Source organism: Strongylocentrotus purpuratus, unplaced genomic scaffold, assembly GCF_000002235.5.
Source record: "Strongylocentrotus purpuratus isolate Spur 01 unplaced genomic scaffold, Spur_5.0 spur5_scaffold_15, whole genome shotgun sequence".
Lineage (NCBI taxonomy): Eukaryota > Metazoa > Echinodermata > Echinoidea > Camarodonta > Strongylocentrotidae > Strongylocentrotus > Strongylocentrotus purpuratus.
In genome coordinates, this window is record NW_022145600.1 from 28,283,497 (window position 1) to 28,355,585 (window position 72,089).

Consider the following 72,089-nt stretch of genomic DNA (forward strand, 5'->3'; position numbering starts at 1 on the left):
CTTCTTGTGATGGCCAAGATTAAACTGATTGAATCTTTGCGCAGCATAAAACGTATGACCATTCGGTACAATTGTCTGAAAATCAAGACTATTACTTTTGGGCTCTATAGCCCTAAAGTCGATTTGACAACTAATAGTCGTTATTTTCCCACTTGAAGACATTTTCAAGCCCTACCTTTTTTAGGGAAGTTCTAAATTAGTATTATCTTTCAAATGCAGTTGGAATTTAAATTTTTCATTTTTTTGGCCTGCAAATGGGACATAGTACCTTTAAGAGACAATAATTTAAATTGACAACATCAACTCGTGCCACTTCTACAATCTGTTCAAATTTGTATGCACAAACTCACAACACCGTCTGATTAGAGCAGAAAGGCATTAACTCAATGTAAAGTGCTGCAACACATGAAATTTACAGCTTTCTTGCTCTCAACAGACCATACCATGTGTGTGTGTATGCTAGGGTGTTTGTGTGTCAGTGTGTGGATGTGTGCCTGTATCTGTCTATTCATAGCAGCTGTTAAGATGATCACAATTTCCTGATTTATATTTAATTTTGCTGTCTTATAATTTTCTCAAATGTTTAGATATTTCTCTAACAAAGTTGTAAATTTTATATTGTATACCGGGGCCCTGCCTACAAGCAACCTGCTTAGTAAGGGTATCCCTCCATGTTTATGTTTATATTATTATTTTAATACAATGTGTCAATACTATGTTATATATTTTGTTCTTCTTTTTAAAGATGGAAAATAAATTGAAATTGAAAAATTGAATTGAATATCTACAAGGTATATTCTCAATGCAACGCAACTTTCATAGGCGCACATTAGGATATCTTAAACGGGGACCAAGGAACCTATTTCAAAGAACATTTTCATTTACAAAACATGAAATTTCATGTAAATTAGTGAGAGCTTGGAAATTGATGAAAACTACAAGTAATATACTGTATCTAAGGCAAATGAATCAAAAAAGTTCTGAAGACAAATGTTTATAGCAAGATAAGCAAACTCATGTTGCTTTTATTGGAAGTTTCTTCATACAACAATATCATATTGCCTACAAAGTTTACTTGCAATCTTGCAATCCTATAAATAGAAGTCTGTTATGCATTTTAACAATAGATTCACACTTAATAGTACAAGTATACAAAATAGCATTATGACTTTTCTTTTTTTTAGAAAATGAACCCACACTGCCCAAAGACAAGGCAAATTTCTGTTTTACACTAGTACTAAATGCATTTTATAATTTTATACCCATGCATTATTCATTTACAAAATGTGATGTGTTGACAAATACATGCCATATGAATACAAGTACACATATATGATAACTTCTTTATCCCGCTGTACATTCTGTACAGTGTATCATCAAATTTTGCTCATCAGTTTCAACACAGTTAGATGTGTTCTATACACTATGCAAATTGCTGATGTACATCAATATTGCTTTGAAGGCCATTCATTGGAAGAAAAACATTTTCTTTCTCATATTTTGGTCCATATCTGCCTAATTCTATGTAAAAAAAAGAATTACTAATTTCATACCTAGAAGTCATGTTTTACACATTCTCTTTCTCATTATTTACTTCAAATTTGATGCAGAAAGTACCATGATCTGCCTTATTCATGTTTACATTTGTCATATAACAAGATCATTACTCTATATTTTTCTATTTACACATCATATACAGTTAAAGGTACACATTTCCTGGGCTTCATTGGATATTGCTGAGTGCCTTGCAGCAAAGCATTAGCAGGGAGAGTTCCTAATACTCTAAAGGACTGAATATTCCCTCTGTTAATATCCATTTATCTGGCATATGAAGATATACCACATCTAGTTGTAAAATGCATAATGTGGCACAAATAAAATAATGTGATTGTATTTTTTTGACAATCTTAGAGTGTCTTCATCTACTTTTACAAAATACATGTATAGTTTTAACATTCATGCCACAAGCATGTTTTGATCCCAACTCAACATATATTTTTCGGTTCAGAAATAACTATGAATTAAATGGCACTATTTTTGTTTACAGAGTAAAACTGAATTTGGAAAAAAGTTTTGGTTGCAAATGAAATTTCTTCCTGAAAAAAAAAAAATCTTCTCTTCTCCCCTTTCTTGAATTTGAATTGATCCCACACTGATGACATGATATAACAGCACTTACAAGAGAATCAAATCCAATATGTATTGAGAGTCACATGGGCAATATTCATTCAGACTAAGTTAAACAAAAGCAAAACCATAATTATATGCTGAAAAATACTTCCTACGGTACATGAAATAACAATAATTAAAGAAAAATATAATTTTAAGGCGATATTTGGAACCTCGCAACATTCCAGTTTACATTCCTGTACAGCCGTAAAATGCAATGTACAAAATGACACATTCATCTTGTACAGTACCGTAAGATAAATGCAAAAGGTTTGATAACTAGATGAAAATTAAGAAAATAAGAAGGATGAATTTCTTTTTCAGGACATATGTATTTGTTTTAGCAAAGTCACATCTAACTGTAACCCCATTGCATCATGCATATTCTTGAAATAAAGAGCATTCCATACTCCATAGATCACAAAAATGTTGGCCTCTCCACATTCAGGATTTAGTTTCAATGCTTTTTTCACGGCTACGTGGCAGGAAACTCTTCAGTATTTCTTGGCTCGAGAGCGCAGCTTTCGTGTGATAACTGTAACGGCGCCCTCCGTAGATTTGGCTTCGCCTACATATTGTCGGCTTATCATCTGTAAGCGTAGATATTTTAGTAATGAAAGAGAGAACATTATCAGGCATTGCGTACATGTATAACTTTTATATGCAAAGAGAGAGAGAGAGAGAGAGATAAATGGTCTTACATCCAAAAGAAGGGGGTGGAAGGGGAACCAAATACTGATTATTGAGAGGGTCATGTTATTAAAGACATTCCCTGTATCACACCTATTAGGAAGATCTCGCAATATTTGACATTTTTATACTACTATTTAATATTTTAAGAGTTAGTAGGTGTGACGTCATAGGTACATTATAGAGAATGGGACAGAGAGAGAGATTTGGGAGAGAAGGCAGGGGAGGGAGAAAGACAGGTAGAAAGAAAGAGAAGTGAAGAAAAGAGGAGAGAAGAGAAGGGAAAAAGCAAAGGAAATAGGGCTATCCTTGATATAAATGTATTCTGACTCTACCTAAATATATTAGAAGTTTTCAATGTAACTTCAAAATGTGCACCAAACAGTATTAAAGCCCGTCTGCACTAGTTTGGCCAGGGGGATTAGACCTCCCTGCAAGATCACTGACAGGTTGTTATCTCATCAACTCAGCTCTCAATTAACATAAGAAAAAGGAGATCATGGGGGACCAACAGGCACCGATTAGGCATTGTTTGTTATTTAGAGGGCACAAGTTGTTATATGTAGTGCCGTGGGGCTTTAAGTGGACAAGCACATTGTAAATTACATAATAATCAATATAAAAGAAGAGAGAGAGAGGGAGAAAATAGATGGATCTAAAAAGAAGAATTGAATCTTACCTCATGAGGGGAGGCCTCAAACGGTGCAGAAATATCGGTCTTGTAGAGCTTCCTCTTCCTCTTCTGTCTCTCCGGCACCATGGAGGGGACGAAGGTGGCCATCTCGACGGCCTTGGGCGGGGAGGGGGACGGGGGCTTCACCACCTCAGCGGAGGAGGGGGAGGCAGCAGCCGTGGCCGTGTCTACCAGGCGTTTGGCTGGAAGGATAACGGACGGAGTGAGGTTGACTGTGCATGCTAATGATTTGACCATGAGGTTGGTATGGGACGGGGGCGAGGATGGGGTCACCTCTGCGGAGGGGGATGCAGCACCAATGGCCGCACCCGTGGATGTGCATGCTAATGATGATGATGGGGCTATGATGTTGTTATGGCAACGGATTATGAATGGTGGATGTTTAAATAAGCGTGGGAGATGGAGCAAGGGCAGGGGTGGATTTCATCAATGAGGAAATGGTGAGAAAGGTGAGAATGGATGCAAAAGGGTTTCGCCATCATGAATTGCGATTAATTAATGTTGTTCCCCCGAAATATGAAGAGTCATATGGATGCCAAACAAAAAGGATTCAGCAAAATAATATACAAAAGCAAAAACCAAAGGAGATGTTAATGAGAGATTTCACACATGGAAGGAAGTTAGGTACAGTGTAGCATTGAACAAAAAAAAAAGGAATATTTAAATAATCATACAATGGCGCAGAAGAAGGCAAATAAAAATCATTAAATATAATGAAATGAAAAGTTGCAATATATTAGAGAAGTATTTAGAAGAAAAAAAGTTACCAAACAAGAAGAAGAAAAAGATTAAATCCATATTTTTTACCCCAACGAAGAGTTAGTATATTTAGGTGAAAGAAAAAATAACAAATGGCCATTGATACATTTGCAAATTATCAAGCAACATTAAGAGCAAATTGCAAGGTAAAAAAGAAGATAAAATCAACAATGCAAACAAAATGATTTGAATCAAAAATGATGAGCCATCATGCAAGGGAAGAAAAAAGAAAAACACAGCACACTATTAGCAAACCTGCTAGATCGTAAACACGTCACACATTGAAAACTTTAAACATGTATCTATGTGGCACATACTTACATACACAGTAATGTATTGTACATTTAGCAAAAATACATTTTATGAGCTCTGTGCACATGTATTTTGAAAGCAAGGAATGTTTGTCACAAAGTAAATTATGGAATGCTTTTGTTCATAAGTTCTACTAATGATTCAAGAATTATATTTATAATGGCCAGATAAAAATACTGAACGAAGATATTAGGAATACAATATATATGACCATAATTATGAACAGTACTATACTGCACTAAAGGAAGCCAGATATATGCTTTCTACATGTAGATATATAGCAAGAAGTGGTTCAACGCACAACTCAAGATCAAGATCATTGAGAGAGAGAGAGAGAAAGAGAGAGAGAGAGAGAGAGAAAGTGAGGAGCTACAAAAGGCAGGGGTGATAGTGAGCACTAAAAAAAAAATAGGGTTTTTGTTTTCCCCTGAACCACGTCCCCCTTGAGAAAAAAAAAGAAGCAGATTCGCTGGGAAAAAATGGCATCTAACAACATTCCCCCTTTCGAGTAAGAAAATTGGAGAAAAAATAGTGCAAAATGGGGAAGAATAGAGAAAAAAAGGGGGGAATCAGGAAAATCAGAATAAAATAGGGAAGGAAAAAAAATGGTAAAAAAAAATAATAATAAAATAAAATAAAATCGGGAAAAATAAAAAAAAAATCGGGAAACCGATTTAAGTCGGGTTTTTATCAGGCCTGAAAAGGAGAGATAAAAACTAAAACAAACATGTTCATAGATAGATTGAAAAAGAGTGGTAAAGTAAAAGGGGAGAGAACTAGAGAGAAATAGAAATTCACAATTAGTTGTTGGGGTGGGAAGGAGATGGGAAGGGGAAGGAGATAAGAAACCGTAGCCTTTCCAAAGCAAAAGCATGCAGAGAAGAAAACGCTACAACACAGCTATTATACATAAAGATCAGGCAGGATAAATAAATGGAAATTGCAGTATTTATTGTTGCAGAGAGACATATCCAAGTCAGTATATTTCTTTGACTCAGTGCTACAATGAACAAGTACTCACCAGTATCATACACTATATATATAGAGAGGGGAGCAGTAAAAGGGAAGAAGCGAGACAAAGAAAGAATATGACAGTGAGCACATACTAATCATTCATTTATTCCATTAAAGATAAAGACCAGTTATGGTCATGCGGTTGCATTGTGAAAGAAACGTTGTGGAATCGATAAGAAAAGGTTGATCATATAAGTATTGGTGTGAACTGCAAGGTTCTGGAGTCATCAAAATGATAAGAAATTTGGCCCAGTCTTGGTAACGTTACAAGCACTGTACACAGAAAGATGTATATGGGACTACGCACACATGCATTATTTCTTTCAGGTCCAAATAGATATAATAATTTACCAAATATATCAATTAGTAGGCAGTTTCTCGGCAAAATTTGAGTGATCACGTATTAGTCGAAACATATCCTTTCACATGATTGGTAATAAGAGCTTCCATTTCATTTTTTGAGAGGGGGGGCATTTCCAAAAGTGGTCTTTACCTTTAAGCTTTAACAGGGTCTCTATTTTCAGATACAGAAAGGCAAGGTAAATGTATCGCAGGACTTTCTTACATGTAGAATTAGAAATGCATGGTTACAAATTAGAGTCATATTGAGAATTGTACAATGACACTATAGTATGAGTATAAATGTTATACATGTACATACACGTATTAGAATGTTAAGGATCCCAACAGGGGTACTATACATCTATTATGACAACCTCAATGAAATGAAATTAATCAGTGTTTGAAAACTTGATGAACAAGAAAGTCTTGGACGTAATGATAAAGTCATGAAAATGGTACAAATAGCTTCATTTCTTTGTTCTCTTTGAAGGTGCTTCATTAGGGACTTTTAGATTTGCGTGGACTGTGTGACGTCCATTCAAGGCAGTGCATTAAAAGGGCGTCGATCGTAGCAATCCCCATTGTCTTCGTGCAAATCTAAAAGTCCCTATTAGTTTTGATTGGACAACTAACTGGAAACATGATTGATGGCAATAACTGGATTGTACGATTTCTTTTTTTGATTGTTTAATTTTAGTATAGTTGGTGCATGATAACAAAGATTTACAATCTCAGGAAAATATGAGACATGATAGGGGCTTCCACAAAATAAGACGAAGAGAGAGTTCATATTATTATAATTCATGCGTCTAATCTTAACCACAATTAAACAGGGCACGTGACAATCGGCTTTAAAACAAACAACAGGGAAATAAAATCAATTTCAACAATGCTTCTTGCACAATAAGTATGATTATGAAGCATATTGTAGCATTCATAGATAAGTTTTTTTTTTTTTAGAACAATTATTTTGTTGTTGAAAAACTTGAAAGACTCCATATGTCTACAAGAGGATTGAAGGAGACAGGAAGGGGGTGAGTAATTAATTTTGTAATATGGTTATGAGGATAGAGCAGGTATTGTACTAGAAGGCCACGTGCAGCACAATTTGTATGATACATTGAGTGTTTCACAGGATATACAGCATATAATCGAAATTATAAGCACTTGCCTGCAAACCATTCATGTTTTCTATCTCACTTGCCATTCACATTTAGACTTGAAATGATTCTTATTTTTGACACGGCATTTTTAAAGGCATTTCACTGCGCCATCTGTGAATGAGGGTTATCTTTCTAATGAGTCATTTTGAATTTAGCGCACTGTACAAAGAAGAAAATAGAAGACTGTATCCCGATCATCATCCATCTAAACAGTTGTAAGACACTTGCTCCTGTAACCTAACCTAACCCTTTACCTTTGGCGAAAAAAGCCTGGATCAACTGTTGTGAGAGCAAATGTGGGGTCACCCTTAAAACACCTCCAAGATTAAAAGTCACCAGACAGACGAAGGAAGGGTTATGTAGATATTCGTCGAGCCTAGCCATTGGGCATCATCTGTCACTGCTACCCGACAGTGAGGTCATGGATGGGATCCCCCCCTCCCTTAGCGAGTCATGTACATGGTTATCTTGCTGCTGCAATTTTTTTTTACTGCATCAAGAGAGAATAAGGCTTATCTATCAGCTAAATGATCATGAATACAGTACAGTACCATGAAACAAAGATACACAATGACAGGCTGCATCAACATCTCTGAGATTAATAATGGTTGGATGCCTGCCAAAAGGCCCTTACTGCCATCAACAAGACATATCTCTTACAACCTTCTAGCAAACAGCCAACGTCATATCGAGGGGTCACTGACACAAAGACGTAACTCCAGTTTGACCCTTTCAAGAAAAAGTGGTTCATGTGTCACTGAGCACTTGGGCCTTAAGTAATTAAGTCTATGTTTCACTAGCGACTTCAATGGGATGTTGGGTGGAGTTAAGTCTTTGTGTTTCCTGCACATTTTCTGAACATTTTGATATCAAATACTCATTTTGGCAAAATATGGAGTTACGTCTTTGTGTCACTGACCCCTCGATATGTCCTACGATCCCATGATATGAACTCACCAGATTTTCCAATGGGAGAGTTCTGAAGGTATTCGTTGATCCTGGCCAGAGGGCCTCTCCTCTGACTGCTACCTGAGAGCGAAGTCGCGGAAGGGGATGTCCCATCCTCCGGTTGGTTCTCTATCTCCTGCAGGACAAGAGAGAGAGACAAAGATGGAGACAATCAATTGAATGATAGAGAGGTAAACCATGATACATAGATGTCTTTGAGAGTGTGGAAGGGTAAAGGGATAGGAATTCCGAGAGACAGAGAGAAAGGGAGAGAGAGAGAGAGAGAGAAAAGAAAGAGAGAGAGAAATGAAAGAGAGAAAAATAAGAGGGAAAAAGAAAGAGAGAGAGAGAGAGAGAGAAAAGAAAGAGAGTACATCAAAGAAACAGAGAGAGAGAGAGTATATATACAAAGGAAACAGAGGGATACACACACCCCCCACTAAAAACAAGAAGGGGAAACAAATTAAGAACAGCAGGCAATGGAATGAGAGACAAACACAACAAACTATTATTGTGTGATCCGAGGGGCTATTACAGATCTCACTTTGTTGAAGTGTTGCAGCCAATTCAAAACAAACTAAACATTGACCAGCAGAAATAAAGCTCTGTTCACAACCTATTTTCCACACACATGTACAGTTCTAGTCAAACGTTCCCTTACCTCATTGAGACTGGTCTTACTGGATGCCCGTGTGGCACGACGTGCACGACCCTTTGGCTTGACCCCAACTCCATCGTCTCCTCTCAGTTTCTTGGAACTCTCTTCCTGGTCCTGAGCAATAATTAAACAAATGGTCATGATTATGATGACAACGATGGCGACAACACCATCATCATCATCATCATCATAAGACGTCCATATGCACTTCTACACGACTTTGGAATCTTTACCCGGCGAGAGCTCGGTTGCCCTGATAAGGGGCTGCAGGAATTACTCCCTACCTTCATCTACAAGTACGCCCCCACGTACATGGCTTCTCTCCACCCAGGTGTTAAAATGGGTACATGGAAGGACGTGAGCATCATTTTTATCTAATGAGCAAAGTATGCGCCTTTAAAGGCATCGTTTAACAATGTAAAATCTGAGATGCATGACCCTACGTGTTATGAGTGTCTGTGATATGGTGTAATATTAAAACAACAAAAAACTTGCGCTTCAAAATGATCATGAAATGCCTCAAAAGTAAAAATCTTTGAGTGACCTGTTTTACCATACTTATTTTCCCCTATAAACTGTAGTGTTATAAAAACCATTAGGAAAACGATTTTTGAATTTTGATTTCCAATCATAAATATCTTGATAATCAGACAGGCGATCGGTTTGTAAAAGTCATGGGGGTCCTGACTGACCTAAAGGTTTATAATTGTCATCACAGCATGAGCTAAATCCAGGATTTTGTTTCAGAATCTGAGACAAAGTTACCCAATCCCTTTAAAAATGGGGACTAGCTGGCTGGAATGCTTCCAAGTGAAGTGGAGAGTGTGGAGTGCAAATTGCAAAATGGTCATTAGTCTGAATGATCAGGTGTATAATGTAACGTATGTGTTTTGGTCAATTATTTGTAAATGGTGAGGCAGTACATAGAAAAACAGTTATTTTCTTTGTATCATTATGTTATCTGTACCTAGAGCAGAGATGCCAACCTCTTGACACAAAAAGACAGACTGAGTATCCTAAAAAATCAGATTTTCACGAAAACTCGACACTACCAATGGCGGTTAGCCCCTGTAAAATTTCAGAAAAATGTGATACTGGTACGTATACAGTCAAGTAAAATTTTTGCTCTTTCATTAAAATTTTAAAAGAAAAGGGACTAGCTGGCTGGAATGCTTCCAAGTGAAGTGGAGAGTGTGGAGTGCAAATTGCAAAATGGTCATTAGTCTGAATGATCAGGTGTATAATGTAACGTATGTGTTTTGGTCAATTATTTGTAAATGGTGAGGCAGTACATAGAAAAACAGTTATTTTCTTTGTATCATTATGTTATCTGTACCTAGAGCAGAGATGCCAACCTCTTGACACAAAAAGACAGACTGAGTATCCTAAAAAATCAGATTTTCACGAAAACTCGACACTACCAATGGCGGTTAGCCCCTGTAAAATTTCAGAAAAATGTGATACTGGTACGTATACAGTCAAGTAAAATTTTTGCTCTTTCATTAAAATTTTAAAAGAACATTGAAAAGCAAAGTTTTTGTTGGGGCTGCGGGGGTTTACTTGTTCATGTTTTAATGCGATTCCGTGGTTTTTATGGGTACCGGTATTAAAAAAATATTTAAAAAAAATAAAAAAATCATGTTTTCTTTCTTCTTTTTTTGTTTGGAAAATCGTATTTTGAGAGGTAATATCGTATTATCGTACTAAATACGATTACATCGTACTGGCTGGCACCTCTGCTAGAGTCCTAGAAAATGAATTGTTATAAGAGCTGGACTACTTACATCGTCTCCTCCTCCTCCCCTCTTCCTGGACGACCTCAGTGATGTCTTTGTGATCTTGGCGGCCCGTCCCTTGCGCGAGTTCTTCTTCTGAAGAGGAGTAGCATCTATCTCCACTCTGAAAAAGATGCAGAGAGAATTAGCATTGCATTCAAATCTGGAGCTTGCCAGAAAAATGGTTTACTCCATGCTCTAAACAAGAGTTAACACAAATATATATATGGTGAATTGAAATATGTTGATTTAATAAATCAGGATTCCCAGATTTTCCATGAGTTTTTCCTGATGGAGTTTCAATGATCATAATTTCCACCTATTTTCAGTTTGAAATGTCTTCAAAACATCTTCTCATGGACACAAAATAAGAGAGACTGGCTATGTTATTTGGGGGATAATAAATTCCTTTACTTCTCCCTGACTGGAAAAGAATGGAATTATTTCTGAGATTTCCCTAATTTTTATCCAGCATAGCCGAGAATGATTGACTGCTTGAGTGACTGATGTATTGATTGATGGATTGAATGATTAAAGGGGGTGTAGCATGATGAGACTACGTGTCTTTCCCGTGGCCTGACTTGGGGCCAATCGGGTATAATACGACTAAGGACGACACAACCGCAGCAATCATGTGCGTGCAACATACACAAAACCGAAGCGTGAGGAGGACTTCAGTCTGTTTCGCGAATGCTAGCTGACAATGTAGGGATTAAGTTGCTGACTACCGTTAATCAAGTTCATCCGTTTACATGCAGTTGTCCAAAAGAAGTCGCAGATGGCGTGAACCAGTATTTGCCATGCTACACTCCCTTTAATAAGCCAGTTCACGGTTGCAGTCTGAGCATGAGCAGATAAAGGTCATTGCAGAACAAATTGTGAAATACACGGAGATGGAATACTGGATACGTGCTCATGAAAGTTATGTAATCATTATTCATTTATGTACAAGCAGAGCACTCTATGATACACAGGTGGAAGTATTCTCTGAAAAGGGGAAACAAAGGCTAAGTATGTAGCATCTCCATCGCTGTAGGACTGATTATTTCAAAATGTACAAAGTGGGACCTCTTCATGTTTTGAAGATCTGTGGATATTTGGGGTCATTGCAGCCATGTGCTAACCGTGAACTGGTCTATTCACTGACTGACTGATGATGATACAGAGCTCTATGTATGATCCATACCTTGAGAGGCGACCAGCCTTGTATCCAGCTTGATCCTCCGGCTCGATGATAATGATACTATCATCATCATCCTCCTCAGTGCTGGTGGTGGAGATGGTGGATGCCAGAGAGGTGGTGGAAGGCATACCCGACATCTTCTTGCGGGATAGCTCCTGACCAGCGCTCTCCTCGGAGGAGGAGGAGGAGGTGAAGTTCTCAGAGGAATACTCCATCTAAAAAGAGAGAGATTTTGCGATATTTTAAATTAAAGCCCCACTGTACTACTTGCTCCCTCTATATAGAAAACAATGCCTAAGTGGTGCCTGTTGGTCCCACATGATCCTTTTTCTTATGTTATTTGAGAGTTGAGTTAATGAGAAAACCACCTGTCAGTGACCAGCAGGGTGGTCCAATCCCTCCTGGCCAAACTAGTGTAGACGGGCTTTAAAATGATTTTATTTGGAATTTTCTAAAAAGTCACAGCTTCTTGCTTAACTGCTTCTAATCAGCACTCTCCTAAGACCATGAAGATTTCTTGTGGATACAAATTTAAGATATTACTTCATTATTTTATCATGTTTTATTTTCCAACTTTCACTGTTTTTTGCAGTTTTTAATAAATCTGTCTCTGCAGAAATTGGTCTCAAACAAAATATTCTAAGAAAGATTGAAATAATACAGTCAAACCTGTTTTAATGTCCACTTGAATGGAAAGAGCATCTATCTAAAACAATCACAATTATTTTTTTTAAAGCATTTTTTTAGACACCTGCATGTAAAGACTACTTGTGTTGTTTTTTTTTAGTGGTTTTACCTAAAAGTTTTGCTGAACATGCAATTCAAATGTTTTACCTCAGTTTGTGTCTCGGACTCCTCTACTGATGCTTTCCGGGAAGATGTTTCTAGTTTTGCCTCCTATTTGTAAAAAAACAAAACAACAACAACAAATAAACATTACTGAATGAAACTATGTATGATCATTGTCTTTGATTTATGATAACTGATACATCTTCCTACGTTCATCCTATTTGTGAGCAACATAATACGATGATGTAAAACTCTTGAGGCTTGTAGTAAAAAGGAAGTGAACATCTTGCAGCAACACAAAGATCTAGAGGAGCATGATACATCATGACACATCTTTGATTTTTGTTTTGTTAACACAACCAGTTTGAAGGCTAGAACAAATATAAAGTTGATGGCTATGAGGTTGGATGTGAATTTTTACCATGAAAAATCAATTCAGTTCAATTTGTTTCAATGTTCACATACACTATATCAGTTATGAACTTCAAAATAGACTTCCTAATCATTTATATTTATAATAAAAAAAGAGTTGTACATAGCAGTTGTTGACAAAGTTTCCTATGGCTTTTCAATAACTGAACTAAATCAGTTATGTTAGGACTGTAGCTAATCTTGTTCTACTAACTGTTTCTTACCATTTCTTTGATCTCTTCATCTCTAGAGCTGAGTGTTTCTTCCAGTTCCTCAATCTGTCTCTCTTTGGTCTCAACAATAGCTTTCAGTTCTTCATTGGAGGCCTCTTGGTCCTACAACACAGGGAAACAAACATAGCAATGGAAACAATATTAATCACTGTCATGATGTTTGTATGAAGCATTTATTATACCAGCAACTTTCTTACAGTATAAGCTTGCATCAATGTTGTTCTTGTTCTTGTTCTTGTACCAGGCATGTATATGGAAAGGTATTTCAGTAAAGCACATTAAAGCGACTCTGTAACATTGCCCCAGATTCTGAAACAAAATCCTGGATTTAGCTCATGCTGCAATCGTAATTATAAACCTTAAGGTCAGTCACTTTTACAAGCCAATCGGCTGTCTGATTATCAAGATATTTATGATTGGAAATCCAAATTTCATTTTTTGTTTTCCAAATGGTTTTTATAACACTACAGTCTATTGGGGAAAATGAGGATGGTAAAACCAGTCACTCAAAGATTTTTTACTTTTTGAGGCACATCATGATCATTTTGAAGCGCAATTCTGTTAGGGCTTCAATGTTACACCATATCACAGACACTGATAACATGTAGGGCCATGCATCTTAGATTTAACCTTGTTAAACGATGCCTTTAAAGAAAGGTAAAACTGTCAAGTGCAGACAGGCTGATGATCGAGGCTAGGGCTGGACATGTGATCTGAACAGCAAGATGTGTGCTGTAGACAAGAATCTATATTCTTAAGTATGTCACATGAGATTAGTGTTTTGCGATCAGTGCCTTGTATCATCTTAGGAAGTTGAATTCTTGTTGTGGATTAACACAATGTCTAAACAACAGAGGTGATGTATTTGGGATGCAAGGCATTTACATTTGCACCTCTCTACCTGGGTGTTAAAAAAATGTGTATCAGTAGGAATCGCTTGAATACTGTGAGCAGGCTAGAGCTGGGGTAACATTGGAGCACCTAAGTACCTTGCATTGGTGGATACGAGCACTATCAAAATATCCATTAGTATCAATTTTTGTCACAGTTCAACAGAAAAACAAAACTGCAGGATAATTCCGAAGGAATTCCCCTCGTTTCCTCCAATAAACCAACAACAAAAGTCCACGCACCTCGATCAGTTTCTTTGCTTCCGTTTCATTCTGTGTCTTCTTGAGGATGGAATTCCTCATTTCTTTCTGGGCCTCCTCGTGCATCTTGATCTCGGCGCAGAGCTCGGCGGCCATGGTCTCCCCGGTCTCCTTGACCTTGGCCTCCCTCTCTTCAAGCTGCTTGTACAGGTCAGCTATCTGAATCTCTTGCTCCTAGGATCCAATACAAACACAATGTGATGGAATCTTTCAACAGAGAAAATGTTAAATCATCTTTGTTATCTCAGAATCTGGCAAATCAGCAAGGTTTTAAAGAGAAGGTTGAGTTCTGGGAAGAAGTGAAAAATACTTTGTGACCGTTATCATTGTATTGTGCAAGTGTGGAAGAACATCAGACAAAAAATTTCCCTGGAAAGCATGGCTCTTCAAATGCGTCAATATTTTAAATATGGCATGTGTAGTCCCATATGCATCTTTCTGTGTGCAGTGCCAAATTTCTGATCATTTTGATGACTCCAGAACCTCACCGTACACACCAATACTTATATGCTAGATGATCAACCTTTTCTGATCAATTCCACAACGTTTCTTTCACAATGCAATTATCATTAAATTTGACTTACGTCCATCTCTTTCTTGGCATCTGCAAGCTGTTTCTCTGCTCCTGCTAAGACCTCTATACGCTCTTCTAGATCAGACACTAGAGTATCATGCTCCTCCAGATCTTTGTGTTGCTGCAGGTTGAAGACGAATACAGAGAGAGAGAGGAAGTAAGGGAATGAGGGAGAGAGAGAAGACGGAGTAAATAGAGAGACAGAGAGTGTGAGAGGGAAGAGGGAGGGAGGGAGAGACAGAGAGACAGAGAGAGGATGAGAGAGATAGAGCAAATAGAGAGACGAGAGAGAGAGAGAGAGGGAGAGAGAGGGAGGGAGAGGGAAACAGAGAGAGAGAGATGTTATTATAAAGCATAACAATTAAAAATAATAATATTCGTTGATAACATGGGTCGGTCAGAATTTTTTTTTTTTTTGAATTTTTTTTGTTTGTCGCCCTCTTTGGGCCGATATATTTTAATACATGTGTTTCAACGTCATCATTCCATTGATATCTTTTTCACCTCATAATTATCCATGGTCTGCACGAGTGAGAATTTTGGAATAGTTTGATTTTATGCATTTATATCCCATTTAAACAAACAAATTACATTTTTTTTTTTTATTCATTAATAAAAAAAAAAAATTTAAAAACGGTTTAAAAAAAAAAAACTTTTTTAAAATGTCGACCGTAGATTTTCAGATTTTTGGGTCGGTCACAAAGGGCAATACAACAAGTTTTTATTTTAGGCCTTAGATTAAAACCAATCTTAAGCGCCAGTAATTAAATCTTACCATACATGCCAACATTTGAAAATCAGAAATCTGTACAAATTATGCTATTTAAAAAAAAAAGAGGAACAATCCTAACTCTCCTATTCAATACTACAGACAAATTTGTACAGGAAGAGGAACACCTGCATTAAAATGATAATTATCTTCTCCCAAAAAGAGGAATGTTCCTCTTTAATCTGAACAGTTGGCATGTATGTCTTACTGCCATGAGAACATTATCAAGTTGTAGTAATTAAATCTTACTGTCATGAGAACGATGCCAAGTTGTCATGGCCATCCAACTTAAATTTCCTCTACTTTATTTGCTCATTACTCAGCTATTGCACATTCAAATCATTTGGCAGATACCATTTATTCTTTGAGATGTAATTAGTCTTCATCAAACCTCTAGATTACCTTTCAATATAACAATCTAATTCCAGAAAGACAACAATGTGTTCATTACCAGTGAGGTGCTCTCTTGCATCTGTTTAGTCTTCAGTTCCAGACCCTCTGCCTGTTTCTTGATCTCTGCTTGCTGGTTCTCAATTACAGTCGTTAATTCTCCAACCTGAGAAAAGAGAGCACAAATCCTTAGACAAATCATGTAAACCCTTTTCATCAAATATGAAAGATCAAATTGTATGCACTTCATGACATACATACAAGAATAACAAATTCACAAATCTTAGTAAAAATAATAACAAACAATGATTTTTTAGAGCACTGGACAGAGATACGAGTACACGAGATTCCCCAACATAGTCATATGGAAAACCGAAAGCATTTGAACAGCATTCCTTTTCATGTGTTATCATAACTGTGACATGATTCCACAACAGAATGAAAATTCGAATGGAACTGTTCCCAGGGGTGATAGTGAGGACTAAAAAAAAAGGTTTCAATTTTTTCCTCAACCCGCCCTCCCCCCTCCCCCTCCCTTGAGTAAAAAAAAAAAAAAAAAAAAAAAGGTTTCTTTAAAAAAAATCATGGCATTTAACAACATTCCCCTCTTTTGAGTAAGAAAATTGGGAAAATAGGGGTAAAATCGAGTAGCAAAAAAAATCTGGTAATTATCAGGCCTGTGTTCCAGACCTCAAATTTCTCTCAAGCAAAACGCTTAGGTAATCAAGTGGCCCCATATCTGAAAGGAGGCTCTAAATTATACCTTCTCGGCGAGGACGATCTGCCTGACTTCCAGTTCTCTCTCGAGCGTGTCTATCCTGTCGGTCTTCTTGCAGAGTTGGTCCTTTTGTACATCGACCACAGTCTTGAGCTCTTCGATCTGATGGTCAACCAGAGAATGGAGAATTCATGTATTCAGTTGAATGTCATTCAAAGAAAATGGACAATTTTTCCTGATTAAAATCCAAACTATAAAACCTTTGTTCACCCCTATCTAGCCTGGGCTATTTTGAATCTGCATAGCCTGGGGGGGGGGGGGGGGGGGGGGGCGGGCTTCTAAGGCCCCCCCCCCCCCCCATGATCTCCGCAAAATTTGTTCATGCATGTCAAGTGAAGTGTATAGATTACTATGGTAATTTTAATTTTTTTTTAAATATTCACTTATTTGCATATTTAAGGTAACTTACATGTATGCAAAGAAGGTAATAAAATTCACATTTTTTTAAAACCCATAAATCATATATTCTTCATATTTAAACATTAGTTTTCACTACAATATTCTTTAGATCATTTGGGATAATAATACAACAACAAAAATTTGAAGAGCCAGGTTATTTCTTATGTTATCTATTATTTTGATAATTTCTTACGTATTTCTTATGTTTTTTTAACTGTATGTATTTTATTGTTTTATTTCATTTTTAACTATAATTCAACTATTTTGAACCCCAAAATAAACACCTGAACTATACACAAGACCAAATATAGGGTCACATATGGACAAATTTGTTACAACTGAAAACTTATGCAGGCTGCTGCCTGAATTTCATTTAAAACCTTCTCTGATGCTAAAATATGTACTGTATTAGATAACAAACCTGTTCTTGAAGAGCCTCTTTTCCTTCCACTTGCTTCTTCTCATGTGTGCTGATTTCTGTCTCCCTCTCTGCAAGCTTCTGTTTCTGTTCTACAGTAATTTTGTTTAAGTCATCAATCTAAAAAAGATATGGTGAAAGGAAACAGATGGCTTATATCAATAATTGTATAACATTATATATATAAATTTATATACCTCATTTTAAGATTCTTTACTAATCCTGTCTTCTGATTGGTTGAAAATGCAGTCATGTTCTTAACCATGCCCGCTAATTGAAATTCATAGTCATTTTTCCCGGCATTACCGGTTTATATCCATTTTTCATAGCACTTTTTCCATGGCTGTGAAACGTGACGTCATTTTGCTGCGATCCCCATTTTGGTTTACGTGTTACCGTATAAGTTTCTTTTGTGCGATGACCGATGCGCAATACCGTTAACGGTGTTTGAGTGCAATTCGATTTCGGTCGCTGCATTCAGGCGACGAATCTACCAATCCACGCAGCGCAGACGACCGATCGCCATTTTGTGTACTAGTCTCGATCGCAAAATACTGGGGTTTTTTGTTTCCATTTTTTTGTCAATAAAGAGGCAAAATGGAGGACACAGCTACTGGAGCACAGCTTGTTGGTGATATCATCCTGTACAAAAGTTACTGTTCGTGTAAACGTGTTTGGTATTCCCTGTTCTACTGTAGCACAGCTTGTTGGATTTCATACTGTACACAAGTTATTGTTGGTGTTAATATTCATGACTTCAAAGAGATGGAAACCTAAATGGGTGAGTCAACATTTTCCTTTTTTTCGGTATATAAAATATATATTGACTGCTTTTAATATTCGAGGCATAGTGGTTTCTATAGGGTCTCAGGAAACTCACAACCTGCTATGACCCCGCGGCGCAAGCGCCTTGGGGTCATAGCAGGTTGTGAGTTTCCCTTGACCCTATAGAAACCACTATGCCTCTCAAAGCAGTCAATATATCCTTAATAACTGTTCAATCATGCTACATAGCCTCTTTTTTTTTTAAATCAATACATTGGGTCCAAATATAACTCGTAAAGGAAATAATTGATGTACCTGTTTTTGCACGGATTCTTTGCTGTCCGTAAGTTCTTTCTTTTGAGCATTGAACTTTGCTTCATTCTCTGCAAGACATTTCTTCTGATCTTCAATTGTTCCTTCAAGCTCAGAAATCTATAAAAACAATTTATCAGATCAAGACATAGTTCTCATCTTTTCCAACAGAAAGGGAATGATGTACTTAGGAAAAATGAAACTATGAAATAAAATTATTCCTTCCATTTACTTCCCATGGTTGCTGATCTCTGTTTCTCTCTCTAAAATACTATGATTATGCTCTGTAAAGGCTCATTCAGAAATAACGTGGCAAAAACCGCTGTGGTTTTTCACGATGACATAATAATAATAATATTCCGCTTTTACATAGCGCTTAATACATCTACGCTGTCTCTAAGCGCTTTACAGATATACTATTACCCCGGTCACTGGATTCAATACTTGTCTGCACACACTGTGTGCACAATCTCCACTCCCTGGGGAGCATTCCAGGCAGGAGTAACTTGATGCTCAAAAACTGTTTGACCAACAATAACGGTGGCATCCTACCGATATGATGCCGCAAAAAACGCTGCTGTTTTTCACGATGGCATAAAGTACAATGCACTTCAGATTTCTGAACCTGATAACAAAGAGCCCAGTGGATGCGCTCAAGTCTTTCATGACACGCAGTTGCCATTCATTTAAGACGCATGCAGTTTATCGCACCATATCTGAAAAAGCCTTCCATTTAGTTCATTGATCTGACAACAATGTGACACAATAATTGAGCTGAGAATGGGGAAATAGGCACTGGTACTGGAAAGGAAAATGAAACAAATGCAGGCTGAATTATACAACATGGCACCCTGCCCCTTAGGAGCCCCCCCCCCCCCCTCTATATTTTTTGCGATAATTTTTTACACAAAAGAATCTTGCGCTGGAATTTGATGGTGTCTGCATAATTTTAATACCAGGACACTGCTAACGTTTAAATTTCACAGATAGGATTTAGTTAATCTTTTTCTTTTCCTAGCATCCATGTGACTATTATATATGTTTTGTATTCAATGAGTTTCTTTGTTTTTGCTGAATAAAAAAACTATAATAAATATAGTAATATTCATAATTCCTGCAAAGTTCTACAGAATTCGATGTTGGATGCAAATGGGACGTAGTACCTTTAATGCAAAAATATTTTACTTGGCTTTCTTGAAATGTCTAAATCGACAGCTAGCATACCTGTTTTTGCAGCGTCTCTTTACTCTCTAAACGCAGCTTCTCCTGAGTGCTGGACTTGGCCTCTTCCTCCTCTAGACTTTTCTCTAGATCAGCAATTGTTCTTTTCAGCTCAGAAATCTATAAACAGTCAACAAAGTCATCAAATTCTGATTGGAGAGGAAATGATATAATTAATAAGACAGTTGCACTGCTATTAAAGTAGTTGGAAGAATTAAAGGAAAATGATATGGCTGACAACTCTCCTTTTTTTCTAATTGCATTATTACTCCTTTTAAAAGTTTTGATTGGATTACGTGAATACAATTATTTGAATTGAATAGAATTGTTGTATTTCATAATTTCTCAACAACACATGTCCATTCACCATTTGAATATGGAGATCGAAGTCCATTTATAGTCGGGGGTGATAGTGAGCACTAAAAAAAATAATAGTGTTTTTGTTTTCCCCTCAACCACACCCCCCCCCCCCCCCCCTTTTGAGTAAAAAAAAGAAGAGGATTCGCGTGGAAAAAATGGCTTTTAACAACATTCCCCCTTTTTGAGTAAGAAAATTGGGGAAAAAATAGGGGGGGGGGGGAATCTGGTTAAAAAAAAAAAAATTTTAAAAAAAAATCTGGAAGATGAAGGAAGAAGAAAAAAAAAAATCGGAAATAAATAAAAAAAAAAATTGGGAAACCGATTTAAATCGGGTTTTTATCAGGCCTGATTAGTACTATACAACAGTGCTAAAGTTGGAGGCAGTGAAAGTGTGAGGTCGTTTTTCCTTGGTCACATCACCAAACCACACCATTCCACACTGACCGATTCTAAGCCACTTGTAGGTAACAGTAATCTTGTACAGTCAAACCTGCTTTAGTGACCACCTGTCTACAAAGGCCACATTTTTTTGTTTCCCTTGAAAATGGTTTCTCATTGAAACGTGTACTAAAGGAACCTGTCTACAAAGACCACCTGTCTACAAAGACCACCTGTCTACAAGGACCACTTTTTATGTTTCCCTTGGGCGGTCGCTATAGACAGGTTTGACTGTATTTTGGTTTGGTCTGGTCTTGGTCTTGTTGGTGTAAGTACGTTCCTAATCCTTAGGGTAACAATTAAGTCACAAACCTCTTTTTGAAGAGAGTCTTTTCCTTCCACTTGCTCCTTCTCATGTGCACTGATTTCTGTCTCCCTGTCTACAAGCTTCTCTTTCTGCTCTTTTATGGTTTGGGTTAGGTCCACAATCTACACAAGAAATTGTGACAAACGTAAAGAAAACTTGTTTGATTAGAGATACAAAAGAACAGAATCTGTCTCAATTTAAATGGTCCATTGTATTCATAAAAATGGATCTAGATCACTTTTTTTTCAAATTAATACTCAACACTCTGACGTAATATCAACTAAGGAAAAACTTACATTAAATTTTGTTTACATAAAAACTTTGCAGTAAATTTAAATAATTTTTTTAAGGTAGATCTTGAGTCAAACACACCTGTTTCTGTAATGTTTCTTTGATGTCTGAAATCCTTTTTTCTTGAGCATCGATCTTTGTTTTTTCTTCCTTCAGACAGTTATTTTGATCTGCAATTAATTGATTCAGCTCACAAATCTGAAAAGGAAGACAGAACATTATTAAAATGTTCATATTTTTTAAATACAGAATTGGGAACATGGAGAGAAATCATGTGATAGAGTAAATATATAGTACAGAAATGTCATGCTTTATTTTCTGCTCTTCAATGGTTGCTATTTAGGTCCGCAATCTACAGTGTACACACGAAACAATATCAGGAAAATTATGACACAAGCAACAAAACAAAATTCTTTGATAAGAGGTAAAAAAAGAACAGTATCTGTCTCGATTTGAATGGCCCTATTGTATTTATGAAAAAGAATATAAATTACATTTCTTGAAATCATCACTCAATACTCGGATGTAATATCAACTATGGAAAAATGTAACTTACATTGCATATGTATACTGTGGTAAATTTCAAAGTATTATCAAACATTCGTTAAAAAAATAATAATAACAATTTACAGTAAATTTGAATCCATTTTTAAGGTAGATCTGGAATGAAACATACCTGCTTCTGCACTGTCTCGTTGGTGTCTGAAATCTCTTTCTCTTGAGAGCTGATCTCTGATTCCTTCTCATTCAGACAGTCATTTAGATCTGCAATTGTTTGATTCAGCTCACATATCTGTAAAATAGAAGAAAAAAAAGAACAGTAACACATTGCTCATATTTAAATATTAAAAAAATAAAAATAAATAAATATATTGGAAACATTGCAGTTTATGAAGAGAATTCATGTTATACATTAAACATATAGTATAGAATTGTCAACGCAAATCCAAAATGATTATACTAATGCTGGATATGTATGACGTGTCCATTTTCCCTAATGTTAGAAATATAAATGATCCTGTGTCTAACCGAGTGCTAACAATTTCTAATTTTAATGCACACTTTTTATTTAGGATATCAGTGAACGTGTACTTATGGAAATTTCGTGGAACTATTCCCTGGTAATGATTAGGTAACAAACCTGTTTCTGGAGAGCCTCTTTGACTTCCTTTTCTTCCTTTGCACGTGAGCTCACTTTTTTCTCCATCTGTGTGAAAGCCTCTTTATTTTCTCTACCGGTTTGGTTCAGTTCTTCCATCTGCAAGCAAAGAATCCAAGAAGGACCATCGGTATTAAAATTAGAATCTGTCTTCTTTAACATTCTACTCGCAAAATGCACATGATTTTCAACTGAATTTAAATCATGCTCTTTTCCATCATGTCATCACGTTGATTTTAAAAAAAAAAAAAATTTTAAAAAGCGAATTTAAATTGTCCTTTTGGAACCAAAATTTTTTTTTTTTAACTCTGTGTAAAATTGTGTAACACCCTTATGGCTCAAAACAGACAATATTTTGATTTTAATTGATTAATGATTAGGTAACCAACCTGTTCCAGAATAGTCTCATTGTTCTCCATTATCTCTCTTCCCTTCTCTCTCTCCTCGCTAATTGTTTGGCTCAGTTCTTCAACCTGCAAGCAAAGAAAGCCAAGGAGAACCATTTGTATTGTAATCAAAGTTTTGCACAGAAGTACATCTCCTGGCTTAGGTTTAGTGCCACTCTCCAATTTATTTTCTTCTTTAAAAAAAAAAAAAAAAAAAAAAATCATTATAAAACCTTCTAATTTAAAATCCACATTACAAATGCTCATTTAATCTTTGAGATAATTTTATTTTCTTGGAAACTGTCTTCTTTAACATTTCACTCAAATATGCACATGATGTTCAGCTGAGTTTAAATCAAGCCCTTTTCCATCATGTTGATACATAAAATTGAATTTAAAATTGATCTTTTGGAAACAGAAGGATTTTTAGTCTGTGTGAAATGGTACGAGATAACTCCCTTTTGGGTTCAAACAGATGATAAATTGATTTTCTTTGAACCACAAATATACCACTTTCTTTCTCAAGTTTTGAACTCAGACCCCATACCTGTTTTTGCAGTGCATCTTTACTCTCCGTTAGCTCCTTCTCTCGACAGCTAAACCACGCCTCTTTCTCCTCAAGACATTTCTTCTGATTGGCAACGGTCTTGTTCAATTCCGAAATCTGAAAACGAAATCGCAAGTTTGAAGTGAAATATTATTTTGAAATTTCTACCAATAAAAAAACAATATTGCATGCTGAAGGAAAACCCTTGCTAAAGGCAAGTTGCTTTGAATAAAAGATAACAAATGTCAGTTGCACAAAAGATACAATTTTTTTAAACATCAATGTGTTTCGTTCATCCAAGACATGGTTAACAGCCATAAAAAAAAAAACATCAGTAGCTCAATAAAACACATTTAATAGGTACATACATATCAAATGGGGGCAAGAAAGAATTAGTCCTATGTGGCAAAGACTACTCATCAAAAGCTGCTTATTTATTGGAAACAGAAATATGACGCACATTACTCTTTACATTCTGCCATTGTATTTTGTTGCCTTTTTCTCGGGGGGGGGGGGGGGGGGGGGGGGCTTAAAAGACTTTCCATGCCATCAGTCTAAACAAACCTGTTCTTGAAGGGACTCTTTATCTCCCATCTCTTCCTTCTCATGTGAATTGATGTCTCGTTCTTGCTCTACAAGTCTATGCTTCTGTTCTACGATGGTTCTTTTTAATTCATCAATCTAGACAGAAATATGGTGAAAAACACAAATTGGTGTAATGGGAAAATCTATGTTATTTCAGAATTCAGAAAAGAATTTGCAGTCTTTAAGGCTGTCACAAAACATCAACAAAGTCTTGACTCAATTTGAATGCCACTTAAAAGATTAAAAAGAAATAAACATATTTTTATTTCCTAAAAAGTCAAGTTTATTTTTTAGATTCAAATATCTGGGGGAAATCAAAGCTACTATACCTGAAAACATTAATAAAGTCTTGACTCAATTTGAATGACACTCAATAATTTATTAAAGAAATTAACATGTACTTATTTCCTAAATAGTTGAGTTGCTTTTTATTTCAAATATTAGGAGGAAATAAAAGCTTCATATACATCTAAGGGGGGAAAATGCTGCTCTGATAAAATTTGTTTGAAACAGAAGTAAAATAGACACATGTTTCCAAAATCATATCCTCTACTATTCATATAGACTAAACTGTAAGAGTTAATTTTATTTTGTAAAAAGTTTTTACCATATTTTGCAGAGCCTCTTTACTATCCGTAAATTCCTTCTCGCGACTGCTGACCTTTGATTCATTCTCTGCAATACATTTCTTCTGATCAGCAATTGTTTTGTTCAGCTCAGTAGCCTGCAAATTACACAAGAAAAATGAAACTGACGTGCTCCCCAGGGAGTGGAAAATGTGCATACATTGTGTGCGGGTAAGCCTGAATCCGATGACCGGGGTAATAATATATCTGTAAGGCGCTTGTGTGGATGTATTGGGTGCTAAATCAAAGCGGAATATTATTATTATTATTATTGTAAAGAGACATACGGTATATCAGAAGTTCTCTGATTTTCAGAAAATCTTGATATGACAGGTGGAAATGAAGGGTGCTACGAAATATCTTTGATATGTCTGATGAGGCAACTTGGTGCGTGATCATCAATCTGTAAAATATAATGGCCATGCACAAGAAATCTTCATATGTTTCTCAACTGACTAGCCCTAGAACCCTCATACCACTACAGCTTTTTGGCATTCGGGGTGACTGGGAAAAAATAACTTGAGTCACAATTTAAGAAACCTTGTCTCTATTTTTTGCTCTATCAAGAGTGTATTCCAAATTCACATGTGGCATGAAAACGTGATCAAACACATTGTTAAATTCTTGATCTTGATATATGTCCAAACTCAACCTGAGCTATATAGACAACATTATACAAGCAGTGGGTCAGGTAATTATAAATGTAAACACACACCAGTTAAGATGACAAGAGGAGCAAAAATAAATTTGGAACAAACAAGGTGAAGACCAAAATGAACCTTTCTAGCTGTACATATAAATCGTTTCAGAAGATATGTCTTACTTCATTGTGCATACGATCCTCAAAGTCTCTCAGAGAATTTTCAGTTGACTCCAGGTCGGAAGTCAGCTTTTCAATCTGTGCATTGCGATCCTATCAAAGAAGTAGATAAATATAAATGAAAGTCAATGTATAGATAGAAATACAGAACAGGAAGACTATATGTTATTAAAAAGTGACATTCTTGATAAAATCAAACTCTCTTCACAGATGCTTCCAACAGTAAAAAGGGGCTTGAAGATGTGTCCTGCTTAATCTGTGTATCAGTCGTTTCAGCACGTTTTGTATTTCACTACCGTAATTAACAGTGTATAAACCGCACCTTTTTGCCGCCGAAATGAATTCAAAGTCGGGGGTGCGGTTTATACACGATACACAAAACAAAAACAAAACAAAAAAAACAACAAAAATTATGTTTTATTAAAGTTTTGATTTATTCCCCTCCACCTGGCGCTATGCCTGGCAATGTCTCCCAGCTCAGTTATCGGTGTGTTGAATCACCACTCGGAAACTAGAACAACACTCGAATTTGTCTGTCATCTTGGTTTGAAAGTAATCTTTCTGATAGATCTCAATATGTAGTTTATAATAATAATTCCTTCAATTTTTCTTCTATTACACCGCGTACCACAAGGTTCTATCCTAGGTCCTTTACTGTTTTTTAAATTTACATCAATGATCTTACAAATTCAGCTGCACCTCGCAGTTAAGTGAAAGGCCTTCCCGCGTGGGTTTTTTAACACGGACCTGGCTTGCTGCCGACAAAGTCGGCAAAAAGGTTGTTTTTTTTTTCTGTTTTTTTTAAGGGCGAAAAAGAGGGGTACGGTTAATACACGAGGGCGGTTTATACACCGTTAGTTACGGTACTTGCATTCTTTAGGGACATGTATGTGTTCTGTGATATGCATTCCACAATATGTTATGTTATCATCATTCTTAGGAACATATCTGTATTCCCCCCCCCTCAAAAAAAAAAAGACAGAGAAAAAAAATCCAGAAGAGGTTACCATTCTGTATTTCATAATTATCGTAGCTGTCAATCATTGTCAACATCACAATCATCACCCTCATCATCATTATAATCATCACTATCAACATCTTTATATTTACCCTGACTTTGTTCTGCTCAGCGGCTAGAAGAGAGATGGAAACTTGCTCGGCCGCATCAGACGCCGCGTCCCCATCGTTGCGCTCCCTCTTGCGCGTCTTCTTGACGGACTTGGCGTAGATCTCCAGACGCTTCTCGTAAACCTCCTCGGCTCGTTGCTTATCTTCCTCCAGCCGTTCACTGTATAATCAGGACAAAAGTAGAACAAGCATTTCAACATTTTTATGAAAATTATCAAACGTTGACAAAAAATTTGATTCCAGAACTCTGCTTAGCAACCAGGCATAAAAGGTCATACAAGTGATACCAAAGCAAAAACCAAAGTAAGTAACTTTGTCCCTGGTAACGAGAGGTAATATTTATATAATATTGGATGGCCTTGAAGTTTGAAGTTTATTAGTTCCACATTTACTTCAACAACAAAAAAATTAATTTGTTTTTATTTTAAATACAAGCGTATAAGCGTATATTACACGCACAAAAATAAGATTTCAAATCAAGTATAATGTATGGAAAACAGGTATGAAGTTTTAAAAAATATAGATATGACAGGCAAGGTAAGAACAATGTCATGAGTGTACTGCGCTAAAAATATTGGAAACACTGATTTACTGTACCTCTTGGAAGCCTTACATAGATAATAATGGTTAGTATTGACTATACTTGATAGGAAAAATGGTTGCGGGGGCATTTGTCATTCATTCAACGCATACTTTGTATACTACTTACTTGTAGTCTTGCTCAATCTCTACCAGCTGATCAGCCATCTCCTGGCAAACCTCTTCCCTGATCTTAGTCTCCAGGTAGAACTTCTCAGATTTCTCATCCACCAGCTTCTGCTTCAGTATGTCAATGACGGCCATTAGCTCTTTCTGGATCTGTTGTATATACAATGAAGAGAAGGAGGGAAAAAAGGAATATATTTACCGTATTTGCCGGCGATAAGGCCGCAGCGCCGTATAGGCCGCACCCTCGATTTTGACATTTAAAAAAAAAAAAAAAAAAATTGTCGAAGTCGGGATTTGATCTCTTGCGTACAAATGTTGATGTGACTAAAATCACCGCCTAAGACCGCTCAAGAAAAAAAAAAAAAAAAATTTTTTTGTCAAAGCCGGGATTTGATCTCTTGCATTCAAATGTTGATATGACTAAAATCAGCGCCTTAGACCGCTTGGCCATGCTGCACTGATGCTAGCATATGGAGTTTTCTGTGATGTATACATTGCGCCTCTCTCTTGTGTATTGAAATGGATTCAAAATAGCGACTTCGCGTGCTAAATGCTTCGCGGCAGCTCCGTTAAATGGGCCCTTCTTTTACTTTTGCAATGCATTGGCACGAACTTAGATCAAGATCTATCGGCAGATATTGTTTTTGGAAGTTTATTTTCGTCTTTATGTCAACAATCCAAGATAAAATTGTCGGTAAGATGTGTGGAAATGTATAGTTATTGTAACGTTCGTAGATCTAGTCCCATATGTGAATTTCGTGTTGGTTTTGACTTACTTTTTAAATTTTTTTTTACTCTTTCGCCGCATAGGCCGTACCCCGACTTTTTGATATTTTCTCTTCCAAAAATACTGCGGCCTTTACGCCGGTAAATACTGTATTTAAACCCTTACTAAGGGGTGATAGTGAGCACTAAAAAAAAAGTTTTTTTGTTTCCCCTCAACCACGCCCCCTTAGGTAAAAAAAAAAGAGAAGAGGATTCGCTGGGAAAAAATGGCATCTAGCAACATTCCCCCCCCCCCCCCTTTTGAGTAAGAAAATTGGGGAAAAATAGGGAATATTAGAGAAAATAATGGGGAAATCTGTAAAATCAGGGTAAAAGAGGGAAAAAAAAAAAAAATTAAATCGGGAAGAAAAAAAAATCGAGAAAAAAAATAATCAGGGAAACCAATTTAAATCGGGTTTTTATCAGGCCTGCTGACTGTAATGGGCTATTTTGAGCTGGGAGGCCCCCCCCCCCCCCCCCAGTACAGTAAGAGTTAAGGGATAGGTGATTTAGAATCACTACAAATGCTGCTATCAGTAATATATAATAGACCGGTGCACTAACATATTCAAATTTATGGATGTTTCTTTCCTGGGGACCTAGTGACGAGTTATTCCACTAACCTGTTATTCATCAAATGAACTACAAACAATACTGAGAATCCGGTTTGCATCAATTACTTGCTGCTAAGTTGGGCAAGCCTCTGGGAGACCTTCAAGTTTTCAAGAACAATTTTTTGTATAAAATTTTTAATATGTAAGTAAACTGGTATATTAGAAATGCGATACAGATTTCTGTTAACATTTTAGGAACGGGAGCTACCTTTGCATTTGGTCAAGAAAATGTGATACTTGTTTCCATCAGCCACATCTTCACTTGTCTCACCTTGGAAGTGTTCTCATTCTTCTTAGCTACCGGAGTGTCGGCTACATCTGATTCACTATCCTCCTCTTCCTCTTCCTCTTCCTCCTCCTCCTCATCCTCCTCAAAAACTGTATCCTCGATGGAAGCCACGTGACCGGTCTCCTTCATCACCTGGGCGATGGTGCCAGGGGTCGCCCACGGCACCGACGGCCTTTGACCTTTGACCTTGCAGTCCAGGGCCTGGTTCAGAGCCAGGGAGACGTTCCGTAGAGGCCGTTTAGCTTTCTTAGCAGGAGGTTCCTTCCACTTGTTATCCAGTTTTGAAGTGACGGTCGTTACCTAGGTTACAATTTGAATTAATTGAACTAATGAATTTGCATTTGGTCAGGGATGCCAGTTAGAAGTGATCAGAGGGCCTGAAAATCACCTAGAATGAGCTATTTTGTACACAAAAAAGCTGAAACTATGGTCTGAAAATAACTCACCAGGGCCTGAATGAGCCTATTGCCTGAAAATTGGCATCCCTGATTTGGTACCATGAATATTGTATTGAGTAATGGCTAATGAATAGAATGTCAGTATGGCATCGATTTCAGGAATGTTTAAACGCAAATATGATTAATGCCAGCTGCATTCCCTGTACTTACAGCTTACAAACTTGAATGTAATTAAAGGGCAAGTTCACTCCAGCAATAACTTACTTTCAAATAGAAGCAGAAAAATCAGATGATCCAATCAAAAAAAGTTTGAGCGAAATCGAGGCCCCGTATCCCCGTCTTACGTGCATCCTTTGAAGACATAGGTACATAATTCACATACAAAACAATGCCCATGATCGGAAATTAAGAAAAACATCAATTTATAATTATTTGTTTTTAATTAAAAATCTTTTACAAAACATACAAAAAATGTACTTCCGTACTCATGGCAAAAAAAAACGTAATATTTTACACAAATCTTTGCCACTGACCTGTTTGGCAATAGCTGAGAACTTGAGGACATGCATGGTTTCATCGAATCCCGATGCACACTGGTTGACATTGACAACCATGGAAGCCTTGCCCTTGCCAAGGAAGAAACTCTGGAAGAGTCTAGTCAGTTTGCTCTCGCGAAACGGGATGATCTTTGGATGCACCCTGAAAGAAATGTTAAGGAACGTGGTTAGAAATGGCTATATTCAAGGATTACTTCTGCACAAAGGAGTAGGATAGAATAAAGTTCCAGGCCTAGAATTAGAACTCTGTGGAATGGGGGGGGGGGGGGGGGAGGCCACTTATGGAATGATATAATTGAATAGGAGGTGAGGGTCAGGGGTGATGGTCACTTTGATTGGCACCTTACAAATTGGAAAGGTGGTCTTGTATTCTTGAAAGAGAAGGGGCACCACAACAATTGATTAATTGAAATTCAGTTTGTTCTTAATCTCCAGCACCTTTTTGTGGTGTTCTCTGCAAGGTGGATGTATGAAAACAAGGATACTATTTGGCTGTACCCAATAGCCTGAAAAGAGGCAGATAGGAGTTGGAGCCTCTTATATTTCAACAAAACAAATCCAGTAAGAGCCTGAAGAGAGAGGTGCTAGGACCATAATCTAGGCAAAGTCTGGAACTGATATCCCTGTCAAAAAAAAATAAAACAAAAATAAAGCTAAAGTGCATTAACACAGAGCTGCCAACCTTCAGCGACCAAAATAAAGGAACCATGATGGCAAAAAAAGAAGTAATTCATTAGAACTTTCAACCACGCACGACACACTTCCAATGCAGAAATGTCCATTCTAATGCTGTTTTATCCATATTAGGATCTATATTATATTTACAAGTAATTTTTTTTTTTTTTTTTTTTTTTTTTTTGGGGGGGGGGGGGGTATTATCAGCGTTTCATTCTTTTTGATAATATTTTTTTCTTCAAGTATGTTTTAACCTTGATTTTCTATTGAATTTGTGATCTGGGCCCCATCTTACAAAGAATTGCGATCGATCCAAATCAATCGTAAGTTCTCCAATCAATCGCAAGTTTGCAGTCTCCTATATCTTATGTACATAGTTGCGATTGATATCAACTCTTTGTAAGACAGGGTCCAGATCAACATTTAAGGGCAGTTGTTTGACGTGCGGTATGTACAAAAATATTTTTTTAAATTTGGAGAAAAATCAGAATAATTCTGGGAAAATTGTAATGGTTGGCAGCTCTGTTAACAGCAATAAAAAGACAATTGATACTGTTTTAGTGAGACTTACTTTGGATGGTTCTGGTTGTACCGCAGAGCGTGGATGCACTTTCCAAGGGTCAAGAGGGAGGTGTTGATATTCCCGGCCTCCTTCAGTCTGTCTCCCGTGTTCTGGGTACGAGTGTAGCGCTCGGATCCAGCAAGATCACAGAATGAGAGGCTGGAATGAATAAATACAAGGTGAGAGGGGGATATTCATTAATTTGAGATAACACAAGACACATGTCATGAATCAATCTTATTGTCTCATTGGTAATCTTCTTTCGTGTCCATCATCTGAGCTCAAATGTTCTGCCAGGCTCTTGCACACTGAAAAGCCTTCTCATTTGCTGCCACTAGGTCTTCCAGGTAGCATTATGGTAATGAGTCAAAATAAGGCATATATACATGTATGGTTTAGAATTCTTTGGATTAAAAGGGCTTTCTAACAAAAGAGAGACAATGTGATTCAATTTGTCAGGACTCAATCCATACTAATTTTTTTCTCCAAAAGTTGTCTGGATAGAAATATGTAGGGCTCGCTTACATAAGATTAAATTTCAACATTTTGGTGGTCCAAAATTCAAAGCTGGGGGCCAGGCCAAAGCCCTGCCTACATGCTTTGCAGAAAATGATTCTAAAAGAGCAGCTTTATAGTCACAAAGATTTTTTTCTTTCTTGTAGAAAACAAATGACAATATAAAACTCACAATATCTACAGGTACATGTATAATCAAAGTCCATTTCAATGTGGAAAGAAAATGCATCGATGCAAATATTTGATAACAGTACTCTTAAGTGGAAAAATGTTTCGCAAGTAATACATGTTTTCAAAAAGTATATTTTAGGTACTTACTGGCTGACTCTGGCAACATGAGGGTCATCAACGTCTACAACTCTTAAAATCTTAATGCTGAAGATGCAGTGACTGAAAAATGAGAAATACCACAATTAACACTTAGATATGAATACTAAAATGTTTTATAACAAGTTAAAAATTCTTGTTGATTCAAAAATATTAAATAAAAATTACACTGCATTTCATATGGTGTTTAGGTAGAGTGATCGGTACTCCATATGAGAAATGTAATCTAGCTTACCATCTATCAAAAATTATATGCACAGTACATGTACATCATTTGATTAAAGATCGATGGCTGTTCAATAGCAGTTTAAAAGGTGATCAAGCATTAGAGTGCTTTAGATTCAGTAGCACATAAAGTGGAAATCGTACACAAATTCTTGGGAGAAAAAAAATTATTGTGTAATGGTAGTCCGAAGATACAAAATGTGAAGCATGGTATGCTTAAAGATCGGCAGTAAACCCTGACTGTTTACTTCAGCATATGTAAAGAGGCTTTTAAGTGTGTCTTCAGTCAAGGTGATGGAGAGGCAGATAAAATATGGTTGCAATAAAAAAGGGTTATTAAAGTCCTGAGAATTCTTGACAAAGTCCTGCCTTTGTTTACCTTCTACTGGAGCAGTGATTGAGTTTGGTAGCTGCGATGCTGAGGTTTCTCTGACCTATCTTCAGAACCCTATAGGCCTCATCTGCATTATTGACTTGGATCTGCTTCAGTCCTATACAGAGGATATGAAAAATACAATGTGTAATAATACATAATCTGAAGATTAAATTTTGAAACAGGTAGATATAAAAGGACTGGTTGATTGGATCAACAGACCTTTGCTAATCACCTACCTAGTATAGATAGTGCTATTTTTTTTTTTTTTTTATTTTTTTTTTTTGGGGGGGAGGTAAATCTCATGCTTTTATTATCATGCTTTTCATTGCTATGGAGAAAATTTCAGTTGAATGCAAGGCACAAGTCCCCATTATTTACTGGCATGATTTCCTATTTTTGTGTAGTAAAAAATCATATTGGTACCAAAATGCAGTACTATTTTTTTCAGAAAAAAAATAAGAAGAGCTATTTGTCTGTGTGTTGATGACTGGCTTGATCTGGAATAATCCTATCTATTAAAGATTGGTCTTCTTTGATTTAATAAAAGAAAAGTTCATATTTTTTCGTTGAAGTTTGTTGAAAAGGTTGAAAACCAGTGACAACCTTTATAATACAGTTGTTCTCAATTGATAGGATAGCATACCCTTGATAAGAAAATATCATATTTTTTCTTGGAAGTTTGTTGAATGGTTGAAAACCAGTTACATCCTTATTTCAGTTGTTCTCAATTGATTGGATAGCATACCCTTGATAAGAAAATATCATATTTTTTCTTGGAAGTTTGTTAAAATGTTGAAAACCAGTAACATCCTTATTACCGTTGTTCTCAATTGATGGATAGCATACCCTTGATGTAGATGCTGCCGTTCTTGTCCTCAGCCAGCTTGAGGGCCTGTCGTCTGATCTTCTTCTCCTTGGGTAGCGGCTCCAGGAGGTCGTACATGTACTCGTTGTAGATCTCGGCAAAGGAGATCCAGATGCTGAACTTGACGGGTCCCTGCGCGTCCACGTTGACGACGGTGTCGTCCGGGATGCGGGCGTTGACCTCGTCTAGGAATGTCTGGTTGCTCAAGGCTGTAGTAGAGGATAGGTTAAAGTGACCAGGTATCATTAATTGCCTCAAGATTCTGAAACAAAATCCTTGATTTAGCTCATGCTCTTATCATAATTATAAACCGTTAGGTCAGTCAGGAATCCCATGACTTTTACACTGTCTGATTATCAAGATATTTATGATTGGAAATCAAATTTTTTAATTGTCATTTTCCGAACGGTCTTTAAAACACTACAGTCTATTGAGGAAAATGAGTATGGTAATACCGGTCGCTCAAATTTTTTTACTTTTTTTGAGGCACTTCATGATCATTTTGAAGCGCAATTTTTTTAGGGCTTCATTATTACACCATATCACAGACAGTTATAATACGTAGGGCCATGCATCTCAGATTTAACATTGTTAAATGATGCCTTTAAACTCTTACCCTCAAAGTCTTTTGTAGTAGACATCTTACTCTCTGAGAGTTTGGACGAGTCCTGTGTGTCGTCATTGCTGGCGGAATAGGAAGCCCGCGATAGGTCCGTGTTCAGGCTATCCTCCATCATGCTCTCACCCTCTAACATCGTCGTCTGCAGGAAAGAGTTGTCAATAAGAAAATAAAATAAATATTTTTCCTTGTGTAACAGCTACTAACAAACCTAACTTGTTCATCAGTAACATCAGTAACAACCCTGATAACTAGCAAAGACAGATGATGAGACTCTTGCATAAAGATCTTAGAAAGCAATTTCGATTTTCAAACATCATATCTAAGATAATTGAATTACCAAAATATTCTCAAGTTGTGGTGCACGAAAGATAGTTTAAGAAATTTGATCAGATAACTGGATAAAAGACATAAGGTCCACATATGTCTTATGGGACACATTTACCTGCATCGTGCCAAAAATGGAAGACGAAAAAAGTTCTGCTGCAAAGGGCAAGAATATGACTTTAATACGCATTGATAAATTTTTGTTTCCCACGACAAGTGCCTGTACAGTGCGTCCAAAAAAACCCGTGGCTGCTCGTCAACGAAACGGAGATAAGTCTTTTGTCAACCCTGTTTGTCGCTACGGCAGGCAGCCAGTGAAAACGAATTTGTTTAATCAATTTATGGAAATGCAAGCAATACTTTAAACAAACAGAACTTTGTTAATTCCTCGCTCATTATTCCTGACTGAGGTGTCATTTGAAAGGGCAGAAAATCAACAATGCAATGTTCTACTTGAAATTCAGATACAGCTCCCTAAATGACTTTTTGGTACCCTCTCTTCAAAATGTTTGTAATCACTCATGCGTGAAATATGCATAATATGAGTTGCATCAAATGAAAGAAGAGGATTTAAGCTGTACAAATATGTGTCATTTATTAATTATAATTGTGATTAAGGCCTATCAAAAAACATCGATAACACTTGGTTTAGTTTTTTCTGGGACGCACTGTATCTAAGACATAAGATCCGCTACCTGATCTGCTGCACCGGTGGAAGGGACATTGCCCAGGGCAAGCAGCTTGGACTTGACATCCTCTTCTTTCTTCTGCTGCTTCTCGGAGAGTTTGACCACATCACAGAAGTAGCGTGGCTTCACCCTGTTTGAAAAGTACTGTCTGTTTTCTATGCTGTTGAAGATCACGTCCAGGGATCGTGGTAAAATCCCTCCATCTTGTGGAACACCTAGTTACAATGCCAACAAAAAGGTGATGAATTAGGGGGAAAATACACGGGGGCTCGGGGCGAATGAGCCCCAGAAATGCCCAAAAGAGTCCCTGAAGGTCATAAAAAAGCCCTAAAAATTTGCATAGAGTTCAATGCGAAACAAATTGAAGAGTGTTACTCTCATGCAAGCAAGCTTGAATAGTAGCCCCCCCCCAAAAAAAAAAAAAAAATTTTAATATTTTTCTCTGTGATCATTATAAACAATTATCTATCTCTCACAGTATTTTCTACTCCCAGTTCAATGGTTGAATAGTTTTTTTCCACACACCTCTATTCTTATAAATTATTATACACTCTTGCAGTATTATTCCATTCCATGTCTTAATGTTCTCTTCCCAGTTGGTTCTTGACTTCTTTCTTGATGCAACATCTTCTAACTTTTTTTTAATGAAACTCACCAAAGCATACTGACTTTCTTTTGTTCTTTTGGGATAGTAATGATGAATCAACAAGCATCATTACAATGACATTTATAACTTCCTGTAGAATATTCTAATTGAATAGTTTCTAACCATTGAATACATTTAGTCTTCTCCAACAAGATTGATATTCTGAAAAACATTGTGCAACTACATTGGGTCAAATCAGGGACCCATTTCACAAAACCTTTTTTCAATGACAAAAATCAGTAACAATTCCGCTGCTGATAACTAATTAGAAGCAAGGATATAACTAGCTCATAACAAAAACTGTCATTTGTCACATTTGTGAAATGGGGCCCAGATGCGATACCAACCTTGAATAGTGTACGTCTTGCCGGCATTGGTCACGCCGTAGGTGAACACCAGGCAGTTGTGGCCGTCAATGACGTCCTTGACCGTGGCCAGCATGGTGTCGTCAAAGAACACCTTCTGACTGGTGTCTTCGTCGAAGATGTTGGAGAAGGTGAACTTGTGATTCATCTCCCCGAAGCCTCGCTGACTGCTCTTGAAGGCAAAGCTGTTCTTGGGTGCCCTCATGAGGAGAGTGGTGCGGTTCTCCTGGTCCATACACTCCTGGGGGGAGTTTCATAAAAGCGTTTTTTCAATGACAAATATCAAAAATTAGTGACAAATCTGCCGATGACCAATCAGAAGCCAGGATTTCAGTAGCTTATAACAAAAACTGTCATTTGTCACTAATGACAAGTTTTGTAAAATGCCCCCCCCCCCCCCCCCCCGAACATAAATAAATAATTCAGAAAAGCACCCATATTATTGTTTCAAGTCTATGTTGAGTAAAGAGATGGGGATTTTTTTTTTATACAGAGATGAAGTGCATTAATCAATAAGAAAGCCATAATGTATAGAGCACATGCTCTGTAAATTGATACTGTACTTTGATGCTTTTCTGTGCCTCATTTGCACATTTAGTGAAGTGTCATATAAAAATGATTTCTTTAAAATGTCTTGCTTTGTACTTGGGGCTAGCTTCTTTTTTTAATCAAAAACTTAGAATATATATATTTCTCCGGTTATATTTCTTTACCCAATATAACTTGCTAGAAAAGTTTAATTGCCCTTTAAACCAGTGTTTGGACATGCATACAACCAATTGAAAGATAAGAAAAACATAGCAATACCCTAATTTCTTTCTTTCAATTTTCTACCTGGTTTTCACACAAGCTTCAACAGTTCCCGTCTCTCTCATCCTTACTGGGGTCTGTCTTATAGAGAGTTGCGATTGATCCAAATCAATCATAAGTCCTCTAATCAGTCGCAAGTTTGCAGTCCCCCATCTCGTTGCGATTAATACCAACTCTATATAAGACAGGGCCCTGATATAATAGTTATGTACCTGTGACTCTCCGTCTTGAATCTCAATATTCGTGAATGGCCTGACTCTGAGGTACACCTTCATGGGTTCCCTGGCGTGAGCGACGCTCACCCTGGCCATCTTCATGGGTGTGGCCGAGGTGAACTCGGTGAAGAGGTCCTTCTTGATGCTCTCCTGGAAGCGCAACTCCTCATCCTCGTCCTCGACCACGTCATCCTCGGTGTCGGAGAAGTTACCGGAGATTGGTAGATTACTCATGGTGCTGGCTGGCAATGTCTTCTCTTTTTCACTGCTGATGTGTGATAAATTGAAAATGAGATTGAATTATAAATGTCTTCGGATTATGTATGTCAGTGTTAGAGATGTTACCAAAGACTGGTTAGTTTACGGCGTCTACGCAAGGTTACTATACTCGGTACTCATTGTGTTGGAGCAATGTCTTCTCTTTTTTCACTGCTGATGTGTGATAAATTGAAAATGAGATTGGATTATGATGTCAGTGTTGGTCTCGGTAATGTAAATTACCAAAGACTGGTTAGTTTACGGCGTTTACACAAGGTTCCTAACTTCCTATACTACTCATTGTGTTGATTCTGCATGTACACCTCTTTGGATAAAATGAAGTCATTGATTATTTCATGAACATGTCAATAAGTCGAAGTGGAACCTTGGTGCTTGAGAAATTATAAATAATACATATAAATAATTACTCCTGGTCAAGCTACTCCGGCACCAACTTATTTATCAAATTTAGAATCATAGTACAAAAGATAATTAATAGTCTAGCAGGTGAAGTGAATGCTTCATCACCACAGGTACCCAGGAAGGAAGAATCCATAGATCTATATTATTATTATTAATCAATTGGAATACATGATTTAGTTGAAAAACGACCTTGCAATGCATAGTATTAGTACGTCAAATTATCAAGACAATGCCGATGTCATGCCGGGAAACTGTTATCTTGCTAAACGGTCCTCTCTCATCTCATGTTCACTTTGGTAAATCAAATGGTAAAGGTGGGGAATTGTAGATCAATTCTTGTAGCTCAATCGCCATGATCACACAGGGGATATAGACTCACCACTCGAAAACTGGCCTGTCCAAATTTTTGTTTAGACTCAAAGGAAAATTTGCCTGTGGAGCTAGTCTACATCAATCTGTGCACAAGTACAAGTGCACCATCGTCGAATTTCGCCAGCGCGCGCGGCACGGCACTGCCCCGCGCTCAGTCAGGCGGGTAACTCGGCTCATAACAAGGCATACCATGGGCATGGCCTTTGCATCAACAGCCAAACACACACACAGAAAGTCAGAAGTCACAGAAAACACGTTGTGTATTTGCCTGATATTACGTGACATTTACTCTAACAACATCCACATATCATTTTTTACAGAGCAGTACTTTCGAATAATTTGATTCGTATGAGATTATAGTGAATAAAGACGTTTCTTACCCTAAACAATTCTCTTTTGAAAATTGTTGCTGATCTGCTTCAAATTGAACCGGTTCGAGCGCTGCCGAAATCTCCTATCCAATCAATAACGAGTTAAAATGAAATCTCTAGGTCTATGCATGACGAGCGATGTGATTGGATGATATCCGTCCATGCTATCCATGACGTCATTAGTGTATATACATGTGCTGTGTTCAAGATTTGATGCGACTGACACGAGAACACTCAAGATGACAAAATTTAGCGACCTAAATCTAATAGATAGCCGTCTTGACGAGAAAAGAAAACAGAAAGCGATTGCTAGAGCAGCAAGGCGTAAGTATTAATTTTGAATATGGTCTAGTGAGCTATATTTAGCTTAACTTACACTTCGCAGTGCAGTCCATCACGGACCCCACTGGAGGCGGAGCTGAGCGGAGTTGATCTGTGAGGTTAGCCGGGAGTGTAGGCGTGACTTGCAGTAGGATTACGGTGGACATATACGGACTGTTTGCACCTCTCCGTCGGCCGTCTCGACTTGACTCTCTCTCAAACTCAAAAGTCACGCCCGAAACAATCTAGTCCAACTTTATAAATCTCACATGAAAAATGTCTGGTATGGGAAGCTTAAGTAGGCCTAGATCTACTGTTATAAAAGTATTTAGTTAATATTAACCTTCTGCATAGATACACAGACAATGAATCGAATGATTGATTTTGTCACCCTTAATTAAATTAATGTAAAATAGAATCTAGATTGTCTGGGGCCCGTTCCTACAAACCGTCATAAGTCTAACTTCTTGACTAAATCATCGTTAGTGAACAACTTGTCCGCTACGTGTTTCACCAAGCCCTCTTTGTCAAGATCAATGACAACATCCTGACTAAGGAGTTATGACACCTCTGACACCGTCGTATCTCTGTCATAACTATTTAGTCGATGGGCAGCGCCATCACATGTCATTTATTGGGTAGACTATGGCTGGCAAAAAAGGACAATAAATCCTCCAACTATGATTTTTCTACACATTCACTTAAACAGTGAATTATCGTTTTTTGTATTTGATAATCTCATGAAAATATGCCATGTTTGTATTTAAGGATTTTCCCACTTAAATAAACTGATTATCCGCCTATAATTTCCACATTGTAAACTCGTCGAAGGAATATGTATTTTGCCATGGCAGGCAAGCCATAGTTTGAAGTGTATTCTTTAGTTTTCAGACCCATATTAATGTCGAGATGAATTTTATTTTCAATTATGCAAAGTGAATGGTTTAAACATATGTTTTAACGTTTGAAATATTGAAGTTTTGTAATTTTTATATTGTGCTGATGCCAAAAACATTGAACACAAATTTCATTACATCGTATTTTTTCAAAGAATAATATAAGGGTGTATTTTTATAAACTATCAAATGAAAATATTCGGGGGGTGCCCATCTCAACAACAAAACTGATTCACTGGTCATGTAATGAAAAACTCACAATTATATTTTACAAGTACTTCAATTGTTTAATCTACACAAATTTGGAAGTATATTGGATCTCTTATTTCTTGGTATCATTTTTAATCTTTTTTATTACTAATTCATTTAAATAATTGCATTTTCCCTAATATTAATTTTGTAATAATCTGGTGGTATTGCGACTAAGGCTAATTCTCGGCTCCTCTTCTCGCCGATAATATCGATCTCACGAGATACTAGCTAGTAAGCGCTTCGTGAAACGGTTTAGGAAGATCAGAGACATCTCCGTAGTTGGCGGATAAAGTTATGACTGTCTTGTCGTTGGTTTCTAGGAACGAGCCCCTGGGGTCTAGATCTAATCTAGTCTAGTCCAGACTAAACTGAAGCTGAAACAGGTACAGCCTACATGTTGGAAAATGGGAGTGAAACTGAGAACAGACTCGCCATGCTCAAAATACACACTAGAATTTGTCTTTTTGACTGTCAATGTTTGTCAAATTCAACAGTAGGGGCGCTGGTCCGAGATTGATCGCTCTCATTAACGAAGATATCCTCATAAACATGGACCAAATGCGTCCGCAAAAATAAGGATCGTCTGATTTTCGCGGACGTTTTTTTCATCGGTGCTCTGCAGGTTTTGGAAAATCATGGCAGAATCCGTTTTTGGCATCGCCAACATGCTGATAAAAAAAACAAAATATCTGCGAAAATGGGGACGATCCTTATTTTTGAGGACGCATCGGTCCACGTTTATGAAGACGATTTCTCGTTTATGAAGACATTCCTTATTCTTGGACCAGCGCCCCTACTGTTCAAAAGTAACCAGTTATAGTTTTACTATGATTAAAATCAATCGCAAAACGATTGTATATAACAAAATACTTAACTGTCAAATAACCAATGCACTGTATTACCAGTGAAGGAAATAATGCAGATCATTACAAAAGGCAAATATAGTCTAGACCCACTAGATATATTTTCAAATCAAACGCCTTGTGCTAGGCTTAGTTGAACTTTAAGTTGAAGTTGGAGAGAGGTGAAAAATTGATGTGATGCCTACCAATGCAAGCAGTCAATTATCAAAATTTCTGATGGTATTAGCAATATTAATGAAAATTATGCAGTTTATTTGATTAGTTATTCGACGTTGTTTATTTTCTGTCTCCCTTCTTTCCAGTGGGTTATGAAGTTGTTGCAATTAATCATAGGCAGGCCAAGTTGGATCGTAAAACAAAGGTGAGATCTGCAGTTCAGAACTTCAGTAAATGTTATAATTGTTTAGGTCTAGACTCTATTGGTGCAAGTTTCTCTAAAGTGGCATATACATGTCTAAGTTCGTGGACATAATATTTGAATGTCAAGATCTACATGTTCATTGAAACATAATTTTTCAGTGAATAATGGAAATGGTTGCACCATGCAATGATTAAAGCTGAAAAGGCTCTTCTTCTTCTTTTTTTACAGGGTTTAGCAAATATTGGACATTCCAGAAAATGCTGTTATCAAATTACCTTCTTTGATAGCGCTTTTTCAGAAATATTTCAATGGTATGCGTTTTGTTCATTTATTTGTTTGGTGTGGGTATTTTTTTTTTTTTTTTACTTCAGTTGGATTTTCCCCAAAACATAAGCAGCACCTTCAAGGCTGGACATGAGATTGAGAATATGGCACTCATTTGGGACTCTTGTTCCACCTCCATTTTGATATTGACACCTCAGAATAGAAGTTGTAGAAAGACAAACAAATGCCTGTTTTTAATTGTTTACCCCTGATTTCTTTTTTTTAACAAAATGATAATTAACACTTGAGCTTTGTATGATGATATTGTCAAATGGAAGATCTTTGAAAAGTAATATGGGAAATGCATGAATTCCTTTACAATATTTTCTTTAACCACTCTCTTCCAGATTCCAAGTGCCCCTGAGAGACCAAAGGAGGTGGAAAGTGATTATCTGAAGGTAATATTCTTGAAGCTCTGCTTATGAAAATCTCTCTTAAAGAACATTGTGTTTGAACAAATAAACCTGAAGCGATCAATGTTATCATTGCATGATTGCAGCTTGACCAAAACAAAAATGGAGTTCAGTTTATTGGCTGAATGAACAGTGTGTTTCTACAGAATTTCAAAATACTGTTTTCTGTGACAAGCCTGCCAATGTTCATTGAAAACTTTGATTAGATTATAGCAATATTTGAAGGTAACCTTCACTATTCTACAACATTTGTGGTGAAAACGTAATACAAATTAATAAGAGGATGTTTGGCGGAATTAGGTTGGGGATTTTCAAAAACTTTCAATCTTCGTTTAAAACAGGTTCAAGGCAAGGAAATAAAGGTTCTCTCCAGATTAACTGTGACTCTGAATGATTCAGCACAAACTATTGTTCTGGTAAGTTCATATTGTGTTGTTGTCACAAACATCAACTACTGAAAAGCAAACAGAATGACAAAGTAATATAATGTATAAATGTGATTGTTTTTAGAAATCTATTTTTCTAATAATTAATGTGTGTCTACAATGACACAACTGACTATACCCTATCCATATATTATACCTCTTTCAAAAACCCATGCTTGTATTATGCACACTAAAGCGATTGTTGTTGGCAACCGTCTTTCTGGAGAGACAGTGGAGTTGCGCCTATAGAGTCTGTTTAGCAATTATAGGATATGTCACTGGACTGTAGATCAAACAGTTTCAGTTCAAGTCCCAGCTGCAGCACTAATTTCCTTTTGCAAGACAGGGATCTACATTTGCTCCCCTCAATCCAGGTGAAGAGAATTGGTAACGGGTAGATAGAAATTCCTTGAAAATCTGTAGTTCTACAAGGCAGCTTGGCTAATACCAGGACACAGAAACATACTATGTAGGTTCATTTAGGCATCCCCTGAGTTGTACACATATACCATAGGCTTACCTGCCAACTCTCCCGAATAATCCTCAATATCCTGTTTTTCTGGATTTTTAGGCCCCAAAATGCGGGATATCCCGGATTTTCAACAACAAAAAAATGTGTTGCTTAAGCCAAATTAAGCTTGTTTTATCATATGCCGCGATGTGAGAGTTCACGTATTGCGTGCGTTGAAGGGCTGCATGATTGAGCAGCGAATTTGTATTCACTTTTTAGCACAGATTTACTGCGTATTGCCAGTTACACTGCCGCTGCATGAGCGAACGCCTGTTAAGGGTACAGATTTCTGATTTTCGAAGACATACCATGCTAAAAATTCTTAATTCTCATTTTCAAATGTTGGCAGGTATGATATACAGGTGTAAGTACACAATTTGAATGTACAGTGCTGATACTAAACTGACATTGATATGATTAATTTTCTAATGTTAGACTGATGCTTTTGTGAATGTTCAAACCTTTATCTAACTACTAAATTTCCCTTCAGCGGTCTGACGGTGTATCGACATACGACGTTCTGGCTGTTGAGCCGACCACAGAAAAAATGTTTCATAAAGCATGCACAGAGCTCGAGGTGGATATCATCTCGTGTGACATGACAATGAAGCTACCTTTCTACTTCAAGCACCACTCTATCAAACCAGTAAGTCCTGTCAGCTGTTGAGAGCCAGAAGGGTGTTAACTATGTGTTAAAGGGATAGTTGAGTTAGAACTGTTTTCACACCACAAATGCCTTCAAAGTGCATGGTTATTGCTCTTATTCTTATCTATGACATTTATAGTGCCCTTTTAGAACCTAAAATTGCGATGAAGGTAATTTTAGACCCCAAAATGTGTGAAATTAGCCAATATGATCATACTAATTCAGCTCCACTTTCCAAAAAACATGGTGACCGTTAATTAATTATTTAATTAAAAATAACAATACATGAGCCAGCTAATTGTGGGTAATATAAGCAACACGAAAATGCCAACAAAAAAGCTGACATCGGCATTGGCTGATATACGATGTAAAAAGGCGTTATTTTGTTTTTTTCAACGTTTTTTTCAATTTTTTTTCAAAATATCTAATATTTGTGGTGGTACACAAGTATTAGAAATTGTTATATTTCAGCAGTCTCTGAACCGATTTTGATCAAACAAAGATGATTTTGTCATTTAAATATTATGTTCTTTCAAGTTTGACATTATCTAACAAAAAATTATTTTGTGTAGCGCCCTCTGCAACAAAACTCAACTATCCCTTTAATGGATATGGATGAATGCCCTTTTGACTCTCAGCATACAGTATCATTTGTCTTCTCTTAGACATTTTTTTATCTCATTGTTGACATATATCTAAATGTAGTGTTACATGTATAGACAGGATTTATACAATTACATGTATGCTTCATATTTAATACGTCATACAACAAGACATTAAAGGTAACAGGGTTTCCACGGTCGTGGAAAAATACATTCTTTTGGAAAGTCATTGAAAGTTATGGAGAAGTAAAACAAATCTCCCAAAATTGTGAGGGGAGCCGGGGAGGCAGAGGCCATCACGAACATGAACAAATCTGTATCACTGCATGGTATTCGTCTGGTCATGGATAAACAAAAATAAAATGGCTCATGGAAAGTTATAAACTGTGGTTCTCATCTTTCTTTGAGGGGAACGCTGCATAACAAACTTCTATCTACTCTTTATCAAGGCACTGGAAAGGGGAGTTCAGTTTGAGATCTGTTATACACCAGCAATCCGAGACACCAGTCTACGAAGGAATGTGTTCCACAATGCTCTTGCTCTCGTTAGTTCTTTAAAGGGCAAGAATATAATCATCAGCAGTGCAGTTGAAAATGTGAGTATCTTTTTTAAGTTGAAAGTATTCAATTTATTTCGTAATTCTCTAAATAATATATTTATATACATATATGAAATACAAATTCACAGAGATTTTCATCATAAGAAACATGTAATATTGATAAAGAAGTAGACGTATAGAAATCTTTCTATGTGGAGGGTCCGTGGTGTAGTGGTTCATTCACTTGACTCTCAATTCAAGGGTTGAGGGTTCAAATCCCAGTCTGGCAAGACATTAATCTACATTTGCCACTCTCCACTCTGTTATAAATGGGTACCGTGCACCTGGCAATTGCTGGGGTAATAATAATTGCATGGCCCTTAGGAAGAACAGGAATTTCTTAGAAATGTTGCATGCTTGCCTTGGGCTAAAGAAAGACACAGGCTATGTATGCCATCCTCTTGTATTGAATAGTTATGGAATGTAAACTAATTATTCAAATCTCCAGACTCTTATCAACCAAAAATTGTTTTACATTGGCTGCTTTGAAAACATCAAACATTATCCCCCTTTCCACCAGAGAATTAATATCTCTTCCCCCTTTCAAAAGATCCCCTTAAACATAGTTCTTCCCTCAGTAATTGAATGCGATTTACCTATTGTGAAGTCTATGTATGTCATATATCTTCTATAATTTTGTAAGAGCAATGGTATTTTAAAATTTGTTTTAAGGCTCCTAAATTATCAATTTTATTATATTATTATTATAAGTTGTATTAACAATTCTTTAGCTCTCTCATCTGCAGTAAAGTTTGACGTTACCACCCCCCTCTTAACTTCATTTTGTTTAAAGCATATAGGAATGATGCTGATGGCAATCTGTTTTCAACTTATCCTTGATTTTATTGGATATATACTTGCTGTTGTAGGAGGATGTCAAACAAATATAAACAAAGAATAGAAATAGAAGGAAGGAAAACATTGATTTGAATGGAAAGTAACAATACATGTGTGATTTCTTCATGAGTTCCATATTTTCTTTGTGGCCTTTCAGTCTATTTAGTATAACAACAATTTTATGCAATAGATTAACAAATTTAATTGTTTTCTTTTCTGTGTGATACTCTTAATACAGGCAATGGAGCTGAGAGGACCACAGGATGTTGCCAATTTGTATCCTTATCAAGTCAAAAACAGGGAATGAGATATATGCATTGTTTTAAAGCCTGTCTGTACTAGTGCAGCCAGAAGGGATTAGACCACCAAGCATGGTCACTGACAGGTGGTTTTCTCATCAACTCAGCTCTCAATTAACATAAGAAAAAGAGGATCATGGGGGACCAACAGGCACCAATTAGGGAAGTTTTTTATAAAGAAGGAGCAAGTAGCTACAAGTACATGTAGTACAGTGTGGCTTTAAAAGAACACACATAGCACCCTAGCTCCAAGTTAACATCAATTTTTTTTAATTTAATTTTTTTTTTGGGGGGGGGGGTATTTTTTACAAAATAAGTTTTAATTTATTTGACAGTGTAATTGATTTTAAAAGTCGGTTATAAAAATACATTCGACCTGAATTTAAAAATCACAAAGAATGACATTTGCTTTTAAGGTGTAATTGAGTTTGCCAAAGGCTTTAGTGTAGCAAATTAACAGCCTGCATAAAGGTACTAAAGCCTGATAAGTACTAGGATAAAACAATTCTTTGAATAGTGATTATATGTTTGAAAGAGGGATTGAAAGGATTATTAGAATCCAAGCTGTAGGGTATGTATATATATAGCCATAAAGTGCTTAGAATCTTGAGCCACTTTAGAATTGAAACCGCTTTAACAGAAGTTTGCCAGAGGGTAGAACAATAAAATTCCACAAATCTTAAAGATATAGTTGAGTTCTGGTCATGCAATTGCATTGTGAAAGAAACGTTGTGGAAAGGATCAGAAAAGGTTGATCACCTAGCACTTAAGTATTGGTGTGTACTGCAAGGTTTTGGATTCAGAAATTTGGCCCAGTCTTGTTAGAATTACAAGCACTGTAAGAAAGATGTATATGGGACTACACGAACATGTAGCGTAAAAAATCAGTCCTGATTTTTATGATGGTACATGCCATATTTAGAATATTAAGGCATTTAAAGAGCCATGCTTTTCAGGGAACATTTGTATTCTGATGTTCTTCCACACTTGCATAATAACAATGATAACGCTCACAAACTATTTTTCACCTCTCCCAGAACTCAACCTTCTCTTTATACTCTGTTTGTATCTAAATAAAAGCAAAAGATATAGCCTATGGAGAACATTTTTGTTGTTATCGTTAATTCTTTCAGACACAAAATATTCGAGGAATACTGTATTTATTGCTAAGCCTGTGGCACACTTCTTCTATAACCACAAGATAGTAGCATCAGGTGCAACAAATGTCATTAAAGGGATCTGGTAACTTTGTCTCAGATTCTGAAACAAAATCCTGGATTTAGCTCATGCTGCAATGATAATTATAAACCTTTAGGTCAGTCACCAACCCCATAACTTTTACAAGCCGATCGCCTGTCTGATTATCAAGATATTTATGATTGGAGATTGAAACCAAATTTTGCGTTTGCCAAACGGTGTACATGACATTACAGTCTATTGGAGGAAACGAGTATGGTATAACCGGTCACTCAAAGATTTTTACTTTTTTGAGGCACTTCTTGATATTTTGAAGCGCATTTTTTTCTTTAGGGCTTTAATATGACACCATATCACAGACACTGGTAACATGTAGGGCCGTGCATCTCAGCTTTAACATTGCTAAACGATGCCTTTAAAAAAAAAAAGTTTTATGAAATGTAGGTATTTCTAATAAAACGCTCCTTGAAGAAGAAAAAATTCTCCTAAACACATTAAATGATACTCTTTCAATTCAAACTTTCCAGTATTTGTAGATTGTAGGAAGAAATATTTTGTTAGTCAATCATTGTTTTTCACTCTTATGTGTGAAATAGTAATTTGTTAGTTGCAAGATGCCTTTGAATATGTTCACAGATAAATGACACCATACAGAAGTGCTCCCATGTCAATTGCTCCATTGTCAATCTCCTTCACTAAAGGAATTTTTAACTTAACCCTGGACCAAACTCTATCCTAAACCTGCTCTACCACTGAGCCATCGGGCCTCATTCGAGATATTCAGATCATAATGATACTACCTGTATTTATTTCCCTTAACTGTACAATCTTCAGAGGGAGCTTATTTGGTCTGAGTGAGGACAAAGCAAAAGCTGCTATCTCCACCAACTGCCAATCAGCACTGGTCCATGCATGTACGTATGAGTGGAAGGAAGGCTAGATTTTTAACCCCTTTAATTTACAGGTTCATTTGAGATTAACACACATAGTCAGTTAAAAGCAAGAAAGGTGTAAACTCTAGTTTTGCATTGTGACGTCCTTTTAGCTCTCAGCAAATGACACAGTTTACAGGCCCCTCTCTGAGGGATCTTGAACACTATCTTACAAAGTTTTAACGAAATGAATGAGGAATTTTTTTTAGTTACTGGGTTGAAAATTATGTAGCATAATTTCTTTAAATTCTGTAGGCATATCCCCTGTGGCTCAACCCAATAAGCCAGTTCACGGTTGCAGTCTGAACATGAGCAGATAAAGGTCATTGCAGAACAAATTTTGAAATACACGGAGACGAAATACTGGATACGTGCTCATGAATGTTATGTAATCATTATTCATTCATGCACATTTAGTGCACTCCATGGTACACAGGTGAAAGTATTCTTTGAAAAATTTATAAAAGCACCTCCATCGCTATAGGAGTGATTATTTCAAAATGTATAAAGTGGGACCTCTTCATGTTTTGAAGATCTGTGGATGTTCGGGGTCATTGTAGTAAGGTGCTAACCGTGAACTGGTCTATTTTGCACACCTTGAGTACATTTTATGTACAAAAAACAAATGTGGCCCCTCTAGTGCCCCAAAATAGTTTTAATCACATTTCCACTTTCTGTTCTCATTTCCTCATTATCTCTGTTTATCAACAGATACTTGATCCACGTAATTAGAAAAATTATGATTTCTGTCCTTTTTACCCCCTAATAGATTATGGCCAGCAATTTATTTCATGTAATTATATATTTTTTTCTTCTTCAAAATTATGATTCCAGTCACCAGGAATGGCACCATCAGGTCTGCAATGTCCGTTCAGAAGGTGACAGAACTGGCCCCCGATGAACTTTGGAAGGTGAAGGCTAGTCTGGAAGCCAGTGGTTTGTCAGTGGAGCAGCTGAGAGAGTTAGAGGCAAAGACTGTTAAGAAGACACCAAGACAGGAGATAACTCCTGGGGAGGAGCCTAAAGAGAAGAGGCAGAAGCAGAGGTGACACCTTTCAGATACAAGGACTTGAACTCCAGCTACAATTTGTAAAGACTCTTATGAAAATTGCAAGCTATGATGGAATCATGATCTGCTTGCCTATTTGGAACTTGCAAGTAAATTGCTATTACTGATTTGTTCTGCAAAACTGCATCTGTGCCAAGAAGTAAAACTACACTATAGAAATGGTCAGATTTTATGTTTTAGTGTATCATGACATTTTGAAACTGGACATATTTTCTTTTTTCTGATGCAAAGAATTAAGCTCAAGTGCATGTACTGTTACATACATGTATTTCTATGTTAGGATAAACACTAGGTATTCTACCGTTTTCAGACAGTACCTATAGCTATGTCATAACAAAATCGAGCTATTTTTTTGTATATTGCCTATTTCTGTTTCCCTAACAAAAATAGCTATCATATTGATACCTTCTCCTGTTTTGGGAAGAGCGATCACTATTATTAGTTCAGATATAAAGTTCTTTCCCAAAGTTCATCAGGGCCCCGTTGCATAAAACTTTTAATGCAGCGTTAAGCCCCTATTTTAGCGGTAAGTCAGGAAACAGCGTTAACTTTCCATTGCATTAATAGTTACAACAGTTTTTTAGTGGTAAGCATTTCAGAAACAGCGGTAACTTTACTACAGCTATAAAGGTAGCATTAACTACCATCAGTCAATTACGGTAAGCTGTCATACCAAGATGGCTGCCATATTGCACGCAATACAACATGCCGCAGCTCTGAGGAGAGAGAGGGTTTTACGGGACCGAAGGCATCCCTTGGACCAATATGATGACGAACAAATGTTCAAGTTGTATAGGTTCAGCAGGCAGGGATGCCTTCACCTGATTAACTGACAGAACCCAGAGGAATCCTGGCCAGTACACTTGAAAAATCATGGCGTTAGATTCACTTTCCTGTTCATTGTGTTTTTCGATTTTGATTTTGATTTCCAATCATACATATCTTGATAATCAGACAGGTGATCAGCTTGTAAATGTCATTGGGTTCATGTATGTCCTAAAGGTTTATAATTATGATTGCAGCACGAGCTAAATCAAGGATTTTTTTTTAAGGATCTGAGACAAAGTTACCGGATCCCTTTAAAACGTTAACTTCACCAAAGAAAATAAAAATGTGCCCCTAATCTTGTTCGTATGCCCCTTATTTCTTTATTTTTAGACATCTGGCAATATAAACAAAAACTAATTCACTTCTTTTTTTCTTGCTTGTCAGAGATTTTATCAAGATTTTACACCCCCTCCTCTGTAGAACCCTTATGTACAGAAACTACCGTGGGCATTCGTTCACCTTGCCTGTAACTCCTAGCAGTATCAATGAAGATCAATTATGCGTGAAGCTCTAGTTTAAGCTGGAGGAGGATTATATTTGTCAAAAAAGTGATGCGACTTAAGTTGATCTGCGTATATGGGTTCAAGCAAAATGGAGCAATTAAAAGGTAGTCACATATCAGTCAAATGAATAACTAATGGAAATTGGAGAAGCTACGGATTAGTATTAGTGAGTTTTTTTGCTTTTAGTGACCTCAAAACTGTGTATTTGTTTGTTCTTAGAATGGAACTATCGTATAAAATTGTGACTGATTACAGTTCCAAATATACAACGTACATGCGTACTGAAAGTTTATAACTTTCAAAGCTATTACTATATAAGAATGTAATAAAAACCTCTGATTTTATTTCTTAACATTCACTTGTACTTTTCCATTTTTAGATGTGAATTTGAATTGAAATACCCACTAATTTATGAGAATTCCTTCATCAAAGTAATTGAAAGAAGAAGGAAAACAAGAAAAAGGATGAGGAAGAGAATGAGGAGAAGAAGAAAGAAAGAAAGGAAGATAAAAATGAGGAAAAAGAACAAAAAGAAGATGATGGGGAGGAGGAAGAAGAAGAAAATAGAAGAGAGAAACTGGGGGATAAAAAAAGAAGGATGGGAAAGGGGCGGAGAGGGAGAGTAATGTGCACGCACAGACTCTAATTTGACACTTTTACCATTCTTAAAGTCTTGAGCAGAGCCTATATATACATTATGTGTCACCCTAGACTTACCATGCAAAGACTGTTAACGCATAGCGACTGAGGGGGAGGAAATGGATAAAAAGGATTGAGTATTAAAGAAAAAAAAAGATGAATCTTATCGATTTCTTTTTAAGAAACGCCTCTCCCATTTGACAGACCTTCCATGAAGTAGATTTTGTTTTGAATTTTTTCTGATTAAGTTTTGAGGTGCACTCTAAAAAGAGGTATACGAAACACAAATCGTCCGGAAATCCCAATGAAACGTGAGCCTTGACCAACCTTTCCTTTTAGGGTGATAGATGGAAATAGAACTAGATATTCCTCTTCTAATCCTCACTTCTTTTTTTACGAAACTCTCGGAGGTTCCTTTATGGAACACAGGGCTAAAGGATAATCCTACTGAATATGCATGACGATAGATCGACCCGATAAGAGACGAATCTTTTCGGATATCTGATCAGATTGATCGCATCACTGACTGGAAATTGAGGACAAAAAGAGCAAGATAGAACTACGAAAATAGGGGGGTGCATGCAATGGAGTAGCTACATGGGGGCAAAGGGGACAGAGGAGATACGTGCCCCCTCCCATCGAATTAGTCGGAGAAAAAGGAAAATGAACAAAAAGGATAACAAGATAAATTGGAATAAAGGGCGAGACGAGAATTCGATGAGACCCCTCCCGCACCCTTCCCCAAGTCATAGATTTTATTTATTTATATATTATTTTGCGAGTAGGGCAGGTGCCCCAAATGATGTCAGTGCCCCCAGAATGTTGTACTCTCGTCATATTGTATATTCAGCATGTGACCTTTGATTAACATGAAGTCTAAATGTGCCGTGAAAGATTGAACTCATTTCGTATGTATACGGGTGACAGAGTGAGTGGCTATATGTTACAGTTCATAACAATCTTGAAACGGTAGAGTGCAAGTAAGCTGCCCCAATCTATTTTTTGACATTCGTGTTTTGGATTGTCTTTTTACTTGCTATTCTACTTGTGTTTTTACTCCATCGCCTCGATCTTTGTTCGATCTTCCTATTTTGCCTATTTTTCTTCGTCTTCTTTTTCTTGTTGTTGTTCTTCTTCGTAATTCTTCTTCTTCTCCTTCTCCTTCTTATCCTTCTTCTATTTCTTCTACTTCTTCTTCAAACAAAAACAAAAATCGAGCAGAAAACCTTCAATCAGAATATGAGCGGTGCTAGCTCTTCTCGAGAACTTCGATTTTGTCCGATTTAAGCTCCCTTCTTGAATTCTACATGCATCTCTTTTCTTAGGTAAATGTTACGATCCATTCATGTATTTGCATTCCAGGGAAAAACAAACCAAGTAAGAATGAAGCTTCTGCGTTTTTTGGCTCTAAATGTCGTCTCGATCGTTCATTTTACCCATTCCACTTTATCTGTTGTGTGAAATGCGACAAATTTGCTTCGAGAATGATATTCCCCATTCATGTTTGGGCTGACGAGTCCTTCACAATATACGTTTTATGTCGGAGGATGATTCAGTAGGCCTATACTTAAATTCGTTTCTTTTTAGGAAGAGCAAAGACTAGTGCAAAATTCTACCACGTAAGAGAATGTTTTAAGAGTGCTTTAATAGACGACAAATGACAACTCATTGTCTATTTGTACTGATTTTAGAAGTAATGGAATTCGCATAGAAGGTATCTTGAATTCTTGAGTTTGTTTGCTAATATCACTAAATAAGCATGTTAAGGTACTTGTAAAACCGTCTTCTCTGCCAAAATGTTACATTCCACAATAGAGAAAATTATTATACAGATAACTTATTCACAGTGACAAAGACTCGTAGTTATTAATATATACAGCATTTGGAAGAAATAAACATATTTGCTGTCAAGTAGTTTCTTTTATACCAACACATTCCATCTGTTGTTTGCGATCCTTTTTTTATTCAAATGGCGGATTCTCCCGTTTTCAATCATGCATGATGCGGTAAAAAAATAAATGAATAGTGGCATGTCGCCTATTGTCTAAACCGTCTTCTCAACCCAAATCCAGTTACATGCCACAGTAAGAACATTATTATGACGATAACTTGTTCGCAGTGACAAATGGACCCGTGGTTATTAACTAAAGAACATTTTGAAAAAAATGAACATATTTGCTGTCAAGTAGTTTCTTTTATACTAACACATTCCATCTGTTGTTTACGATCTATGCAGTTTTCAATCATGCATGATGCGGTAGAAATATAAATAAATAATGTCATATTGCCTAAAAGATAAAATAAGTCCACTTGATAGCGTATAGGCACGATGTTTCGGGATGGGAGGGGGGGGGGGAGAGGGGAGGGGGATGGGACGTATCAAACTTCATGATTTTGTACAGACCATATGCGGCCGATTAGTAGGGCTATTCGAACAATATCAAATGCGCAGGAAAGCCTGCGGACTAAAGAGGCTGCACCGCCCCCGGCCGCTCCCGAAAATTTAGAAATTATCAAAATGTTAGCGCCCGCCGCATCCCATTCGGGCATTTAGCTACCACCTTTCATTCGGAAAGCTAGGTAGTCTATTTTTGTAGCTTTATATAGTATTTTCAATATTGTATACTGTGATTATAAACATACATTGTCTGTGTACTATAAACGTGTCAACTTTATTTTCTTTTTGCTCGATCGCTTTGCTCGCCCGCAGAATTTAGAAACAGAAAAGATGATATACTTAGAAAAGAAATGACAATCTCTGCCGACCTTTGGCCCTTATGCCTAAGCTGACCTGCAATTCAGTTTAATTTCATTTCTCTTTTGAGGCGCGTACATATTTCTGTTCCTAAATAACAGGGACATGCCGCACACGGCACACCCGCCCTTTGCCCATACCCCCTCCCCCATCTACGCCTATATCTACCGTAAAAACCCCATGGAATATTGAATGTATCAGCTTACTTTTGAAAAAGACATTTCCTTTCTTTGAGGTTTCTCCTTTCAGCGACGGTTAACCGCTGTCTTCCTCGCTGTCTGAAATTATTGTCTTGTTTGTCAAGGATCTGAGATAAATAACACCTCAGAAAACCATACTCTTACCAAGGCGTTACCCCAGTACTTGTTGTTCATATATCAAGACTTATCTGTCTAAGCAAGCTCTCTCTCTCTCTCTCTCTCTCTCTCTCTCTCTCTCTCCCCCTCTCTCCCTTTCCATCTGCCTCCCGCTCTCACATACCCTCCATTTCTCTCTCTCTCTCCCTCCCTACTCCTCTCTCTCTCTCCCTCTCTCCCTTTCCCTGACTCACTGTCCTTAAACTCTTTCTTCCTCCATCCCACTCGCTCTCTCTCTCTCTCTCTCTCTCTCTCTTTCTCTCTCTCTCTCTCTCTCTCTCTGCCCCCGCCCACCCTCTCTCTTTCTCTGTCCCCCCACCCGTCCTCATCTCGTTCAAAACAACTCTCACACACGTTTTCTACAACCTATAGAGGTATATGTGCATAGCTTTGTACATGACTTTTGTGCCCCCTCCCCCTCCCTCTCCCCCCCCCCCCCCCGTGCCAATTTGAATACCCTCCTCTCCCTCTTTTTCCCTCTTTATTGCTATAATTGTCGTGTATTCATTACGCCATCCCTCCCCCTCCCTCTACTTTGCCGGAAAAATCCTGACTCCAATCACTGAACATGTCGTAGGTTTAACAATTAAACAAAGTAACCAATAGTCCCATTATTTGAGAGGTGGGTGCAAAACAAGTGAAAAGCGGCACTGTTGTCAAGCGAAAGACATGTCGTCAATGATCACCATAGCAAAACGGCACTTTCATTTCGCTCCAAACCGCTTTTCTTTTTCGCTCGGATAACAGTGACAGTCTGGTGAACATTTTTTCTTTTTCTTTCAAGTTTGCAGAGCTTTAAGATGTTCGACTTATCCCTTCCCGCGTATTTCCTCTCATTCTTGGTTTTACATGGTCGAACACACATGCACACTCCTACCAATCTGTCTGTCTGCACAAGGGCGTCCGTAGGCTATTTTTGAATGGAGGGAGGGGTGTCGGTCGAACATTTCATAAAACAGGTTGCTGAAAATATCCGAAAAGTTCTCAAGTTCTACAAAAAGATTTTTCTGGAAAATTTACTTCACATGGATCACGCATGTACAATGATCGATGCCCCGTTTATTTTGTTATTATTATTTTATTTTTATTTTGTAGACCTAAATGAGGACTTCTTCTAGTATTGTTATTTTTCTCTATTTGGTCCCCACTGTTTCCATTTCCTGTGAAAAAAGCTAGGTCTCTCCTGAATTGAATACAGTTTATATTGGCAACCAGCCCTGACCGAATTTAAACAAACCATCATGTGACAAATTATTGTGCCATTAGGAAGAGGAAAGATGCGCGCCGTGCGAGCGCTTATTAATGCGTCAGTAGCTACGTTAGGCTCTGTTCTACTTTCGATTGGAAAACAGGTACAACAATGTGTGGGGAAAACACCACAAATCTTCTTTCAGTAAAACTTACCATTTTCAACAGCCGGTATCACCTCGCCATTCTGTCTCTGTTATCAGTGAATGTGTTTAATAATTTGTCGAACACAGAGCGCAGACAAATCGACATTCGGATAGAGAGAGAGAGAGAGAGAGAGAGAGAGAGGGAGGGAGGGACAGAGAGAAAGAGAGAGAGAGAGAGAGAGACAGGAAGAGAGACAGAGACAGAGACAGACAAAGAGAGAGAGAGACAGAGAGAGACGGAGAAAGATAGACAGAGAAGGGAGATGGATGACAGAGATTCCGCGGTAGTAACGATTTGATTGACGAAAGAGAGAGAGAGAGAGAGAGAGAGAGAGAGAGAGAGAGTGAAGAAACGAGGTAATTTGGAGCAAAATGAGCAGATATAGGGTAAATCATCATCTTGCACCCGAACCCGCCCGATAACTAAATGTGACATGGGATTTGTTAACGTATTTGATATCGGGTAATAAAAACCCGAGGACATATAGAGACGCAGGTGGACTTAAAAAGGGAAATGATTGCAGAACAAATATAAAATGGTAATTTAGGGTAATGACAATTAAGCCCACATCTGCAAATCAAGTGAAGTGCTCGAATCCAGGATTAAAAATGAGGTTGGGTTCAGATCATGAGATTGTATTGTGAAAGACTGCATAGCTCTTTGAAAGTTACTACACATAGAAGAAGTAAATAGCTATCCCGAAGCTTTTGAGAGTAATAATAATAATAATATTTTTTCTTCAATTTCAAGTTCAAGTTTATTTCCATTTTCAACACGAAAAACACAAATTATGTACAATAAAGGAATTACCTAAATTACAAACAACATTTTACAAAGAATACAAAAGTAATCATACAGATGTAGATTTTATCTTTCTTTGCATAACAAAGAACATTGTTTATATAATTCTTAATTTAGCTACAAGGAATCTAAATCCAACAAAAAAATGTTGCTGTCTATTTATATGTCAAGTGAAGATGGAGGATCCACTAAAAAGCAAAGCTTGTAGAGTGTGGACCCCTCAACAAATTAATACAATTATTTATTTTTTTAATGAAAAAATGATTATTGGGCCTTGTTTATCCAGGGTAGCCACATCAATATTAATACAGTTCTTCCTCCGGGCCTTGCACTCAGTATTACCCCCAGCGATTGCCAGGTACACGCTTAAACGTGGGTGGAAAGTGGCAAATGTAGATTAATGTCTTGCCAAAGGACGATACTGCGGGGCTGGGATTCGAACCCTCAACCTGGGATTGAGAGTCAAGTGAATGAACCACTCCACCACGACACATCGACAATGTTTGACTTTATGGTTAATTATAATAGCAATAGTCTATTTTGTAAGGTTGTGCAATTTCCCCTGACAATAGTAATGAAATGATTGGAGAAAAAATGCTGAAATTCACAATCGATCAAAATTATGGCGCACATAACTGATATGGACTACGTAAACATGACACTGTGGCACCGAAATGTGGTCGGGGGTATTAATTTATTTATAGCCCAAAATAATAAATTTTGTAAGGTTGTGGAATTTCCCCTAAAAATAGTAATAAAATGATTGGAGGAAAAAAATGCTGAAAATATAATAAATCAAAATTATAGCGCACAGAACTGATATGGACTACGTAAACATGACACTGTGGCACCGAAGTGTGGTCGGGACTTTTAATTTATTTATAGCCATCACGAGCAATCCTTCATATGCATATGACATTAAAGGGATTGGGTATCTTTGCCTCAGATTCTAAGAAGAATCCTTGATTTAGCTCTTGCTGCAATCATAATTGATAGCCTTTAGCTCAGTCAGAAATCCCAGGACTTTTACAAGCCGATCGATGATTGGAATTCGAATTTCAAAAACCGTTTTCCCAACGGTTTTTATAATACTAAAGTCTATTGGGGGAAATAAATATGGTAAAACCGGTCATTTAAAAGAAATTTACTTCTTTTTTAAGCACCTCATGATTATTTTGAAGCGCAATTTTGTTTTTAAGGCTTCAATATTAAACCATATCACAAACACTGATAACATGTAGGGCCATGCATCTCAGATTCGTAAAACTGGAAACATTGTTAAACAATGCCTTTGATAATATGGAACCCTCGTACATGTAGGGATAAAAAGAGGGCGAAAGCTCACAAATTATTATTCACCTTCAGGGGCCTCTTCTTTAAGATGCGACTAGGGGCGACCACCCAGGCGTATTAATTTTAAGCTCAAGTTGTGATGGGATGTGCCCTTCGGAAAGCGGTTACTAGGTCAAATAAATAAAACAAAAAGCTGCATGTAGCCCATTTACTGCGTTGCCTTCAAATGGTTAACAAGAGAAACGAATGTGCACATGTAATTCTCTTCCGCTCGAATCCAGGAGAAATTTGCTTAGCGATAACTGACACAAATTATCGGTAACCATAGCAACCTCTTTGGGGATTACCAGCTTTCCATCAAGGATTCCATTGATTGAGTGTTCGATTTATTTTCCCTTGATTAAATGATCTTGGAGATCTCAATGTTCGTATTATTTACTCGTATTCTGCATCCACCCAGTAATTTTAGATGGTTCGAATATACATGTATATTATGAGTAAAACGTAGCACCTGTAGTAAGACGTTTCATATTCATTTTCGTACTGGCATTTTATAATTAAACTTCTTAAAAAAATCATTTCCTAACTATTTTCGTATTATTTACTCGGAGTTTGTTTCTACCCAAAACTTTAGACGGTCATGAATAATAAGATTTGATATACCATCTCAAATTGGGCAAGTTTATTTTTCTCCTTCATGCCTTATAGTTTCCCTAAAATTAATCACTGGGTTGCAATGTCCCATCTCTCTCTCTCTCTGTCTCTCTCTGTCTCCCTCTGTCTCTCTCTCTCTTTCTCTCTCCCTCTTCCTCTGACTCTCGTCATCACGTCGCTCTAGAAATTAGGTTATTTATTCCCTTTTTTCCAGAAATTAGCGGTTACTGCAAGGTACAGTTTCGTTCAAAATTAAACAGTTTCTCTCTCTCTCTCTCTCTCTCTCTCTCTCTCTCTCTCTCTCTCTCTCTCTCTCATTGACGGCATAACTTTATGACGTTAATAGCTCCTTAATCAAAATGCTGTCAACTAGATAGACCCCACGATAATTATATTGAAGCTCCGTAGATAATCCTTTATGGAAAAATAAAAGGTCATGCGTCAAAGGGCTGGATATCTGAGGAAAAACTCAGGAAAAAACTGAGTACCTCTATATTAACATCCCACAAAAAGCAACAATTTATAATTAGTTAGCCGTATAATAATCATATATGTACTTGATCATTTTTGACAGATGATAACGTGCGTATGCCGATGGCGTAGCTTCAGGGGCGGGGCGGGGGAGGGGGGGGGGGCAGACACTGGAGCACAACCCTACCCCTCCTCCACGTCACCCTGTCAAATTAATACCCGAGTCGAGGCACAGTTTTTAATAAAATACCCTTTTAACACGATAGCGACTACCTTCGAAAAATCTACTTAGTAAATTTCAAAAGCCTAGTCACCTATTGAGGCGTGCGAATATGACGATTAAGTAATCCGAGCATTAATTATATGGGACATTAATTTAGGATACTGTAATTGCCGTTGGATTGATTTTTGAACGACAAAAAATAGATGCGATCGTATTTTTCTACGCACATACGCACCAGATAGAGATTCGAACCGCAAAACTTTCGATTCGATTGAGAGTCAAGTGAGTGAACCACTATCCTACGTTTCTCCCACAAAAAGTGCTTCGATAACAGCACTCAGTTAAAGTCAAGAATTAAAAAAAAAGAATTGTGTCTATGGCATAACGAACTCCAAGTACATGATGATCCCACTTGGAATAGAAATTCAGGTACCCCCTATATCTCCCCTCGTTACACAAATGTTTGATACGCCAGAAATATATATATACCGATGCGCTGAATTCAGCACGTCCCTAGTCTTCAGTTGATTAATGTCCAAGTGGAACATTATTTAATCCCGTGTTATTTATAGCATGTAATCTAAATTGATTCTCTCACAAATAAACCCCTTCATCGGATTTTTTAAGTTGTAAATGCAATAAAAGGGTTTTATGGTTTGTTGTATAAATAAATGACATTAGACTCAAGTATCCGACCGGCTATATAAAAAGTAGAACCGGTCTTTATGAAAGTGGTACTTTATCGGCCGGAGGAACGTTAACATGGAAGGCATTTTCGAGAAGAAGAAAAGGAAGGAGTGAGTTACATCGTCGAAAAATTCGCCGTATCTAGAGAATTCTAAATCATTCTTACAATTGGCTGAAATCTAAAGAGGCAGAGGCGGATGTTTTTTTGTTTTTTTTAATGGGGGGGGGGGGGTCGGATGGGGGGGGGGGGTGTGACAGAAGCACATGGTATTATGGACAAGTTCCCCTCAGTCAAGATGATGAAAGAAAACCATTTTTCATAGTTTAGTGAACTGTGCACAAATTTCAGACTTTAAGAGAGAAAGAGAGAGAGAGAGAGAGAGAGAGAGAGAGAGAGAAGTGTCTGCAAAAATGTAAACTTTTTGTGTGAAGTCTTAAAGTCTCAAATGTTACTGGTGATAAATAACGACTAAATGGGACACACGAACACTAAACGGTTTCATCAAATTGCCACTGATTGCAATTCAAATGTCGATCTGCATGGTTGTTTTTCGCTTATAAAATGTTAAAGAAGATTAACGATTGTTCAAAATACGGACTTCGAGCTAATTACCAAAGCGATCGTCAACAGCTAACGCTTCTAGGTGATAATGACGTTGCACGTTGCTTGAATAGAATCATCAAAGTGTTCGGACTCAATGTTTTCGCAGACGACAGTTGCTTTGGGGGCAGCGGGAATCGTCCTTCATTCGAAACGGAAAATGTCAAGCCTCCTTTTTACAAATAGATTAATACCGTCATCAGCGCGGTCGTTAAAGTCGGGGTACCTGCAATTGACCTGTCGCTCACGTCGTCATTTTACGACGTCGCGTGGGCTATTTCGTGTTCCTTTTTTCTCTCTCTTTCATTATCCATGCACACGAGCAATAATTCAATAGACACGGCAAAGAGCGCGAAGTCGCCCACACGGCACGCAGGACTAAAATAATTATGGCAACATTGAAGTGCGGCAATGTAAGAAGACACGCTTCGTACATTTCGTTAGCTGTTTTTAAAACACAAGCATCAATAAAATGCTCCAAGAATAAAATTGTCTTTAGTTTCACGGCTGTCGTAATTTATTTGCGCCCTGGAAGATTATCTAATTGCGAACGATAAATCAATTCAGTCCACTGAAGAAGTATTTTCCCGCTGTTCAACAAACTGAAAGAAACATAACAACATAATTACAATGATGTTCATAGACTCAAAGAGGCCCTTTTCATGTGTCTTTATTGTTTTAAATAGTTTAAACAATTTCTTAATCAATCCTAAGAGGATTCATACGCACCTTGGTAATCGTAAGAGGAGATAAAAGAAACAAGAAATACGATAAGAAGGCATATTTTTCATTGAAACCTTTTCACAATAGAGCAAATACGACAAGTGAAATAAGTTTGGGAGGGGGGGGGGGGGGGAGGGTCAAGACTTTGTACGACGCCAAACCTCCGAACAATATAAGAAATTTTCCAACACAAGATTAAAATTGAGGATATATTGCATAACCATTTCTGTTTTTATTTTACTAATAAGTATTCATATTCAATTTTTCTCATCTTTTCAGTTACAATTCAATGAGACGTTATGTGATCTTGAAAGAACGCTTAAAGATGAAGTTGAGTTCTGGTCATGCGATTGCATTGTGAAAGAAACAGTGTGGAACCGACCAGAAAAGATTGATCATCTAGCATATAAGAATTTGTGTGTATTGCAAGGTTCTGGAATCATCAAAATGATAAGAAATTTGGCCAAGTCTTGGTAAAGTTACAAACACTTGCACAGAAAGATGTATATGGGACTACACGAACACGTGGCGTAAAAAGCCGCCCCCCCCCCCCCCCCGATTTTTACGATGTTACAGGCATATTTAGAATAGAAGGCATTTGAAGAGCCATGCTTTTCAGGGAACAGGTCTTAACTGATGTTCTTACACACTTGCATAATAAGAATGAGTAATGCTCACAAATTATTTTTCACCTCTTCCCAGAACTCAACCTTCTCTTTAAAAGGAAAATCTAACCCAGAGTGTCAAACTCTTGCACTCATAGTAGGTTCATATCTCACGTAGATCATGCTATCATTTTTTTGTTGTATATAAATTGCACATGCAATTTCATGTAACTCCTCATAATAATAACGGCTACGAGTTCCAGGTGCTACATAATTGCACATTGGTGCACAAAATCAATGAATGTTAATGTCAGCGAACCAGAAAATCCAACACATACCGCATTTTCATAATACGATGTATAATCAGTGGTTTCATTATAATGGGAGAAAAAAAATCACCCTCACGTCTCATTTTTATTAAAATTAGCTGTCGTAAAAATACATCAACAAAGAATTAAACGTTCAATACCAGGTTCATAACACGGTGTATTAAATATATGATACACTTGTGTCACTCGATGGCATGGTAGACAAGACAAAACACAAAAAAAGGCATTTTAACAAAATAATAAAGGAGAGGAAACAAAACTTGAAAGACGATGAGTAAGGTTAGCTGATTATTCGCTTACATGGTTATTCCAGATTTTAGAAGATATAAATTATTGCGATTATATTGTAAGATTGAATTGGTAGTAGTGCCCTCGAACTACTCATCGATTATTTAAGGTTTTTCCTTCTTCTTAATATTAGTGACAACAATTTGGTACATGTTTCAGCAGTAAAGTTTGTGCTTTTGAATTTGAAAATAGCCTCAACACTTACGTATTTTTTCTTACATTTTTCCTCCTCTTCTATTTTTGTCGGATAGTGACCTAGTTGCGACGATAAAAAAAATTGGGATTTGTAGGCCCTACATGCTTTATATTCGAGATCCTATTTATTTTCCGCCGTGATATAACTTCAATTCTTGTTCGGGTCATAAAAAAAGATGGCACCATGCACTTCGAGGAGACAGCCACTCAATGAACCAGGTAGCCAATCAATAATGCAAAAATGGGTTGGTACGACTTCAATCTTAGGCGAATCTTAGGCGCTTATTTCGGTCAATATTGATTAAATGCAATTGCAATCGCGGCTTATCGTCGGCTGCGTGCAAGAAAGCCATTACTGCCGCTGAGAATAGAAAGCTTGTACGTCTTTCCTGCGGGTAGCTGACGCTATAGGATGATGAGGGCGTGAGGTGCACTTTGCGTTGTTCGACACATTCAGAGCAACATTTTGCAATCACATTTGGTATTCTAGACAGGTCGAGTTTCACAGATTTTGGGTTCAGAAGGAACGATTTAAATGTGACGTAGCTGCAGTATGTGGCACGATGTGGGGTTCGTGCCCTCAACTATCGAATGCGAAAGAAAATGAAAGGAAGAGAGACAGAAACAGAGACAGAGAGAGTGCGGGTGAGAGAGAGAGAGAGAGAGAGAGAGAGAGAGATAGACATTTTGACAGACAGTCAGACAAACAGAAAGAGAGACATACAGACAGACAGACGGACCGACAGATACACAGAGAGATACCGATACAGAGAGAGAGAGAGAGAGAGAGAGACAGACAGACAGAAACAGACAGACAGGCAGAGAGATAGACAGACATACATAGAGAGGAGAGACAGACTGAGAGAGGTTGGGATAAATATTGGTGAAGAAAAACTTAAAAAGAAGACTCATACATCATGTACACCGTCCTCATTCTGCGGCATTGTTTCGCGAATTTGGCTGCGCCCCATTTGAAAACAACGTATACATACACATCTATAATAAACCATACAGTTACACCCATGTATAACCTTCATTTTTATCCATAAAACATACATTATTAAGCTAATTACAGTTCAAGGTAGCCAAGATAATTGCATGGAACAAAATCCGATCATTGCTACGTCATAGAAACGATGGTGACAAACGCCGTCTTTACATAATTGCCATACGCTTCACGTTCACTGCATGCGTAACAAATTGATCTTTAATGCATGTTGTTTAGCTCGTTATGAGCGGTAACTAAAAATAACGCAATCAACCCATTGGCCCACTTTTTGAGACACTTACGAGGATTATTATTCGTCCTTTTTAATCATATAGGAATAAATCACCCCTCGACACTAAAACGACATTGCAGCCATTGAAAGTATTGCCCTATTTTTCAGCGAGCCGATGAATTCAGTGATAGCCTACAGAATAAATCAAGCCGTTTTCAATTGCAGTACCGTGGGCGTGGGGGGGGGGGGGTATGGCATTGATGCAGTTCTAGTGTATATGGTGGGGGGGGGGGGGGGTGGGCAGCGGTATAACTACATGAGTAAAAGATGATTTTAAAAGGCTGATGTAATAATATGGGTGAAGGTGCGGGAGGAGATACCAGCATATTAATTTCACAAATCTCCATTCCTCCCGGTAGCTACCCAACTACTAAGGTACAAAAGGCAACAAAAGGATTAATTTTCTTATGAAGAAGTCGAATATTGTTATTTTTACTATCATCATCATCATCATCGTCATCATCATCATTCTAATCAATATTCTAATCATTGTTATCATCGTCATTATCATCATTATCATTATCATTATTATCATCAGCATCATTGACATCACCATTATCATCATCATCATCATAATCGATATCATAATCATCGTCATCATCAAATACCATATGGAATAATCAACCAGGCAATGTCCATGGTCAGTGATAATCTACAAACTTTGACAAGTGATTAACATATTGAGTGGGAAATTTTTGTTTTCTAATTTGTCAACCTAGTATAAGCTCCTCAACATCACTAATTTGACCTTTAAGATGCATGTCTTATTTTCTGAAGCGCCTCAGATGAGACCGCTCTTTCGAGTGAAAAAAATACGAAGCTCTTCAAAGATCCCCAAAACAACAACAAGTGAAGTTGTCGAAAAAGGACTTAAAACCTTCTGATTCTACATAATCAAAGCACTTTAAAAGATCAATTTACATGCATGATATACAATGAACTCTTTTTTGTCGATCAGTTCACCTGGTCTACACACCAAGTTTTGTCTGCTCTTAGAAATATATTATTCGGCTATGTCCACTTCAGCACTTTTCGCGCCTTTTAGCGCACATAACTGAAAAAAAGAAGAAAATCGCCTGCGCCTCCATCGCCCACCCATTGGTTATACATAATAAGGCTGTCAGAGTGTTATCGACATGCGAAGAAAGTACGTCTCCCCTCTGTTTCCCGCTCAATACAGTCATGATAGAATGTTACATCCACTGGCAACATTAGAGTCATTGAAACGTCAGCCTTCTAATTCAGCATTCTGTTTGACGAGTCGGTTTCCGCACCATACCGCGAAAGAAAGTTTCTTTGTTGTTGATCAGGAAAAGGAGGAAGGGGGGGGGGAGGGCATTCATCGATCAAGAAAACTCTTTGACATCGCCGATGTTGTAAACCTTGTTAAAAATTAACGCTTGTCGGTCAGAAAGGATATTAGCATACATTTCCCGCTGATGTACTTTACATGCTCTGCCTGCTTAATGGCCTTTCTATCAGTGCCCACTGGCGTATTCAGCTATGGGTGTAAAGTTGGCGTAGCCCCCCCCCCCCCCCCCTTCCTTTGAAGACTCGGAAGTAGACAAAATCAGTATAAACGCGTCTTGCAAGTGGACATAAGCGGGTAAAAGCTCAACACCTGTTTAATCGTTAACAGCCAGTTTATGAGATCCTTTAACCGAATGTGAATTTTACAGTTTACACATTACACGTATGGTGTTTAATAGTTTTATAGTTGATAGTGAAGGTTTACTCCTTCAATGTCAAATTCAGAAGGAGTGGGAAACTCAGATCTTTATAAAATAATATAATACATCGCTCCTGCCTTTAAATCGCCAACCTTAACTAAGGATTTTGGAATGAAGGGGGCGTGAAAAAAATATGACACATGCATGCTATGGGAGGTTACCCCAACCCCCTCCCCCCCCCCCCCCAAAAAAAAAAAAAAAAAAATAATAATAATAATAAGAGGGATGTGGGGAGGGTGGGCTCGCGCCTTTCCCAGCCTCTCCTCTTTGTCTCCATTTGTTTGTGAATGTTGTGTAACATGATAATGATGAAATCGCTTCGACCAATTAATTCATAATTTCATAATAAAATCATTTATAGAGCAATCACTTACGGCAGTTAAAAGAATACTTCAAATAAAAATACTGTATGCGAAAGACGATTGGTTGGGAATTCGAATGTTAAGCTTCGCAACAAGGTTTTATGTCTTAAAATCAAATTTCGCAAACCGGCAGATTTTACTTTATTTTTATAAAACCATCATAAGTAGGTTGACAATTTTCAGATCTGGAAGATTGTGTAGACTGGTCATATTATTTGATAAATGCTGACTTGATGTATATATATGCTGCTCGTGAATAATACTCTCACGATCTTGTCAAGAAATTGCTCTCACATTGATGGTAGGAAACGATAATTGAGTGGTATTTCAGAGCCGAGGCAATGCATAATTTGTCAATGCAGTTGATTCGGAACATGATCGCAACTATTTACAAAAATCAACCCATCAAAGGAAATTTGAGTAATACCTTGTTCGTTACATTTTGAAATGTGGGCATATGACAATGACGTATGAGATAATCCGAATAGAAATTTGACCGAGCTTAACATTACCTTGATTCTATTTTGATGTCTTCTTTAAAACCATTCGGATCACCCATACATATGCAGCTCACAGAAAATCCAGAATTATATATACAACATGATATACCATTTTTGATGAAGAGGGCAACGATGCATCTCATGTATGCTTGAAATTAATCATTTCCTGTATATTGTTATGTGTGACTAAGGTTGATTTTCAAGCGGTAAAGTGAAGAAAGGCCGTTGAACTTTTTGAAATGTCGCCCTCTTCAATCGTGTGTACTGATAAGGAGTTGAAGACGTAGTTCATGAGCAGAGGGATCTTTGGGCATGCAGAGAGAAAAGATGAAAGACACAGAGAGAGAGAGGGAGGGAGGGAGGGAAGGAGGGATGGAGGGAGGGAGGGAGGGAGAGAGAGAGAGAGAGAGAGAGAGAGAGAGAGAGAGAGAGAGAGAGAGAGAGAGAGAGAGGGGAGTGAGGGTTACAATACTGTACAGAATAAGAGAATATGCATGGGTGAAAATGCATCCTGCCCTACCCGAATCGATGGCCCTGATAAAAAGGAAGGAAAGGGGAGTGGGGGTAAGATTCGAGAATTTATAAAAAATACATTGATTTCGAACAAGTACTTTTCATTTATTGATTAATTTCATAATTCAACTGTTCGTGTTTTCGTTGCAAATAGGCTCGCCCGATGTTTCTAAACGAATGCTTGGAAATCTTTAGATTTCTGTTCCGTTTGCCAAGAGATCCAAGATATACCATATGATATTCGAATTGTACGCTGTATGGGTATGTGGGGTGGGGGAGGGGGGGGGGGGGGTGTTTACTCTCCGTGCAAACTTTTAGAGTCATTTACCTCGAAAGCACTGAACCAAATGCAAAATCCTAGAAACGACAAGGACATTTATTTTGACATGCAGCCTCCCGTCTTATGGCGTTTCCGGAATAATATCTTTGGATGAAGATGAATAATCTCAAATCCATTTGAAGGACATAACTAAACATATTTACCAGGTCAACCGATAAGTTTGTATTTCGCATATTCGGTACATCAGATGGGAGGGGGTAGGGTATACTATATGGTATGTCTACAATCTAATAAGCATCACGTGTTAATTTCTCTATTTATTTATTGACTGATTCATGAATTTTATTTATTTATTTATTTTATTTATGCTCATCAACCTTGTTTTTTCGTCATGTTTGTTTTGTTGAATTGTAATTTATTCAGTACTCCAATAACCAATGGAATAAGCATCACGCGTTTTACTTCTCTATTTATGTATTGACTGATTCATGCATTTTATTTATTTATTTATTCATTTATTTATCGCTCTATCTATCTACCTATTTATATATTTATCTAATTTCTCTTCACATTCTACATGATATAAATACATTCCTTTCGATTTTTCCAGTATAGTGGTGAATTATACTTCAAGCCATTTTGCCATCAGTTTAATCACTATCAGTCGTAAACAAGAGGGGAAGGTGTGTATGGGACATCCCTATACCCCTCCCCACTCGGCTTCATTAAGGGCATGTATAATGAAGATAATGTGGTACAGGATGGCCAGTAGCCCCCCCCCCCTCCCCGAATAAAGCATATGGCTATACCATTTAAGAGGAAAGTCGACTGTTTGGTCTTCCTGTGCATGACTAGGGTGCGTGCCCGAGTGCTCGGCCGCCTCGATCATTACGGCCCCTATCCCCCGATCAATGACCCGTAGGTTGTCGCCATCTGGTCACAGCTTAGCTTCGTACGGAAGACTGAAAACCTACCGGTGGGGCGGACTGTCTCGAGGTCGTAACGCTTCCTGTAGTCACTTGAAGAACATGTGTGTACGTTTGTGGCGAAGTGCGAGTTCAGATATTGAGAAGGCAATGGCGTCACCCAAGGGGGGGGGGGGGCGTCCTGATGAAATGCACACAAAAAAGGCTAACACGATTTCAACTGCTTTCGAAAAATCGACCTAAGGCTATTTCAGTAGCATTGTGCGTCACCTATTGAAATGTGCACAATGTGCACAACGTATTACGTAATCCGAACATATTTTTTGCGGTATATACAATAGAGTATTGAGATGGCCCTTGATTATTCGAAGAGAAATGCAATCGTATTGGATGTTATTCTTGGGAAGCTGTGGGAAGGGGTTGTAGAGTCTTTTTTTTGACGTACCCTTTACGCCTCATTCTCTGTTTCTGCCTATATGTGTTTTCTCCTTATTTTCGCCGTTTATTAGTGGGGTGGGGGACATGCCCCAATGCCCTCCGCTGCTCCAGTACACCATGCAGATGTTTAATTTCACAAAACATTGCTGCCGTTTTTGATGCCCATTGCACCAGATTGTTCATTGGCTGACGCAGGAATGCGTCAACAACTGACGTGGTCTTTGACGCATCATGTGACTCATGACGTGCAAGCATTTCGTTCAATGACTTGCTACTCTCCACCCAGGTGTCAAATGGGTACCCGGTAGGATACGGCCGTCATTGTTGGTCAAACAGCTTGTGAGCGTCAAGTAACGCCCGGCTGGAATGCTCCCCAGGGAGTGGAGACTGTGCACACAGTGTGTGCGGGAGAGCACTGAATCCAATGACCGGGGTAATTGTAAAGCGCTTAGAGACATTTGTATTAAGCGCTATAAAAAAATTAAATATTATTATTATTATTATTATTCAATGAGCAACGCATAGAGGTGCAGGTAATACCGGAATAAGATTGGTGATGCGCGTGCTGCGTGCAACAGGTATTTCAGTGAAAATTATTTCGTAAAATGCAACAATTTTGTTAAATTTCAGTCTAAATGAACTATATATATTAATTTAATGTTGAATGTAAACTATCCAAATTTGAGTCAAAATTTGAGTCAAAGTAGATTCATGCAAAGGAATACGGATGATCATGTGGAAAGCAGATTAAAAATTATGGTTTTCGAATTTTCAATATGTGATCATCGATGCCGTAGCTATACGGGGTGGGGGTTGAGGGGAGCTCTCATGAATGGCATAAAATAAAATATAGAAAAGGGAAAAGAGAAAAGAGAAAGATGAACGAGAAAAGATGATAGGCCCCCTCTCATCCTCCTTATAAGCCTTGATTTGCATTTATTTTACCAAGTAAAATCAATCCCTCCTCCTTAGTTTGAAGGCGCAAAACAAGTTGTTGTGTGTAACAGTGTCTGCACTAAGAGACTACAATATGCTCTGCAATTCAGCACAACCTGACTTGAACCGTGAACCTTTTGATCAACAGTCCGATGACATATCCACTCGACCAAGACACCTCTATATGTAGACATGCTTACAGAATACCTCCTCCCCATGGTGCCAGTGTCCCCCTCCCCTTCAATAGCTACTGCATCCCCGCTACGTCATGAGCGATCATGCACTCGGGATCATTAGCACAAACGAGACGGTGTCACGAATGTTAACAACCCCTGCCATTTGTGTCGCAATCCGTGCCCGAGGCGGTTACATTCTCCCGGTATAAACATGCTAAAACAATCAAATAACTATTTATGGCGGGGAAAACGAGACAGTGTATCGGAAGGAATTAGTCAGTTAATCCATCTCGCTAAATCCCCTACCATCTGCCGAAATAATGTTGTCGCTCTTTCCACATTAAGAAATGTCAACGAAGCAGAACTAGTATAAGATATAGTCATTCGCTTGTCAAACATGGCCCTACAACAAAGGTTCTTTAATGTTCTGTGGTATCACTGAACAGAGAAGCTGAAATTTAAGTCCCGGTGAGTCAGCAGAAGATCGAGAGAGATCGAAGAGACGCTCTTGAATCATTAAAAAAAGGACTTCCGTGATCACATTAAGAAGTGCATTAAGACTTCAATATCGACTCCTCGATCGAATAGAGTTGCGCGAGTAGAGTCTTAATACTTTAAAACGTAGGGAAAGTTTTGAGACGAAGCGTAAATGCTGAAATGCACATTCCTTCCTTATATGATCAAAACGTTAAAGAGCCTACCGTTGACCTTTTAGAATGTCGCAGTATGAAACTGGGAGAATAAGAAGAAAGAAGAAGTCCGACCAACATGGAAACAGAGTTTAAAGATCATTCTGTAATGATATTGGACAGTTGCTCATCTGGAAAGCTTTTTACTTGTTATGCCAATTTGCTTATCCCAATTATGTCAACGACCAATTCGTGTTGATGGGCTGAACTAGCTCAGCCGGTGCTGGTGTCGGGAGTATACTGTCAAGGGGCTCCACCGATGGCGTGGCCATTGGATGGGGTGTGCTGGCATTATCGAGGAGGGGGGAAGAGAGAGAGAGAGAGACATCGGTATAACTAGCTGGATGAAATACAAATTAACAATGTTACTGATTAGGGGGGACGCGGGAGGGAGTTCTTATGATTCATATCATCTTCTTTTACCTTCGCTTTTCATCTTTTTTTTTGCTCTCCTGTTCTTACTTTCTTTTTTCCCCGCCATTCATGTGAACTTTCTTCCGTATCACCCCCCCCCCCCCTAGCTGCGACCTGAGTTGAAGATCAACAATAGTAAAAGACGTGCAAATATTGAAGAATGAAAATATAAATGCCCTTAGTTAGTATACGGTGGTCGAATTTCACACTGACCTGCAGTGTATTTTGTATGCCTGTAGAACATATATAAAAAAAAAAGGAATATTCTCGGGTATACAAACTGCAGTCTAAAAAATGAAAAACGTGATTTCTAACAGTGACCTCAATTATATACGTAATAATGATATTGAAAAAGTCTTTGAGTGTTCAACGTTTAGCGGCTATAAGTAGACATTTCAACAAGGTTAGTAATTTTGTATTATAGAGGCATATGACACGTGATAATCCCGCACAAAGAAAAAAAAACATAAACGCCACTTCTAGCGGGAAAACAACATCTGGACATCCACCCCCCCCCCCCCCACTTGACACGAAAGCAAAGAAATTATTTAGGAGACTCATTTAATCAAGCGGTAGGCTTACCCCCTATTTGTATTTTCACCACACGACTTCTGGAGCATGCCTTCGATTTACAGACTTTGGACAAATCATATGATTGATTTTAATATTTGAGAAACCCCAATAATATTTGAACTTTTTGAGCCGATCCGCAATGAATATCATTTTAAAGTTTTCAAAAATCTCAATTAGATTGTTTGTTGATGTATGATGGGCTATGGCAATTAATTACGTCTTCCTCAAGATACCTTCCGAATCCCTGGGGACCCGCCCTTTTGGAAATCCTTACTCAACCTGGATTATCAAACCCGGATAAAGAACGTGATTAATGGTTCAAACTTAGAGTGCAATGTCGGAATCCAATGAATATTGATGTGATTTCTCTGGTTGTGTGTGACAAATAGAAATGTTTTTCATCATGAGTATTATGGGGGCGGATGGCATATAGGCATCTAGATGTATGTGCTTGTCTCGGTCTCGTGATTAATGTAAGTTATTTTGATATAGGAAATTTTGAATGGGAAACAGAAATGAGCTATGTGAATTATTTAATAAAAACGACTAGAAAGGGAGGGAGCAAAAAGCTGGATGGAAGCACAGAGAGAGACAGAGACAGAGACAGACAGACAGAGACAGAGAGGGAGAGAGGAAGAGGGAGTAGTAGAAAGGATATAGGCATAAAACTAATAAACTGTGAATATTAAATAAAAATCAACGCAGATAGCCGCGATGGACACAAATGCGAGGGGTAGAAAGTAAGGGAAGAACGAAGATGGACAAAAATGATAATCGGAAGTTACCATATTTACATTGATACTTCACACACTGATAAATAAATATGGACAATGGAAAAAGAAA

At 37.6% G+C, this 72,089-nt stretch overlaps 2 protein-coding genes across 8 annotated transcripts; one reads left to right on the plus strand and one right to left on the minus strand.

Moving 5' to 3' along the window:
• Nucleotides 1–1,681: 1,681 nt before the first annotated feature.
• On the minus strand, nt 1,682–38,635 carry LOC105442319 (kinesin-like protein KIF20B). Of its 7 annotated transcripts, none has more exons than XM_030986116.1 (38): nt 38,546–38,635; nt 37,110–37,380; nt 36,070–36,328; nt 35,083–35,291; nt 34,058–34,202; nt 33,423–33,650; nt 32,580–32,691; nt 31,967–32,038; nt 31,142–31,291; nt 29,872–30,037; nt 28,923–29,240; nt 27,274–27,422; nt 26,547–26,724; nt 25,440–25,529; nt 24,598–24,714; nt 23,970–24,086; nt 23,406–23,522; nt 22,862–22,945; nt 22,455–22,571; nt 21,990–22,106; nt 21,395–21,511; nt 21,028–21,144; nt 19,921–20,037; nt 18,700–18,816; nt 17,623–17,739; nt 16,788–16,904; nt 16,086–16,190; nt 14,876–14,986; nt 14,274–14,465; nt 13,132–13,242; nt 12,542–12,604; nt 11,711–11,922; nt 10,534–10,648; nt 8,753–8,863; nt 8,101–8,227; nt 5,646–5,657; nt 3,539–3,735; nt 1,682–2,759 (listed from the first exon to the last, which is right to left on the minus strand). In XM_030986116.1, exons 2-38 carry the CDS (start codon nt 37,344–37,346, stop codon nt 2,664–2,666), a joined length of 5,136 nt encoding a protein of 1,711 aa, XP_030841976.1. In that variant the 5' UTR covers nt 37,347–37,380; nt 38,546–38,635; the 3' UTR covers nt 1,682–2,663. The 7 variants fall into 7 exon arrangements, with proteins under 7 accessions (XP_030841976.1, XP_030841975.1, XP_030841971.1 ...); XM_030986115.1 differs by having other exon boundaries at nt 3,539–3,774; XM_030986111.1 differs by having other exon boundaries at nt 3,539–3,894.
• An 82-nt stretch (nt 38,636–38,717) lies between these two features.
• Nucleotides 38,718–49,987, plus strand: LOC579142 (ribonuclease P protein subunit p30). The gene is made up of 9 exons (XM_003725129.3): nt 38,718–38,860; nt 41,171–41,229; nt 41,901–41,951; nt 42,308–42,382; nt 43,393–43,548; nt 44,600–44,746; nt 45,825–45,862; nt 47,917–47,996; nt 48,849–49,987. Exons 1-9 carry the CDS (start codon nt 38,776–38,778, stop codon nt 49,061–49,063), a joined length of 906 nt encoding a protein of 301 aa, XP_003725177.2. The 5' UTR covers nt 38,718–38,775; the 3' UTR covers nt 49,064–49,987.
• Nucleotides 49,988–72,089: the final 22,102 nt, after the last annotated feature.

Excerpts from the sequence above, each read along its gene's own strand:
- LOC105442319 (XM_030986111.1), bottom strand. The coding sequence starts at position 37,346 with ATGAGTAATCTACCAATCTCCGGTAACTTCTCCGACACCGAGGATGAC. Across the intron at positions 20,038-21,027 it reads AAGACTCTCTTCAAAAAGAG|ATTTCTGAGCTGAAAAGAAC; the intron begins GTTTGTGACTTA and ends GACTGTTTATAG. Across the intron at positions 16,905-17,622 it reads AAGAGGCTCTTCAAGAACAG|ATCGAAGAGCTCAAGACTGT; the intron begins GTTTGTTATCTA and ends GTTGACCATCAG.
- LOC579142 (XM_003725129.3), top strand. The coding sequence starts at position 38,776 with ATGACAAAATTTAGCGACCTAAATCTAATAGATAGCCGTCTTGACGAG. Across the intron at positions 42,383-43,392 it reads CAGCACAAACTATTGTTCTG|CGGTCTGACGGTGTATCGAC; the intron begins GTAAGTTCATAT and ends ATTTCCCTTCAG. Across the intron at positions 44,747-45,824 it reads TCAGCAGTGCAGTTGAAAAT|GCAATGGAGCTGAGAGGACC; the intron begins GTGAGTATCTTT and ends CTCTTAATACAG.